At 42.7% G+C, this 72089-nt stretch overlaps 1 protein-coding gene across 13 annotated transcripts; it reads right to left on the bottom strand.

Moving 5' to 3' along the window:
- Positions 1 to 15205: 15205 nt before the first annotated feature.
- TLE1 (TLE family member 1, transcriptional corepressor) lies at positions 15206 to 71669 on the bottom strand. 13 transcript variants are annotated; one of them, XM_073546035.1, is made up of 21 exons: positions 71116 to 71669; positions 69884 to 69984; positions 66050 to 66113; positions 65918 to 65962; positions 53514 to 53576; positions 50932 to 51036; positions 43663 to 43713; positions 42295 to 42499; positions 41626 to 41642; positions 38868 to 38984; positions 34812 to 34865; positions 34545 to 34730; positions 29632 to 29776; positions 28731 to 28921; positions 28037 to 28113; positions 26136 to 26385; positions 25067 to 25314; positions 22593 to 22740; positions 18936 to 19086; positions 17971 to 18047; positions 15206 to 17582 (listed from the first exon to the last, which is right to left on the bottom strand). In XM_073546035.1, exons 1-21 carry the CDS (start codon positions 71137 to 71139, stop codon positions 17475 to 17477), a joined length of 2427 nt encoding a protein of 808 aa, XP_073402136.1. In that variant the 5' UTR covers positions 71140 to 71669; the 3' UTR covers positions 15206 to 17474. The 13 variants fall into 13 exon arrangements, with proteins under 13 accessions (XP_073402136.1, XP_073402138.1, XP_073402137.1 ...); XM_073546037.1 differs by having other exon boundaries at positions 34545 to 34697; positions 71116 to 71668; XM_073546036.1 differs by having other exon boundaries at positions 50962 to 51036; positions 71116 to 71668.
- Positions 71670 to 72089: the final 420 nt, after the last annotated feature.

Genomic DNA, 72089 nt, shown 5'->3' with positions numbered 1-72089 from the left:
TTGAAGGGTCCAAATCACCTTGTCCGACAACCCTTTAGCCTTTAGAATATTGGCTTCAATAACCAAGCTGCTAGACGCAGCCTGGTCGGGTTCGGGTGAAGCAAGGGACCCTGAAACAGGAGGTCAGTGTTTTGGGGTAGGAGAAAGGGACCCTCTTGGGCCATGTCCAGCAGAGCGCTGTACCAGCTTCGTCCTGGCCACATGGGAGCCACCAGGATCGTTGTGACTCCGTCTGCTCTGATCTTCTGTAATGTTCTTTCCAGCATCGGGATTGGGGGAAAGGCATAGGCCAGTCTGAAGATCCATGGATGGGCAAACGCATCTGTCCCCCGGGCTCCATACGTGGGACTGAGGGAAAAAAAGGTCGCCACCTTTGCATTCTGCGCATTCGCGAACAGGTCGACTTCTGGGTTTCCCCATCTTGAGACTAGGTTCTGGAAGACCTCTTGGTTCAGACACCATTCCCCTGGATGGACGTCTTTCCTGCTCAGGAAGTCTGCCTGGATGTTTTCCGACCCCTTCAGATGTACTGCGGAAACGGATAATAGGTTCTTCTCCGCCCAGAGGAAGATCCTTGCTGCTACATTCTTTAGACTGGCGTACCTTGTGCCCCCCTGGTGCCTGAGATACGCTACTGTGGTCACGTTGTCGGAGTATATCCGAACATGATGGTTTTTGACTAGGGCTGATGCGGCTTTCAGCGACTCTTCTACTGCTGTCAATTCTCTTAGGTTTGACGATCCAGATCTTATGTTCTGGGCCCATTGCCCCTGAAAGTATGAGTCTTCGATCACCGCCCCCCAGCCTCTCAGGCTGGCATCGGTACATAGTACCTTTAGAGGAAGCTGATCCCAACTTATTCCTCGCCTCAGGTTCCGGTAATTCAGCCACCACCAAAGGCTTGTTTTCACATGTCCTGGAAGCGGTATTCTTTTTGATAGGTTGTTTGAATACCTCTTTGCATTCATCAGGACATATGATTGGAGGACTCGCGTATGAGCTTGTGCCCAAGATACCGCCTGAATGCATGCCGTCAGAGGACCCAGGATGGACATGGCGTCCCTTAGTGTTGGCGCCTTCTGGTTTCTAAACCGGATTACTTTCTGCCGAAGGTCTCTTTGCCGATCTTCGGGGAGAAAGGAGGTTCTTTCTTCTAAATCCAAGAGGATTCCCAGGAATTTTCTCCTTGGAGAAGGATAGAGGGCCGACTTGTGGAGATTCAGTATCCACCCCAAGCCCTCGAGTATCTGTAGGGTCCTTGATACGTCTTGGTTCAGCCGGACTACCGATGGTGCGATGATCAGCAGATCATCTAGATATGGCACAATACATATTCCTTGCAGACGGATAGAGATGACTGCTTCCCTCATTATCTTCGTGAATACCCTTGGTGCTGGGGATACCCCAAACGGCAGGGCGTTGAACTGGAGGTGGCGGATTTCTTGGCCGTGGAAGATCGCGAACCTCAGGAACTTTCGGTGGTCTGGATGAATGGGGACGTGGTAATTCGCATCCCTCAGATCTATCGTGGCCATTTGCCAGTTTTGCCCAATCAGCGGAATCGCCGACTTCACTGATTCCATTTTGAACCTTCGGTACTTGATGAAGTGGTTCAGGGGCTTCAGATTTATTATGAGCCTGTGTTTTCCTGAAGGTTTTTTTTATCAGGAACAGGCGAGAATAATGCCCCCTGCCCTCCTCTTGTGGAGGCACATGAGACCACTTCTTCTCGTAGGAGTTCTTCTATCTGACGCCACAATATTCTCTGTAGACCTGGGGACTGTGTTGGAGTAATTCTTAGGGCATGTGGGGGAGGGTGCTTGAACTCCAGCTTCAGCCCAAATTGTAGTGTGCAGGACCCACTGGTTTGAAGTCGTGGCCTGCCATTGGGCGAGAAACTGTGTGAGTCGACCCCCGACCCGGTAGTCACTGTTTCTCCGGGGGCTGCTGCTGTTGGGGCACAAGGATGTTTCTCCCTTTCCCCCCTTTCGGGTAGCTCCATCGACCTGTCTTGCCCTTTCCTCTGAATGCTCTCTGGGAGGTCTGCTCTCTTGAGGGACGAAAAAACCGCCTTTTGGTGGATTTTTGTTCTGGCAGCGACTTATTCTTGTCTGAGGCCTTCTCCAGGATGTCCTCTAGGACCGGACCAAACACATGGTGTCCCTGGAAGGGGATAGCACACAGCTTTGTCTTGGAGGTGATATCACCCCTCCATGATTTTAGCCACAAGGCTCTCCTGGCCGAATTTGAAAGGACAAGGGACCTTGCTGCCACCCGTACCGTCTCTCCTGAGGCATCCGCTAAATATCCCGTTGCCTTCTGGAGAATTGATAGGGAGTCTAGGATTTCCTCTCTTGGACTACCCCCCGATAGGTGGTCTTCCAACGTGCGTAGCCAGAAAAACAAAGATCTGGCTACACAGGTGGATGCAATATTCGCCTTGAGCAGGTTCGTGGAGGCCTCCCAGGACTTTTTAAGATGGCTCTCTATTTTCCGATCCATCGGATCCTTTAATTGGGAAGCATCCTCAAAGGGTAAGGACGTTTTTTTAGTGACCTTAGACACCTGGACGTCTATTTTAGGGATCTCCCATATAGAACTATCACCCTTTAGGGGGAACCGATTTTTAAGCTCAGAGGGCACAGTGAGCGCCTTCTCGGGGGAGGACCACTCCTGAGCTATTATATCCTGTATGACCTCATGAACCGGGAACCCTTTCCTACCCTTGGGTTTCAACCCTCCAAACATCTCATCCTGGACTGAGAGTTTAACCTCTTCCTACCTAATCCCATGGTGTTTCTCACCATGGATACTAACTCCTCCATATCCTCTGAGGAGAAATAATATTTTTTCGCATCATGACTGGATGTGGACGTGGAGCCCTCATTTTCCCAGATATCCTCCGATCCGGAGGAACGGACCTCTCCTGAGTCCGAGTCAGCTTCCACAGGTGCTCTTTTCCTCTTTTTTGGGGCAGGGCCCTGGGCCGCGGGGGTCTGGGTGGCTATGGAGGTCTGCACCTCCTGTCTGATGAGAGTTTTTATGCTGTCAAACAGGGAGGGTTGCTCGGTACGCAGGATATTTTGCGTACAGGGTTGGCATAACTTCCTCCTGTAGTCAGAAGGAAACCTGGCACCACAAATACCACACTTGCGACGATTTTTGGGGACCAAGGCCTTGTCTTCCTGCAAGAAGAAGAGAGGCTTGCTCAGATCCGTGCCACCGTAGTTTGACAGAAAAAGGGGACCGGCCCTGCTACTCACTGTAGGAGGGGGAACGCTTGGCTCCGCAGATGCTGCAGTTGAGGGTTTGTCACCATCCATGCTGTATACACCACAGACACGCTGCGCTTACCTGGAGCTGCTGCACCCTTTTGAGGGTGTTGCTGGCATTCATTCTGTGGTGCTCCTCCCTCCTCCTTTGTCCCTGGGGAGGACCTGGTCGACCCCCGCCGCCATTGGAAGCATTTCCCGGGTCCCCCGGGTGCCGGCGCGCGTTTCCCCCTTGCAGGACGCCGGAGGCCGCAAACCAGAAGTGCGCATCACCGCAACTTCCGGTTTACTGCCCGCCCCCTCTGGCGCGCGCGCCGGCTTCCACCTGCAGCGCTGGAAGGAGGGAGGACGCCGGGGAGCTGTGCAGGACCCCGCAGGCACCATACCGCCCCGCTTTACCCCGGAGGGCGCGGGAGGGGCGGCAAAGTCCCGAGTCACACCGCAGTGGAGACGGGAGCAGCATGTGGAGGAGAGGCGAACCCCCCGACCTCGGCTGCCCAGCTTCGGTTAGTATCTAGGGCTCCACTCGCTGGCCACGGCAGCCCCTTGTGACTTCTTCATGCCCCGATAGGGGACAGGAAAAACACTGAGGTAGCAGGAAGGGGAGGGTTATTTAACCTCTTTGTGTTCCTGTCCCCCATTAGGGCGGGGAGACAACCTCCAAGGTGGCTGTCGTGGAAGGTGACTAGAGAAAGCTGTAATGACCTAACTTCTAGCCATTTCCTATCCACGCCATAGAGTTATAGGGCTATTTGTATATTTTTAATCCCCCTTCTAATGGTAAAATAGGAAAAATAATAAACCAATATTTGCTACTGTTTTCACAAAGGTGCCCTGTTCTCCAGCAATTACATCCTGATTTTTAGATTTTTAGAATTGCTTGCCGCTCTTCCTCAGTGGTTTCAGCCGCTGTTGGTGGTACATGCACGATAACTGGATTGAGGGAAGGCTTATTTAAGGGAGCTCCTGGCTAAAGTTACCTCTCCAATTCTCTATTCAGAAGAATGCTTTACGGCATGAGCAGCAACCCTGAACTAACTCTGTAGACCTGATAGTAGCATTTAGTAGCTGAGCCAGCACTGTCAAGTCAGTCAAATGAGGCTGCCCACCCGCTGACCAGGATATTGACAGCAGAGGTATCGAGAAACAGGGACTATCAGAAGTTGGGAATAACTTCTAAGTGTCTTGAATCACTTGGTAATTAAGTTTTCATAGAACTGTCTTATGGACATTGCTATCATGAGTGCATATATTTTCCATATAAGTAGACCACAAAACTTGTTTAAAAATGAAAATTGACAACATCACTGAAACTGATTTACAAACTAGACTGAACCATAGATTAACAGGACAGATGAAGTCTAAACGTTATTCTGGTTCTATTGTTCATAAGAACTGTAAGCGATGACAAAATAATTCACTCCTTTGATTCCAACCTTCTAAACTAAACAAACCACTAAAAATAGGTATAAGAGAAAAGCCGTGCCAAGAAAATAAATGCTCTATTCTGAAGAGGCAATAAAGAACATGCAAGTTTCTTGCCAAAGTATAATGAGAATTTTGGCATCGACTTGTGGATGTTATTGAGCACTAACAGCCTAGATCAGACCAATACAGCCTGTACAAATGGAGGCTACACGTCAACCAATACAATGTATGAATCACATAAATACATAAAGTCTTTTATCTCTTCTCCATACAAGGCTTGCTTTCCTAAATAGATGCTCCCCGCAGCATATGTTTGTCTTAAACCTCATTTGAAAGAATAATTACTAGTATTAAATATGAAGCTGCAGAGATGTTGGGAAGAAAAAACAAAACACCTTGGTACTTCTCCAAAAAAGCACAATGCAGTTAACCAGAAAATATGAGTTATTAGCTTATCATAATTACATCCAGTTTCTAAAGTAATGGAGCAGTCCACAGTGAATCTCTTCAGGGAAGTGTAACAAAGAGTGTGAAATGAACAGATGGATTTAATTTTTGATGAATTTCGACTGCTAAAATGATCTCTCTAGCTATCCTTGGTTTGGCATGTATCGTGTTAGTGGTTCAACTTCTTAACCCTTCTGATGACAAAACTATGCAGAGGAAATCCTTTTTTTTCCCACTATATCTTCACATATAAAGGGGTTTTGTAAAGTTTGTCACAAGTCTATAGTCAATTTAAAATGTTTAGCTATGCCTATCTTACCTCCATCTGTGATCTTTTTCAAGTGACAGCATTTCAAATGACCACAACCGATTCAATATCTTTTTAAGCTATCTTCAGGACATAGCAGCTGGTCAGCATTCAAAAAAGCAAAGTGGACAGTGATGGTGAGCAGCCTTTTTGATCTCATTGCCTCTGCTATCTTCAGGGAAGACAGCAGTGTGAACAGTCTCTTCTTGCCTCAGCACATCTGGTATTTCCAGTATTAGATCAGAAAGACATGGTGGACAGCAGTATGATCAGACTTCGGATATCGCCAGTATTAAAGTATAAAATTAGAAAGATATAGTGGACAGCAGTGTAAGCAGCACATTCTTTTCTCAGCACATCTGGTATTTCCAGTATCAGAGTGGCACTAGAGTTCTAGTCCTCTTCCTCTCTGAAGAGACAGTTTGCATATTTCCCAGAGGAGCATTGTAGCTTTAAGTTTCCTCATCTCGGCACGCTTAGCATGTCAATGTCCGCAAGAAGAAATGATACTTTTTGGATATCGGTCAGATGCCTCTCACACAGCCAAACCAGATCTCACACTTTGCACTGATGAGGGGCAATACCCCGAAACACATTTACTGCAAACTGAGATTCTGGTTTGGCTTTTATCCTAATTCATGTAACAAGGCTCGTTAAAGGGTCAAAATTGACTTTTAGGATTGCTACTTCCAATAGGTGGCACTAGAGTTTTAGTCCTCTTCTTCTCTGGAGACAATTTGCAGTATCAGATCAGAAACACATGGTGGACAGAAGTAAAAACGAAAGAAATAGACATACTATGCACCAGGGATCACCAATATGTACAAATTGTGTAATTCTTTATGTAGTTGATCACAGAAAATACATTCCACAAGTTAATAAAAACAATTAAAAACAAGGACACAAAGCCTCCATCTGATGTTACAATCCCCCTGAACACTGAACGGCTGGTAACACAAATGTACCTGATTATAATCCCATGTGAACTAATATGGTCAAATGGACCAAAAAAATTTATACAGAGATTGATAAGCAATTATATTTATGCAATGGTCACCATATTATGCTCATAAATCCCCCAAAGGCCTGAGGATAAGATATAATAACAATACATACACAGGGATATAAATACAACTGCTGCAGCAAGGCTCCAATTATAGTAGATAATTGTCTGATATGACTGGCCACTAGATGGCGTCTGTGGAACCAATATGAAGATAGGACTATGCTGACCTGCAGATAACTACCTGCAGCAATGAATTAAGCGATTCTATACACAGCAATAGAAATAGATCAGACCAATAGAATGCCAAGGCATCAGAAATAGATCAATGCAAATAGCTCAATAATAAAAAGAGCCAAGCAAGATAAATTCAGCATGACCAGGGTGTTTACCAAAGCGGAGGGTCAGGGGGCAGAAGCCCAACGCGTGTCACCACCTCTGTGGCTTCGTCAGGGGCAAAGGTCCCAATGATCAGACTTCTTACCACAGCACTCCGGATATCTCCAGTATTAAATCAGAAAGATACGGTGGGCAGCAGTGTAAGCAGCCTATTCTTACCTTAGCACATCTGGCATCTCCACAATTCGATCAACAAGACAGGGTGAAAAGTAGTGTGGGTGCTTTTTTCTTATCTTAGCACCCCTTGTGTCCTCAATAATAGATGAAAAAAGATAGGAGGGCAATAATGTGTCTTTTTTATCAAAGCACCACTGGAGTTCTACAGTATTAGATCAGAAAGACCGGATGATCAGTTTGAGCATATGCTTAGCACAGGACTCCTGAATTTCCATTTTTTTTTTTATTACATAGAAAGGAAAGACAGGAGTGTCTTATCTCAGCACTCCGGAGTCCTGATATAGCTGCATCAGATTAGAAAGACACAGTTAACAGCAGTGTGGGCAGCATATAGTAACATCAGCGCTTAATGTATCTCCAGCATAGGATCAGAAACACATGGAAGACTGTTCTTATTTCAGCACCCATGGTGTCTCCACTATTAGATACGAAAGACAGGGTGGACAGCAATGTCAGCAGCGTCTTCTTACCTCAACATCTCTGGTACCCATAGTATTAGATCAGAAAAATAGAGAGGACACAGCAGTGTGAGCAGCCTCTTCTTATCTAAGCACCCCTAGTATCTTCGATATTAGATCAGAAAGAGTAGGTAGACAGCAGCATGAGCAGCCTCTTCTTACCTCAAGACTAGAGATTAACTAATTTGTTCGGATTCTATTTCAAATACGATCGGTATCGAATATTGTGTTTGCAATATTTGTCGAACACTGACGAATGTCATTAGAGTCAATGGGCGTAGAAGTTACCGAATGTGGTCAGAACCCATCAGTAAACATACATTCGGCATGAATAGTGTTCGAATATGTCAAAATCAGATTTGGGCACAAAAAACAAACAAATTCGCTCATCTCTACTCAGGACCCATAGTGTCTGCAATATTAGAGTAGAAAGACATTGTGGACAGGAATATGAGCAGTCCTTTCTTACCACAGCACCCCTGGTATCTCCAGTATTAGATTAGAAATACAGTACAGGCTACAGTGTAAGCAGCCTCTTTCTACCTCAGCACCCATGGTGTCTCTAGCTTTCATAAGAAAGACAGTGTGGATAGCAGTGTGTGCAGCCTCTAACTCAGCACCCATGGTGTCATCTGTAGTAGAAACTGACATTGTAGACAGCAGTGTGAGCAGCTTCTTCTTACCTCAGCACTCCAGATATTACCAGTATTATATCAGAATATTCACATGGCATGTCTTCCTACACATGAAAGGGGGCTCAGCTTCCTATGGCACATGTACACAGGAATCTGACATATTACAGCTCTGCTAGGTGTCAGTAACAAGACAGCAGCCAGTTTGACGTACTGCAGTCAAAGGAAACGAATTTCATGATAATTTATTTATATGGAAATCTCTTATTTTTTTTTCCCTCTGGAGAATCCAATTATTTGACGCTGATCATTTGTTCAGGATATCTATTCCAATAGTAGGACAATACAACCACAAAGCAGGATTATATGCATAGACATTAGTGGTCTAATTTTAAGGCGCCCATACACTTTGAGGTGGATTGATATGGCCTTGTTTGACAGAAGAATATACTACATGGTGGTAGTACTTTGAGGATGGTTTTCTGGCTAGTAACATGTTAATACAGGGAGGGATTCACAGTTCCTTTTTGATAGGCCTCATTCAGACATCCACTTTTCATATATGTGTTTATTCATGGTATTCACAGATAGAACATGTATCCATTATAGTTTATGGGGCTGTTCACGTCTGCAAAAATATCATGAAGACAGATTAAAATTACCCATGCAAGTCTATGGGTCCATGAAATTCATGGACAGAACATAGATGGCATGAGTGTTGTGTTTACAATTACCATTGTAATGTATAGGAATAGCTCAATAGTTTATTTTTTTCATATGTGAAAATCACTGATGGTAAAAACTGACACTAACAAAACAGTGATGACTTTCATTTTTTTTTTTTTAACAAGCACAAGAAAATTACATTGTCTCAGTGAGGCTTTCAAGGGAGTCTATCAGTATAGAATAACTGAACAAACCACGTAAATGCACTCAGTGCACCTTGGCATGGCCAAACATTTACTTTCACCTTCCCACCTACTTATTTTCCATCCATCACCACCCTTTTTTGGCTCCATAAAGCCAGAACTGTCAATTGAAGAAGAGGTGGTGGAGATAGAGGGAGAACAAGTAAAGGGCCTGTCACACCAAGCGATATCGCTAGCAATATTGCTGTAACGTCACTGGTTTTTGTGACATTATAGCGATATCGCTATGTCTGATACTTGCCACCGACGGCTCCACCGCTGGTTATCTCGCTGATCGCGCGAGAACGGCCTGGACGGTTTCTCGTCGTCAGCTTCCTGCGGACACGAGCGACGCGTGGACGCGGGCGGGAGGACGCAGGATCGCCTCGTCTGACAGGTAAGTAGCGACCCCCGACCCCTGCTATGTCGCGACCACTTAGCGATGCACCAGCGATCCTGGCCGCGTCATATCGCTGGTCAGTATCGCTGGTGCATCGCTAAGTGTGACAGTACCTTAAGTGAGAAGGTGCACCTAAATGTTTAGCCACACCAAGGGTGACAGACTAATGTGATTTGCATTTTTGGCTGTATTTTCTAAATTACAACTTGCATGACTCAATGAAAAACTACATGACTTATGATAAAAATGCAACTAAAGAAAAAAAATTGCATGTACTAAAACCGTAAATGATTGTTCACCAGTCCTTAAAATTCTTCAACAATATCCAAGGCCTCAGACAAATGGCACCCCCACAGATCAGATGTTATCATAATAGAAGCTCAGCAGGAATTCTTCACCAAAGGCCACTACACAGTCAAATCCTATCCAAAGGATCATTAGACTGGACAACACTTAATTACAAAAGTGTATGTGAAAGTAGCAAAATGTCCAGTCATCAGACCACAGGGTGGTGCTGAACCATAATTCATTCAAAGGAATTTCCTTCCACGAGTTCCAGTTTTTAATTCAGGCAGGAAGGCACCAAACTACTGCTGTTTGAATAAGGCTCAATTTGCTTTCTAAGCAAAGATTCAATTGCAACAAATATTAGAAATTGTAAGGGTCCATGCCCATGAGCAGGAATTGCAGCATTTTAATCCCTTCATGCCGCAGCCCATTTTTATTTTTGCGTTTGTTTCTTGCTCCCATTCTTCCTAGAGGCATAACTTTTTTTTTTTCATCAATATGGCCATGTGAGGGCTTGCTTTTTGTGGGAGTTGTACTTTTGAACACCACCATTGATTTTACCATATAGTGTACTTGTAAACAGGGAAAAAAAAAAAAAAGTGCAGTGAAATTGCAAATAAAAAAGTCAATAGTGCAATTCCACTATTTTTTTTCCCATGTCCAACAAATGATAAATCTGACCTGCCATTATGATTCTCCAGGTCATTTCCATTTCATAGATACCAAACATGTATAGGTCTCTTTTTTTTAAGTGGTGAAAAAAAATTGTGTCATTTACCGAGACCTGTAGTCACCATTTTTTTGGCTTCTGGGGCTGGGTGAAGGCTTATTTTTTGCATGCCTGGCTGACATTTTTATTGATACCATTTTTGTGTATATATGATGTTTTGATAAAAATCACATATCAGCAGAGGCCCAGTAAACCTGCTGCCATGTAGTCCTCCAGATTTATGATCTCTGTATAACCCTGTCCAAAGCACCGATTTGAGGCTTCCTAGGGACAATGGACAGAGCTGCCAATCGTTAGTGTGGTTGTTGCTATATGGAGCCCAGTATTCAGAGAATTTGCTAGATTTCCAGATAAAACACTGATTTTATCAAAACTGCAGCAGCTCAGTGAGTGATATTGTTCTGTTGCTCTCAGATGGAATAGCACAAAATTAACAGATTGCCTTTAAAATACAAGACAATTTAATAAAAAAATCACTAGAAAAGGGGGCACAAGTTACTTGCATGCGCCATAATTTTGAAGTAGAACACGGTGAAAAGTAAGCAACCTATGCCTTTGGTGTATATTGCAGGCCTGTCAGTTTAATTACACTATTGCACCATTATGGTGCATTTTGCAGCATCAGCAGCCGGCTTGGCCTACTTCTAAGGTGTCCAAATGTAAAACAGCATCGAAAAGTCTAATCCAGGTTGTCACAGAAGACAAAACTGTTATAAAACGGCCTCAACCTGGTTTGTCAGGCAGAGCCAGCGCTACGCTCCTGCATCTGCATACTTCTCATGCCTCACCATTAAAATGAACCTGCTGAGTCATATGTACGAGCTTAAAAAAAAAAATAGATAGTTGAGCAAAACAAAGCGATATTGATTCACAGAAGCTATTTTCATGATTACCCCATGATAGAAAAGTAGCCATAAAGATTTTGCCATTCTTTGGATCAAACATCTAGATCTGTGGAAGGTTTAGGGTGTGTGCACACGTTGCGGATTCTGCTGCGGAATTTTCCGTGCGGATTTGTCTAAATCCGCAGGGCAAAAGACCTGCGGATTTTCTGCGGATTAGCCTGCGGTTTGACACCTGTCACGGAGCAGGTGTCAAACCGCTGCAGAATCCGCACAAAGGGGGGACATGTTGCGGATTTAAAACTGTGGAAGAATCCACACCGTGGGCACTGCGTTTTTCATTTTGCATTGCCTTTAATGGTACTGTACACCGCAGCAGAAACTACTGCGGACCCGCAAGGTCGAATCCGCAACGTGTGCACACACCCTTAGGATCATGAACACAAGCGTTCTACGTAAATAAAGCAAAATCTTATTATAGTGTGGACAGAGCAGAACTAAATAACAAAAGGCAGTGTTGTAGGCAAGTCATCTTGAAATGTCAATCCCTAGTATAAATTCACAAAGTGCTTGGTTGCCATAAAGAGGTCCATTACTGCTGTTGGGTGCTTGATGAACTGCAGTCTGAAACTTGAACACCAAAGAATTTAATTGCTAATCCTGGCCTAAACATGTATGTAATGTAGTATAAGTGCAGCAAAATACTTACAGATTGCCATCTTCCCCGGTTTCCAGCAGCGCTCTAGTCCTCTTCTCACTCATGAGACTGGAATTCAAGATTTGCTGAATCACACTGGGGATTGTGTGTTAACTGGAAGTCGCTTTTTACCTTGCAAGCCTATCCAAAATTAGGATTCATAGACTAGCATTATAAAAGCAACTTCTTGATTATATACAAACCCTGGCAAAAGTTATGGAATCACCGGCCTAGGAGCATGTTCATTCCGTTGTTTAGTTTTGTGCCATGTCTGTGATCTGCTTTTTTTCTAAAAAGTTACAGTCCATTCAAATGGCAACTTTCTGGCTTTATGAAACACTAAAAGAAAAGAACAAAAAAATGTGAGATAGTCAGTACTGGTTACTTTTTTAAACCAAGCATAGCGGAAAAATTATGGAGTCATTCAATTCTGAGGGAAAAAATTATGGAATCAGGAAAAACAGACTCCAACACATCACTAGTATTTTGTTGCACCACCTCTGGCTTTTATAACAGCTTGCAGTCTCTGAGGCATGGACTTAATGAGTGTCAAACAGTACTCTTCATCAATCCGGCTCCAACTTTCTCAGATTGCTGTTGCCAGATGAGCTTTGCAGGTTGGAGCCTTGTCATGGACCATTTTCTTCAACTTCCACCAAAGATTTTCAATTGGATTGAGATCTGGACTATTTGCAGTCCATGACATTGACCTTGTGTGTCTTTTTTCAAGGAATGTTTTCACAGTTTTTGCTCTATGGCAGGATGCATTATCATCTTGGAAAATGATTAAATCACCACCAAACATTCTTTCAATTGATGGGATAAGAAAAGTGTCCAAAACATCAACATAAATTTGTGTATTTATTGAAGATGTAATGACAGTCATCTTACCAGTGCCTTTACCTGATATGCAGCTCCATATCAATGACTCTGAAAATTTGCATTGCCTGAAGAGAACGTCATCTTTATAATTCTCATTGGAACGGCACCAAACTAGAGTTCCAGTATCATCACCTTGCCCAATGCAGATTCACGATTCATCACCGAGTATGACTTATCTAGTCATCCACAGTCCACGATTGCTTTTCCTTAGCCCATTGTAACCTTGTTTTTTTCCTGTTTAGGTGTTAATGATGGCTTTTATTTAGCTTTTCTGTATGTAAATCTCATTTTCTTTAGGCGGTTTCTTACAGTTCGGTCACAGGCATTGACTCCAGTTTCCACCCATTCGTTCATTTGCTTTGTTGTGCATTTCCTGTTTTGGAGACATATTGCTTTAAGTTTCTGGTCTTGACACTGATGTCTTCCTTGGTCTACCAGTATGTTTAACAACCTTCCCATGTTGTTTGTATTTGGTCCAGATTTTAGACACAGCTGACTGAACAACCAACATCTTTTGCAACATTGAGTGATTTACCCTCTAAGAGTTTGATAATCCTCTCCTTTGTTTAAATTGACATTTCTCGTGTTGGAGCCATGATTCAGGTCAGTCCACTTGGTGCAACAGCTCTCCAAAGTGTGATCACTCCTTTTCAGATGCAGACTAACGAGCAGATCTAATTTGATGCAGGTGTTAGTTTTGGGAACGAAAATTTACAAGGTGATTCCTTAATTTTTTCCCTCAGAAAGTGATTCCATAATTTTTCCCTTATGCTTGATTAAAAAAAGTAACCATTACTGACTACCACTTTTTTTGTTCTTGATATCTTTTAGTGTTTCTTAAAGCCAGAAAGTTGCCATTTGAAATTACTTTAGTTTAGTGCCCTGTCTGTGATCTGCTTTTTTTCTACAAAATTAAACAACTGAATGAACATCCTCCAAGGCCGGTGATTCCATATTTTTTGCCAGGGGTTGTATGAAGCCCAACAGAAAGGTTGCAATAGAAGTCACATGTGTGAGAAGAGGACCGGAGCCAGGCTGGAAATAGGGGAAGACTGCAATCGGTAACTATTTTATTGCACTTGCACTACATTACATCAATCAATCAAATTTATTATCGCCAAGTACATATTACATATATACAAGGAATTCTTTGTGGCAAAGAGGCAACATAATATATAACAGATACAACAAGTAACATCTAACAAGACAGATACAGTATATAGTCTACACATGACGATTTAATTGTTGAACAGAGAGTGGATAGAAGCTGTTCATATGGCGGTTGGTACTGCATTTGGGGACTCTGAAGCGACGTCCTGAAGGGAGTAGTTGGAATGAGGAGTGTCCCGGGTGAGAGGGATCGGATGAAATTTTCAATGCGTGGGATCGAATACTCTTATCATAAAGATCCTGGATTTTAGGCAGGGGGGAGCCTATAATTCTCTCTGCTGTTCTGAAAGTCCTTTGTAAGCGGAGTTTGTCATGCGCAGTGGCTCCCCCATACATACACAATTATATAGGTTTTAGACAAAAAATTTCTTAGGCGTGCTTCTTTAACAATAGGTCTATACAGGAATACCATTTAACACTCTATAGATCAGTTATAATTGCTATATATTTTCTTGTGATCCTGGTTTGGTTCAGGAGAACTGTGGGAAGTCTAGTTATTGTGGCTATAAAGCAGATGTAAAATATGGTCTTCTTACAACATCTGAAAACGGTTTTTGGCTGCAATGTACAATTTTTGTGTTTTACGCAACTTTTGTAAAGAACACTCAATTTGCTGGTGTTTTTACGGAAAATGCAGAAAAACCATAATAAATTATATTAAAGTTCAGAATACATATATTCTTAACTTTTCAATGTTCTACTCTTTCGCTTGGAAACTTCTGTCAAAATATTCTGGTGAAAGCTGAAAAGCAGAACATGAAATATCAATCTTAGCCTATTTTCACACTTGCGTTTTTTTGCGCTGCGCACCGTGCGCTGTGCAGACGCACATAAAAAACGCATCATGCGTTTGTGTGCGTTGTTTGCGCTGACGTGCGCTGTCAGCGCACCCATAGACTATAATGGGCGTTTGGGTGAAAAAAAAACCACATTGCGTGCGCATGCGTTTTTATGGGACAAGTCGGACGCACAAAAAAAAAAAAGCAACAGGATGCATTTTGTGCGCCCGAGCGCACACTACAAAAACCGCATGCGCGTACAAACGCATGTGTATGCGCACCCATGTAAAGTATAGGAAAAAAACGCATGCGTTTTTGCGCAAAAAAACGCAAGTGTGAAACCAGCCTTACTGATGTATACAAAAAAAAACAGAAAATAAAAAGTATACAGTGTATAAAAGTTTATTCGGACATAATAATGAAGTTTATACTTCATTAACATAAAAGTTAACCTTTAAAACCATTGAATGATTCATTCTAACTCAATGGAAGCAGAAAAGGTACCAGGCGTATTGACCACTAAATAGGGTGCTTTTCTTCAGCAAGAATACAACCAATGTTGTGCCAGCAACACAACCACTGTTTTCACATATCTCTAGCCTAGAGGCTACAATGTAGCAAAACTACATGCGAGAGTCTTAGATATTCTGGCATGTGTGGACGTAGCCTTAAAGTATATATTCCAAGATCTGCAGGTGGCAATCTATGAATGAAATATGGTATAGAACGGGTGTAGGTTCCGGTTCTGCGTTGTAGACTAGAGGAACAGAACACAATGTTCTGCATGACATCTCTATAAAAGCATGAACACTAGTTTATATCATACCATAGAGAAGGTCGAGAATGTACTTTAGGCTTAAACAGCCAGCTAAAACATCAAGCTAAATATGAACCAGAGCTTTGAGAGGTCACTAAATAAATGCACCCATCTAAGCAGTCAACATCAAGAATATAAAAAAGTGTACATTTCCAATCTTACAAATGTATTTGTGTATGTACACAAACGGACTCTTAGGCCGGGGTCACACTTGCGAGAAACTCGCACAAGTCTCGTGTCAATATCCGGCACTGCCGCCGGCACTAGGGACCGGAGTATGTATTTCTATGCAGCTGAGCGCTCCTGTCCAAGTGCCGGCGGCAGTGCTGGGTATTGAGACACGAGACTCGTGTGAGTTTCTCGCAAGTGTGACCCCGGCCTTAAGGCAGGGCTCAGACAGGTATATTTCATGGTCCACATATGGATGGGAATTGACTTGACCAGGTCTCCCCATCTGTACTTAATTAAAACATTAACTGTTTATTTCATAAAACCAAACAGTACACATGAAAAAAGTGAGGTTTCATAATATGTTATCAAAGAAATCTGCTACTTTCTACTCAAAGACTGACCATTTTCAAAACCACAGGTAAGATCTGTCTTCAGTGAATACGGATTACTACATTACCAAGAGAAAACCTCATCAACGGTCATTTCTTATGTAAATTAAAGGGGAGGAGAAGCTCTGCCTCTAGCTGCTATTCCTCCCCATTGTTTAAACGTGTGCAGCCGCACAGGAGCCCAAGAGACAGCGGGGCCCAGTTCCACCTCCAAAGCAGGTGGGATTTTGCAGTATGATGAGCTGTTCCACTGCAAAGGGCCCTTATATTATTCTTGCACAGGGGCCCTCCTCTGTTCGTGCCCACTCCATCTCATCCCCTTCTTATCTACATAGAATATGATCAGTATTAAACAGTGTACACCATTTCAATAATGTAAAAATTTGTCTGCACTGAACACAGATGCTACCCATAAATGAAGCATTTCGTTGTCACAAATGCTGTAGGTCTGCAGTTTGGCGATTTCTCTCTGTACATAGACCGTTGAATACACTGGTCCGTTCCCAGTCTAAGTTTCGGGTTCTCAGTTTTGTGCAAAAAATTGTGTTCTGAATGTCAGTTAACAGGAAGACCCCCATCATAGGTAAAGTTATGAAGTTACAAGCAGATCGAGATAGGAGAAAAACAAACAAATAAAAAAAGGATATGAGATATAAGCTATAGGTTATTAAACTAGCAGCCTAGTACCCAGATGACAAGTCATTGCAGCTGCGCTTTACAACATTTACAAGTTCACTATACCTACTACAGTGTACCAAAAGTAAGAGACCTTGCCAACCTGACCAAATAATTACAAATCCTATATACACCATGGGTATCAATTTACATATTTGACAATAAAAAATGCTGTTGGTACTAAAGCCTTTACTGTAGGAAAAACAAATATATTTACATTTTATACAAAAACCTTCAACAAAAAAATACAATAAAAAAGTAAAGAAATGGACAACAATATTTAGGAGCTTGTATTTCAAGAATCTGGTAAGTCAACTATCTTCAGGATCTCTGAGCCTCAGCACGAGTCACCAAAAAAAAAAAAAAAAAAAAATCAGCAGACACATTAAGACATTTGATGTCCATCTTCTCTTGAATTCAGTTTGTTCCAAGCTTACTGAACCCACAATATATATGGATATATGTCTGTTTGGATGCACAGGTAGAGTTTAAAATCCATGTTAAAATCCAATTCTTTTCAGTTAGAACAGTCTTCCTACTTCTACACAAACCAGCAGATTTTGGCCCGGATAGTCTTTCGAAAAATATGGCATCCGTTCACTTTCAGTAGATAACTTCATAGACTGTAGCTTTCTTGTCCCCTGATCCAGTGACAATGTATTTGTCATCCACAGAGATGTCACAGCTCAGCACAGAAGAGGATTCTTTGGACTGTGGGAAGATTATTAACTGATTAATTCACAATTCTAAAAACTTGTGGGTTTTTCCATAGAATTGTATTTTATGCAGAAATTCTGCAGGTAAAAAAAGTTTTTGTAGTTAAGTGTGTCCCAGTTTTGGAAATGCATTAAAAAATATTGTAATCCACATGACTATCAGTGTTGCCAAAGCCAAATGCCGGGAAGCATCAAAAATAAAAGTGGCTTTATAAAAAGCATAATGTACCAAAGTGACAAAAATTGTGACATAAATGCATGTAGAAATACACAAAACAACAAAAATCAAAACCTATAATTAACTTAATAAGTGCAGAAAATCTGTATATCAAAAACTCACCAAATAACCTTAGTGGGAACATAGCCTAAATGTAAATACTCACCTGGAATATACTGGCTCCATACGGAGTTCTCCAGGCATTAAGAAGGTTGTCTTTCCCTGTACTCACAAACCATTTACCTGTGCCAAAGTAACAATAAGTCACTACAAATAAGGAAAAATCACACATATTTATTGCAGAATTTCAAAGATAGAATTTAGATTTCTTTTTCTCAAAGCAGCACTTTAAGCACACTTCTGTTAATCTGAAAAACTATCAGGAAAAGCCAGGGATTTTCATTGTAGCTAGTCGCCCACCAATATTTAGCATTCAGCAACCTCTGCAAAAAAAAAAATTGCATTTTTGCAGACGGGCACACCTGTACCTGTGTGATGCCGGTCTGGAAGCTGACTACAATTTTCATACTTGAATGCCCATCAAGTCATACGGGAATGTTTACAACTTTCCTATACCAGCAGTCTATAAAGTAATGAAAATCTGGCAGTTTTCAAAGTCCGGCTGCGTGCGACAGCATAAATCTTGCCTAAAAATGTATTACACAGCATTGGTTAGCCACCCAACCTCACACTAAGGAAAAGAAAAGTGTTGGATGATCTCCAACACAAGCTTGGCACAGGATTGTCCAAGGCACTAATAAAATAACTTGCTAACATTAAACTTGGGGGTGTTTGCAGCTTTCAGCACACATTCACTGTGGTCTGACTTTTTATAGCATAGCTGCATTTTAGTCAGTCTAGCCTTGAGCTCCAGTTTAGAGAGACTAGCCAGAAGGGGACAATGTCACAGTGTTCCCCATCAGACCTTAAAGATGACCGCATTCCATCCGCTGATGGCTGGCGCTATTGCCAAGGCGATGCCCAAACTTAATCAGCTACTGAAACCAACCCCATCCCACCTGCCTTACAAAAGTTATTTTCACTGATCTGAAGGATTGAGCTAGTTTTTAATCTAGAATTTTGTCTCAAAAAGTGAAGTATTTTAAACACAATATGTCTTAATCTACTTACCACAATAGGCAAACTTTAAGGACAACACACAGCTCTCGTGAAGGTGTAGCTGATATTTGTCAGGCTTATTAACATGTAGAACCTCCACGTTACTACTCTCCATTCCTACTGCAAGCCATTCACCAGTTGGACAGTACCCAAGAGAGAAGATCTAGAAAGTATGCAAAAGCATCAAGACGGTTAAATCACCTCTTTAAGTCCCAAAGGACAAACTGTTACTGGATGTATCACAATAAGTGAGCAGCATGGTGGCTCAAAGGTTAGCATTGCTGCCTTGCAGCGCTGGGTTCAAATCTCAAGGACAACATCTCCAAAAGTATGTTCTCCCCTTGTTTGTGTGTTTCCGTCGAGTAATTTTGTTTCCTCCTACACAAAGACAAACTGATAGGGAATTTACATTGTGAGCCACAATGGGGAAAGTAATGATAATATCTGTTTAGTTAATGGTGCTATACACAAGTAAAGCACAAAAAAAATGAAATTCCTATAATACAGCCCACAGATGGTAATCAGATGAGGCCCTACTCTTTAGCAACCGCACTGTTTTGCCAACTCAGAATTCAGCAAATTTTAATGTTTAATTCATGCCCACTGCTCACCGGAGTATTACACACACACACATACATGAAAACAAAAACCCTTGAGTCATTATATGGCGTATGGAGGAAAGAAAAAACTATCCTCCAAGGCCAAAAAGATGCATAAACTCAAACAATGAAATAAATATAAGGAGAAAACACAGCAAGCAATATAAAAATTATATTCAATTTTATTCAAGTAAAGTACTACAAAAAACATATATGTATAATAATGTGCAATTATGGACAAAAACAGATAGTATCCACATATAGTACCCCAAACCTCCAAATAGATGGAAAAAATTCCCAGGCCATGTCCCAGGGAAGTGCAAAAAATTCCCACAGTAAGAGATTGTAACCCCCAAGCACAATGGCCTGAACTAGACATAAGTAAGGGGCATCGTTATAATGAAACAAACCGCAATAAAAAGCGGCGAAAAAAAAGGGGAAAGAACAGAACCCCAAGGGGCACTCACCAGGAATGGAGGAGAGGGGAGAGGCTGTACCACCCCCGACGCGCGTTTCGCGGCGTCTCAGGCAGCTTTCTCAAGAGGGATATGACACACATACATACATTTTTTTTTTATTTATTTATTTTATTTTATTTTTTTAAAACCTTTCACGACATTCCGGACTTGCCGCTAACAGGCGATTGTTACCTGATTAAATGCGGCTGTCAATATGACAGCGGCATTTAACTCGCACCCATGAGCGAGAGTCTCCTTATTTCCACCCATCGGAGCATCCGTGATGCCTGTGGCAGAACTTTAAAGGAGACTGTTTTCTACCATATGCAGCAAAGCTGAAGCATCACTGCATATAGCACAAGCAATCTTCAATAAACATTTGATGTCACCGCGTTCAGAAAAGTCTGACCTATTAAAATAGAACAATTAAGCCTATCGGTAAACACTGTACACTGAAATTTCAAAAACGCCAAAATGACTTTTGCAGCCACAGTTCCCCCCCAAAAAATGCTGTAAAATACAATTAAAAAGTCACATCTATCCAAAATTGGTACTTGACTACCAAAAAAAAAAAAAAAAAAAAAAAAAAAAAAAAAAAAATGTCTTGCCTTGCAAAAAACAAGCCACTATACAGGTCCATCGGACGAAAAATAATGTTCCGGCTCTTGAAAAATGGCAACTTTTTTTTTTTTTCATTTTGCAAGCTTCAGATTTTTTTTTTTAACGCTAAAATAAACAAAACATGCTTGTGGACATGTTTGCCATCGCCGTAGTCTTAGTGATGAGGAGAGTCATATTGCATGGTGATTTTTACCCCAAAAAATTTACACCGTAAAAACAACTCCCAAAAAAGGAAGTCAGAATTGTGGGTTTGTCTTTTTTTTTTTTTTCCAGAATTTCACTGCACTTGGAATGTGATAGGGGGAAGCCACGCATACCAGGACAGCGATGAGGGGGGGGGGGGGGGGGGGGGTTGGCACACATACCAGAACAGCAATTGGGGGGGAGCCACGCACACCAGGACAGCGATGAGGGGGGGGGGTTGGCACACATACCAGAACAGCAATTGGGGGGGAGCCACGCACACCAGGACAGTGATGGGGGGGGGGAGCCACGCACACCAGGACAGCGATGGGGGGGGGGGGGGGGGGCACGCATACCAGGACAGCGATGGGGGGGGGGAGCCACACATACCAGGACAGCGATGGGGGGGGGGGAGCCACGCATACCAGGACAGCGATGGGGGGGGGGGGGAGCCACGCATACCAGGACAGCGATGGGGGGGGGAGCCACGCATACCAGGACAGCGATGGGGGGGGGGGGGGGGAGCCACGCATACCAGGACAGCGATGGGGGGGGAGCCACGCATACCAGGACAGCGATTGGGGGGGAGCCACGCATACCAGGACAGCGATTGGGGGGGAGACACGCATACCAGGACAGCGATTGGGGGGGGAGCCACACATACCAGAACAGCGATGGGGGGGGTGAAGCCATGCATACCAGGACAGCAATTTGGGGGGGGGGGGGGGGGCACGCATACCAGGACAGCAATTTGGGGGGGGGGGCACGCATACCAGGACAGCAATTTGGGGGGGGGGGCACGCATACCAGGACAGCAATTTGAGGGGGGCACGCATACCAGGACAGGGATGAGGGGACAATGCATACCCGGCTTATACTCGAGTAAATGAGCTTACCCAGTTTTCCGTGGGAGAATTAAGTGCCTCGGCTTATACCCGAGTATACACGGTAAGGTGAGACGTAAAAAAAAATTTTAAACTATCGTTTACAGTACCCAACATTCTAGGTATTGTAATTTCAACGTTGAGGGCATTTCCCCAGCTCAGAATAAATTAAATGAATTGTAACCACAGCAACCTAACTAACGACACAAAAACATGGAATAGTTTTTTTTTCTGTTAGGCAATTCACGCAGCCCAAACCCACAGGCAGCATGAATTGCAGCCTGGCTGCATGATTACAGCCAGGTATATCATTGTATGAAACACTGTGGAAGTTTTGGCTGCCAAACTAGTTTGCAGGTAACCGACCGGTCTTCATCCAGAGCCAGATTAGGTAAGCATTTTCCTATAGTCTATGGCCAGATTATTCGTAAAGTAAGTTTTTTTCCCCCGAAATAAAAGAGCATTTCAGAGCATAATATACTTGGCTGCAATCATGTAACCAAGGGGAGATTCATGCTCCCTATGGCTTGGACAGCATGAATCACCTGCCTGACAGGTTTCATTTAAATCCCCAAGAGCTCCAGGTACTAGACCCGAGTTAAGAAGTCATACACTTGTGAAAATACGCTTTGCGATATACCGTTAACAGCTGTTAGTTGAAATTTTAACATTTTTTATGTAACTTTCCACAACAGAGTGGTAAGGTAAATTATAGTAAGCCAATGGCATGTCAAGTAACAGAACGTAAAACAAACAAGGCCTGCTCTGGTTGTAGAAACAGACTGGAGAGGTCAACATGAACGCAAGAAACTTGAGCAGGTGCCCAAAGCATTGTTTGTACGCCATGTAAAGCTAAAGCTTATGTGGCTAGAACAAACAAAAAGTAGGTGAAACAAAAGCTACCTCCAAGAATAAACAAGCTACCTGAGAAGTGAAGTCGTGTTGCTGGAGCTGTCGGCCTTCACGTAGATCCCAGGACCGCACAGTGTTGTCCAAACCTCCAGTCCAGAGCTTGGTACCATCATTAGAAATGTCAATACAGCTGGCTCCATCTGTGTGGCCCTGGAATTGCCTGATAAGACAAACAAGATTGAATAATGATTTCCTTGCCAGTAGTCAAGGTAAACATTGCTACATTGTTAGCTTTGGACTTTCCCTACATGTATCATCTCTTGTAAATCCAGTGAAATGGAACACTACCCCTCCCATGCGAACACATCTAAACTACAACCACAGGTTCAAGCTGCTAGCATTATTACAGCAAGTTCAAAAGGCTACTGCCTAAATATAATACTGCACAGAAAGGAACCAAACGATTTCCAAAATCAGGGCACAATTTCTGGTACAATCAAAGAACAAAGAACAATCTGAAATTCTTGGAACTTTGTAACTACCCCTTTGGAGGGCAAATGGCAGCTTATGTATAAGACTAGACAAATTGAATTGCTTTAACGCACAATAACAATACTAATTAAAGTACTCTGCACTTATCGTTCCTCTCCTATCTACAAACAAATGAAGAGTAGCACATGTGTAGCTACCTCCCCAGTGGGGTGCGTGATGGCTCACCTCCTGTAGAGGGACAATTCTATCATAGTTTATGCCATCTCCAGGGAACACCGAATCTGCTCAAGATGAACTTCCCCTTTAAACTTTATTAATGAACACCAATAGAGGTAAAGCACATTATCCAAGTTGTTTTTTTATAGCTCACACTTTTCTTCATGTAAGAGACATGTAGAAGTGGTTAACAGATCCATAGCATTTCAGAGGAGGGGCGGGTGGATAAGGGAAAGGACACTGGCTGGGCTTGCTTAAAATTACATCTGAAGGTTGAGAGGAGAATTATCAGAGTCCCAAATCTGTCATGTGCCTGCCAAACAGCCTGTAAAGCCTCATGGATTTATTCCAGACAGAATAGTTTGCTGGCCTCCTATACAAGCAGGTTTGCCAACCTAATAGGATTCAAAAAGATGTGAGCTACATACAACCTAGCTCTAAGAGCAATTAAATAAAAATCCCTGCTAAGCCTTGTTTAACCCTTTTGGCATCCGTTGCTGGTATTAAGATATTCCAACTGCCAGGGTCATGGAACATAAAATACAAAAGGTCAGTTCCCAAGAACGTTATGTCAGCATTTCTCCATAATAAAAATGACATTACCCTCCAGGAAAGCCATCAAAAGAGAGGTCATTATTTAAAGAGAATACTAAAAGGAGGTTTACTACTTTGGCTAAAATCTGACAACTACGGCAGATCCCTGTGTAGCAGCGCAATATTACGGTACATACAAGGTATTAACAAGGAAAGAAAGCCGAGAGAACAGATGAATTCTATAGACAGCATTTAATCACGGGTGAAAAAAAAAAAAATGAAAGCTTCTTTATTCTGCCATGTACTGCAACGTTTTGACCTATCATATTCCAGAGACCTATGGTAGGTCAAAATGCTGCAGTACATGGCAGAATAAAAAAAGCACTGAATTTTTTCACCCATGATTAGATGCTGTGTAAGGCTATTTTCTCACTAGCGTTTATGAGCACAGCAACGGCCTGCGCACGGCCGCCGCTAAGCCCCGCCCCGTGCCACGCCTCCGCCGGTAGCTCCGCCTACCGGCGCATGACTCTGCATGCGTCCCCCTATCTTTATCACTGGGGACGCAGGCCGTGCGCAATATGCGTTTGGCGGCGCATGCGTCCTTTTGACGGTGCGCCGACCTGCGCCAAACGCAACCTGCTGCATTTTGGTTGCGCTGGCGCACCGTCAAAAAGGCGCATGCGCCGCCAAACGCATATTGCGCACGGCCTGCGCCCCCAGTGATAAAGATAGGGGACGCAGGACGCATGCAGAGTCATGCGCCGGTAGGCGGAGCTACCAGCGGAGGCGAGGCAGGGGGCGGGGCTTAGCGGCGGCCGTGCGCAGGCCGTCGCTGCGCTCATAAACGCTAGTGTGAGACTAGCCTAAGTCATGCAATAAACATCTTCATGCACACATCTGAAAATAAACCACTTTTGTGACATTAACCATTAAAGAAAAAAACAAATCTATACACACAAAAATCTGATAGAATGCAACAACATGCATGCATATTCCTGTGTATATCATTTATCGTAGGTTTAAGTACAGTTGCCAGTTATAAATACAAGTGATCATGGAATTCACGGAGCACCAACAAAGCAGCTACAATTAACAGCTTGTTACAAAACTACATGTAAAAAGTGGAACCAAGTACTTATTGTGAACCCCAACGCTCGAATGTAGTCTTTAGAAACCGGTGCAAAGAAGTCTGCCATCCATGGTCCGGATGACAAACTGAAGGAACCAATATTAGAACTAGATTTTATCCCCAGTAAACCTAGAACTTACTTGCAATATTAATAGGAGATGGTAGGACTTACCTTACAAGGGTCTGGTTGTGCAAGTCCCACACGGCAATGTTGCCATCACTACAGCAGGAGAAGCAGACTTTGGAATCGGGGCTGATGGCCAGGGCATAGCAGGCGGGAGCAGATGATGTGAGCTCGGCTTTTATACGTGGGGTAGGAGCTGCCAGGTCCCATATGGATAACGTGCTGGCTTCCCCTCCGACAATCAGTGTGCATCCATCAGGAAGTAATTTACATGACCTGATATAGTTATCTCGATTCTATAGAAAAACAGGAAGAATCTAAAATGACGAGTTTTGCACTTTGCCTAGGTATTCTGCAAATGCTAACAGAGTGTTTATAAGAAGATCACATGTAAAACCACTGCTTCTGTAAACTTGTGGGAAAATAAGAGCACCCATGTGGGCCACTATTTCTGTGGTTAAACACTTTACTTACTATTCTAGTGTTATAAATAGTGCACCACTATTTGCACAGGTACATTCCATTAAACAAATGACAAAGGCAGCCTGTACGTGTACACTCAGAGCAACGCCAAGTCCTAAGATTGCTTTTCATAACCGTACTCTAACAATTTCCAACCATCTAGTTGGCAAACAAGCAAAGTAAACACACAGAGCGGAGATGACGGAGGCACGGCCCACACGGCATGGGAGTCCATTCTTTCAACTATCATACAATGAAGTAGTACCGAGGTGGAGCTGAACAAGAAACCAAGAGATCCTAAGCAACCCGGATCCTCACGCCAGCGTGTAGTGACAAACTGCTAAGCACACTACACTTTGCCACAGGAACAAATCTGGTCATTTTAAGAGGAAGTGTTGTCAAAAGCAATATTAACCAAGGGCACTTCTAAAATACACATCACAGGAGGAAAAGTTATAATAAAAAAAAAAAAAAAAAAAAAACACTTGGCCTCTGCCAAAATAACAGTACAAGAAAACCTCGAGAATTTGTTTGGCAGTATTTGAGGCTTTAAGACAACACAAGCGATAGACCAAAAAAAAAAAAAAAAAAACACATTTCCTTGTTCTGTCTCCAAGGAGACATTACCTAGAACACAAGTTCCTGCTCCACTTACCAAGCAGTCCAGCTGAGAGACAGGGCTTTTGTTGCCAGGTTGGCTAATGTCCCAGACCTTGACACATCCCTTTCCACCGGTGTACACGTGTCTGGTGGGGTTGCTGATGGTAACTGCACAAACCACTTCCCCGTGACTTAGTGTGTTGATCTGCCGCGCGTGCCGAGGGATTCCTGGGCCAATCAGAGCATCAGGAGGGAATGGGACCGGCTGCATCTGGCCGTCTGCAGTAACGTGAAATGAGTAAGCCCTAGGGGACAAAATTACATTAAACAATGATGCAAGGAACACCTCGGTTGCAGAACTACAATGTGATCTGTAATAACTGCATGTGGACAGACGTTATGCAGTAAGCAGGAAAACACTTAAAAATGATTAAATATAGTTTCCGATTTGGCCTGAAGCTTGGAAAACAATTAGAAGTTCAAATCTATAAGCATAGGACTATTGTCATTTGACATGCATCTTCTGTGACAAAATAAGTGCAACAACATCTGGGCTTCCACTTATTGTACTTGTAACCTGTGACACTACATAAGGGCATTCTTCTAGGATATCCAGCTTACCCACTCTACTGGGGTACACATGGCCTCTAGATTTCAATACACTAAAAGCAATAGGGCCCAACTTGTGGAAGAGGCAAATAGATGTATTTTAACCTTACATGACTTCATCTAAGGCACCATTCACACATCTGAAAAAATGATACTGATGTCATCAGTGTTGAGCATGAGTGTCATCCGTGTGTTTCACTGATGGATAAAGAAATTACAAAGCTTCTCCTATACTTTGCAATAGTAAGCACGGACAGGACATATACACAGATTATGTATGCTTTTCAGACACAGACTTGTATTGGCCCTCATCTGTATTGCCGAAAAAAAGCAAACATGTCCCCATTTGTTTTGCACAAACACGGTCTGTGAAAAACACGGACATGTGACTAGCACTACGGATTATAATGGGTACATGCGTATCTGTGAAAAACTATAAACACATACATGGAACAAGGACGGTTGAATGAGGCCTAAAAGTTGGTAAAACATGATAGCCTTACTGTTATAAACTGGAAACTATGTACCTACGTATGCAGAAATTCCTGACTAAAAACCGGACTCCTTCCCAGGAAAAACGCATTTTTTTTCGCACGTGTTTGCGTTTTTTCCGCAGCATCCACATTCTCCTAGATTATAGTTGGAAATGCGTTTTTTTCCGCAAAAATTAATGAACATGTCGAGTTTCATTCAGCGATGCGTTTTTTGTGGGAAAAAAAAACAGATCATGTGCACAAAAATTGCAGAATGCATTATAAGAATGGGATGCTTAATGTATGCTTTTGTTAAGCTTTTTTGCAGGGAAAAAAAAACGCTTAAACGCGAAAAAACGCTTACGTGGGCACACAGCCTTAGCGTTACTTTTGGAAAGAATAATCAAGTGAGCATGTGCCTAAATCCATGAAATACAAGGCAGAGCCTAGCCAAAAAAGAAAACCAATGCGGCAGGGTTAAGCAAGGTCACCAGAAGGCAACATCTGTACCCCCCCCTTTAAGACGTCATTCTCAATGCTGCCATTGGAATACACCGAGGGTTTTAGAGTTGGGATGGAAAATGTGCGCATACAGTCCACACAGTTTTGCAGGTAAACACTAGTATTCCCTGAAACATGCACAGACATTACTCCAAACTGATGGAGTTGTCAAAAAGATTTTAGCATGGCAGCTACACGTCTATTAGTGTGCAAGTAGAGATAGACAGTCGCTCATTAGGGCCACAGACAGGACTGAGGAGCGCTAAGACAAAAACTGCTGTCAAATGTTTTTGTTCCATTACTAGCTGACATCAATATACCGGGCTTTATTCAGCATGAATGAAAGGTCGCTAGGGTGAATAAACATACGTACGGCTTTCCTCCAGGGATTCCAGCTAGACTTGGGGGCATTCCTGGCACTCGCATGTGAGGAGGAGTGTCAAAGCCAACCTGTAGTAGAAAAGAGGAAATTGCAGTTAATACTTGGCTTTTGGGTGATGACTAGGGATGAGTGAAAAGCGTCAGATAACGCCTTATCCGAATAGCTATAGCGCTTACTGACTAGCTGCATCGGGAACCCAGAGATACCTGGAGCGCACCCCATGATCAGCTGTTCGGCGCCGCAGCTGCATCTGTGGCGGCTGTCTGACAGTCACAACACGTGCATGGAGAGCCCAACAAACAGGCTCTACATGCATGTGTTGTGACTGTCACACAGCCGAGACACCGAACAGCTGATCGGGAGCACTCCAGGTATCCGGGTTCCCGATGCAGCTAGTCGGATAAGCACTAAGCCGAATCCATTCGCTCATCTCTAGTGAAGGCCACTAAAGGCAGCCATTACAAAAGCCTAGCGATACAACAGATCCTTCATTATTAGGCTGAGTTCTTCTATATCTTTGTGTATTTACTGTGCTAAATACCTACCAAAAAGCATGTCAGGGCAATACAGTCAAAGACGCATCACAAAACCAATTTGCATGCAATGAGGTAAGGAAAAAAAAAAAAAAAAAAAAAAAAGATTGACATTGAGACTAGTTCATTTTAAAGTTAAATGTTGCCCTCACCATTGGTGACCTGCCATATGCCACTACGGCGGCGGCTGCAGCTGCTGCACTCATCTGTGGAGACATATTGTGTAAACTTGCATATGCGGCTCCTGGACTGGTAAGTTCACCATTCATTCCTGCATGAGGTACCATCCCAAATGGGGCAGCATAGGGACCTGGAACTGCTAATGGGGTCCTCAAACCAGCAGCTGAAATGAAAGAACCAAGTGCTTATTATAGGTCAATCCACAAGAAAACACAGCAGACATAGGGAAGGGTGCACGTACAATTGCAATATCACACGCTTTCTGGACCAAACGAATAAAACGTAGCAAAACTTTGCGGGTTTGTCGTCTCGGTTGCAGACTTGCGTTTTCCTGTAATGGAATTTCACCCCTCTTTTACATTGCCTGTTCTCTGTTTACAATATATTTGCCTGTGCCAAAACTGGAAGATAAAGGCTGAGAGATCTGGAATTAATCTTATTCTAGGCCAGACTCCTGAATTTTAATAGTCGCTTCACAAAAGGAAAATAGGTTTCTGCAAGGATTTACATGAAAGGGCTTGCCTGCGAAAGTCAACAATCGCTGCGTTCATTTGCTGTATGCATATAGCAAATATTAACCAACTGGAACTGGGAATTATGGGTTCGAGAACAGCATTACACTGAGAATACGGAGATGGATATCTCCCGCCTGCCTTTCTGAAAATTGGAGTATTCGGAATTAAAATAAAGCCAAGTGTAAACAGTCTGACGGAAAGTGGTGCAGCTGCTGAAAATGGAGTGCAAACATCTGCTATTCATCAGCCCGCTTTGATGGGAGGAAAGGGGAGAAAAACAGATTTAAGATTCATAGGGTATTATGTACGTAAAATATGCTATGTAAACAGCAGAGGAGAAAAAAAAGGGACTTCTCACCAGCTTGGTTAACCAGAGGGTCCATGGAGGGAGGCTTGCCAAGTCCCGGACGAAGACCTGATGTAGCACTTGTGCCGGGAGTCGGTACATCGCTACGAGGAGTTGGCGTGCTTGATTTCAGGACAGGCGTGCTGGCTTTTTCATGCTAGTATCATTAAACAAATTAAATGAGTATTATTTTTAAGCCAAGCCATATTACACAATTTATCACAACAGCAGCTGGGATACTGGGCATCTAATACCCACACCTTCAGCCAATTTTCATAAATCCACACAATGTTGACAGCATTAACTTGTGAGAAAGAAATGTTGACCTTTCATTCTACTGCCAAGACGAAAACTCAGATCTGTAGAAAGTGTTACACATTTCTTTTTTATTTTCTAGCTACAGCCACATAGAGGAGATTGTTTAAAACTCATTTCTAAGCCTGCATATAATTTCCTTAATGTGGTCTTTTCACAGAGCTTGACAAATTAAGGACTATCTGGCACGAAGAGCCCTCTGCATCCAATACGCTTACAATTGGCCTACTAAGCTCGTGAAAAACACGGGCCTCATGAATTTGCCATCACTTAACGCAGAAACAGTCGCCAAACGCCATGTTCTGTGGGGTGTATGTTTCCACTGCTTTGCATTTTACTTACAAGCAAAGTTCACACATTTATAAAATAAAAAGTTTAAAGAGGATTTGACAACTAACATTACCCAGCCAAAACAATGAAGGAACTTTACAACCTCCCAAATACCTTGACTCCACAAAATCAAAAAGTGGAATTAAAGCTTTGAGAAGTTGCAAAACGTTGGCATGGTTTCTCAGGTCCACCTAAAAGGGTGACTAGCTGTAGCGTTCTGCACTCCAGAAATCTCACTAGAACGATTTCCGGAGTAGCACACTGAGCCACAGTCCATTCGTCAGATGCTCCAGATTCATGAAGACATGAGCACCTCTTCATGAATCTGGAGCTTCTGACCACCAGAGAAGAAAAAAAAAAAAAAAAAAAAAAAAAAAAAAAAAATCACCAGTCTTGATGAATCGGGGCTAAGACTGTATTCATAAGCTGTGATTGCACTTCTGCCCTGCATCACTGATGTAGTTTTACAAAAACTCATTTTTTCAGGGAAAATGGCATATTCCAAAAAAAAAAAAAAAAAAAAAAAAAAAGGGGGCAGCTTACACCTTTCTGGCAGAGGCCCATTTTTTCAAGTCTGTCACTCTAATAACTTTGGGATGATTTTTCCCCGTGACACTTTGTACTTCACGATTGTGGAAGATGTCCGCTTATAAAAAGATCCGAAATTTGTAGAAAATGTTGAAACCTTCCCAATTTTAAAACTGAATTCTCATGACACAGATGAAATATTTTCTACATGTCTACTTTATAGCGACCTGATTTTTTTCAAACACCTTCACTTTCTTAATAGCGTAATAAAATATATAATTTCAAGAAAATTATTATTATAAAAAGGGTTAAAAGCTTTCCATTTATTTTTTTTTAACACAAGCCAGACGTACGGGGTATTCAGACATGGGTATTTCAATGGTGATAGAATTTAAAAAATTACACCCCCTGAAGTTTTGAAAACCACATCCAGGGAGCTTGTTATCTATTCAGGTATGTTACGGCAAACTAATGAAGAAATACATTCAACAACCACAATGTTACTTTAGCCTTACAAATTTTTCATTTTCAACAGTTGTATTGTGAGAAAAAGCACCGAAAAATGCCTTACACAATTTCTAGTGAACACTGGCACATGCGGACAAAGTCTACTGTTTAGGCAAGTTGCATGGCATAAAAGGCAAAGAGAGTCACTTGACTTTATGAGCTCAGATTCCACCTAGATAGTGGGCGCCCGTCATGTCGCATTTGCAGAGCTGAACCCCCCACAAATGATGCAGTTTCGGAAACGACACGTGGCAAGGAATATATCTAGCAATGATGTGACCCACTTCACAAGAGTTTATAATATAGGGAAGTGAAAATTAGATTTAAATTGCTTTTCACTAAAATGTTGCATTTTCAGAAGCCGCAATAGGAGAAAATACATTCCACAATCTGTAAAGCAATTTTATCCGGAACGCAGCAACACAGTGGTCACAAACTAGGGCTCCTATGGGAAGAAACACCATTTTGTTTCCAGAGCATTAAGTCTATCGGAGATGGTTTGCACTTCACTTGTGGAGTCAAGGGGCAAGAACAGTAAAGAAACACCCCCCCCCCCCCCCCCCCCCCCCCCCCCCAAGTGGCCCAGTTTCAAACAGTACATACCCACAATCAATTAATTTAGGTTTGGTGCATATTTTTAACCCACAGGTGCTTCTAAGTTTTAGAGTCCTGGGTCGTCGAAATTAAACTAAAAATGTTTGCCAACACTAAAATGTTGTTTTAGCCTCCAATTTTTCACAAAAGAAATTAGGAGAAAATTTACCACCAAAGTAAATTCTCCTGAACGGGGCAGTATCCTCTACATGGACAACACAGCAGATGGGGTGGTGTTCCATCCGTACGTCAGTTAATTACGGTCACTAATGGAGCTATTTCCTGACCAATGAGTGAGACAGGAGTTAGACCCCCACCAGTTTCATACTGGTAACCAATTGGACGTTATTATCGACGTTAACTGTGGTTTGGGCACGCTGCTGCTGTGCTTAGAAGGCACCATTTGACTTTGGGAGCATGGATTTTACTGGATTCGTTTTTGGGGGCAATGTCGCTATTCCAGCTCCTTTGAGCCAACAGTGACATGGAAAACGTATTTTCTATTGACAGGTAGATATTAGGGGCTTGTTTTTTTGCAGGAGGTGAACTTTTTATCATCACTCTTTAGTCTAATATTTGGCAACCAGGATGAACAAATCAAGAGAAATTCAGGAATTATCTAGGACTATTACGCACTTTTACCTTATCCAATGTGCGGGTCAGTACGATTACAGCTATATCAGGGCTATGCAAGATTTTTTTGTGTGGACACTTTTCTTTAACTTTCGACCAATAGAGTTGTGTAGTGGCTTTTGTGGGATGAGTTGGAAGTTTTTATTGGTACCATTTTGAACTGCTTAATAGTCTCTAGATTTTTGAGTGTCATAAGGAACGAAAAAAATCATGAATTTATAGATTTTTTGTATGCCTTTTGTTTAATCACTTTTTTAAAGGTCACTTTTTGATCTCGTTATGCTAATTTGTTTCCATATGATTAAAAAGGTATTTTTGGCTTTCTTTTACATGCTTTTTTTTTTTTTTTCTAACCACACACACTGCACTGTGCAGTACTTGATCTCTCCCTAGTCTAATCACTGGTCTAATACCCTGCAATACTTATGCTTAACACTGACCGGGGGTCCGTTAAAGCCTGCTTATGCTAGCACCAATCGCAGCAGGGTGTCAGCCATAATAACATAGCCGACTCCCGCTGCTAATGAATCCGGCTTCATCATCATGCCCTAATCTTACAGTGGCAACACACTGCCCAGACATGAAAGGCGGATGTCAGGAGAGCGAGTTAAAAGACCAGAGTGGCTCAAGGCTGCAGTGCAGTAAAGCTGCTGCAACTGAACATAGCCTTTACAGTTTTTTAATGGGATGTATGTGACTTCTCTCAGCACTTGCAAAAGCCTTACGGTCTGTTCTCTTGCTGAGGAATTTTCGCAACTAATGTTGCAGCAAATGCGCAACTGTGCACGGCTCTGACGCAATGCCATTCAGATGAATGGTACAGATTTTCAGGTGATGAAATTTCAACAAAATATGAAGTGTGGGAATTCACCCTTAAGCCGGGATCACACATGCGAGAAACTCGGACGAGTCTCGAATGTTAATACCCAGCACTGCCGCCGGCACTCAGGAGTGAAGAGTGAGGCCACACACTCCGATCCGAGTGCCAGTGGCAGTGCCGGGTATTAATATGCGAGACTCGTCCGAGTTTCTCGCATGTGTGATCCCGGCCTTAAAGGAAATCTGTCACCATGGTCTATTAAACTGACGACAGCATGAGGTAGGAGTTAAAACACTGAATTTGACAGTGTCACATGGCCAGCTGTGTCCCGTTTACTTATACTGAAGGTTTTATCACCTGGTGATTATCGTCTGTATTACATCAGCTACAGCAGTGCCTGCTAGTCCGACTCCACCCCCCCTCCTGTGATAAGCAGCCCATTGCCTATAGATTTTAAACAGAGCCGGTGTGGGCAGGGGCAGCTTTCTCAGCTCTGCGGCATTGCTAAATCTAATATCTGACAGTTTACTGGGTGAAGTCGTTCTAAGTGATACATTGTTAGATTCAGGGTTTGTCTACATCATGATGTTCTCAGTTGAGGTAACGAAAACCTGCTGACAGATTCCCTTTAAAAGGGATGTCTGCATTAGATATTTCCACTTTATACTTTCTGCAGTAGAAAACAGAAAAAAAAAAAATGATACAGCTTTTTATGGAAAATTAAATCTTACATTTGATCCTTTCCAACGTAAAACGAGTTCTACAGTATTTAATTGGCAAGCTCAAATACTTAATGTCTGTTAATTCACTCTATAGTTTTTCTCCACAGTATGTGATTGATATTTAACGACAACGCGTTCACAACACCGCTACAGTATTTTGCAGCAGATTTTATGCACGCAGCTCTGCTTTGGAAAGTCAGCTGTGTATTTACCCTATGGTAACATACCTTTAAGGTTTTTATTTCCCAGACCGAAGGACTCATTACGATTTATGTATGGATATATCTGGCAACGGTGTTTGGATGAACTTTGAAAAAGTGATACTGAAACAGTGCATGACCATCTTGGACCTTCTATGATTTATGAAGTCCAGCAGGTCATCTTCTATATTACAAAAGTGTTTCACCACCCAAGCTCTTCTGTGATAGGTGAAGATGAACACAGTGGGTGCCAGAATCCGTTTAGCATTTACCTACCATGCTCATTTCTTTAGATTTTAATGACGTGGAGCTCCCTGATGATGCAGTAGATGCCGGACTGCTCGATGCATCTTTTTTCAATAATCTGCTTTTATCAATTCCATTTTCTCGAGGTGAATGAGCTGGGCTTGCTCTTGGGGAAGAAGGGTCCTTCAGATGTGCAAACAGACACAGTTTTACACGCTGTGGTACAATATGCATCATGTCAAGCATGTCTTACAAATCAAGCCAAAGAAACGCTTTTAGTCTAAATCAAGGACTCACCTCATTGGAGACATCAACTACCAAATTGTCATCACTTTTGTCCCCATCACTATCCTGTATATATAAAAAAGAAAAAAGGGCATTATTTTTGGGTAGATTTTTTTTTTTTGCTAAAGGATTGAATTGCAGATACTTTCTATAATCTTTACAACATGGCTGAAACGTTTTACTGCAGCTTTGTTCCTAAGACATTTAGCAAAATGACCAAAACCACATTGAGATATCAAAGTAGATTCTAAAAATCACATTTTATACTTAATTCAGATTTAGGACTATGCAGAAAACAATAGAGAGAATTTCTAAGGTTTCAAAAGGTTCCAGAAATGTGAAACCCCACTGTTCCTGCATGTTTTGTCATCTGTGCGAGACTCTGTGAAACTACTGGAAATGCTTGACTTTCAAACCGGAAAACCGAGACTGTTCACTGTGTCTGGCTTTTTGAAAGACAAACAGGAAATAACTTTGCTTTGTGAGACAGGGTTATCAGAGGGCTAGAGCACATCTCCTAAGTGTGCTGCCAAGTATTTCGATTTCCTTTAGCAGCTTTGGCCTGTATTGCTCATCGTCAAACCACTGAAGTGAGGAGCAACCACTGGCTTCCCAACGCTTCGCAGGCAGAAATTCTGACTTGGCAATGATTAGAATACGAAAAGCTTCACTACAACGGGAAATCAAGCAAGTTATAACGTTAGCTGTCAGGTTCAGATTTACTTGGGATTGAGAAAAGTATATTCTATTAATTTGGCTACATCAAGCATGACATGTATTAAAGTGGCCATAAGATTGCAGTCGTTTATTAAATATAAATTTTGGTTTTAACCCCTTCATGAACCAGCCTATTTTGACCTTAATGACCTGGCCATTTTTTGCATTTCTGACCAGTGTCCCTTTATGAGGTAATAACTCTGGAACGCTTCAACGCATCCTAGCAATTCTGAGATTGTTTTTTCGTGACATATTGGGCTTCATGATAGTGGTAAATTTAGGTCAATAATTTTTGTTTATTTGTGAAAAAAACGGAAATTTGGCGAAAATTTAGCAATTTTCAAATTTTGAATTTTTATTCTGTTAAACCAGAGAGTTAGATGACAAAATAGTTACTAAACATTTCCCACATGTCTACTTTACATCAGCACAATTTTGGAAACAAATTTTTTTTTGTTAGGACGTTATAAGGGTTAAAAGTTGACCAGTGATTTCTCATTTTTACAACAAAATTTACAAAACCATTTTTTTTTTCTCACATTTGAAGTAACTTTGAGGGGTCTATATGGCAGAAAATACCCAAAAGTGACACCATTCTAAAAACTGCACCCCTCAAGCTACTCAAAACTACATTCAAGAAGATTAACCCTTCAGGTGCTTCACAGGGACTAAAGCAACATGGAAGGAAAAAATGAACATTTTAATTTTTCCAACAAAAATTTTCTTTTAGCATCAATTTTTTTCATTTTCACACAGGCAACAGGATAATATGGATCCTAAAATTTGTTGGGCAATTTCTCCTGAGTACACCGATACCTCATATATGTGGTCATAAACCACTGTTTGGGCGCACAGCAGGGCTCAGAATGGAAGGAGCGCCATTTGACTTTTTGAATGGAAAATATGCTGGAATATTTAGCAGTTGCCATGTCATGTTTGGAGAGTCCCTGTGTGCCTAAACATTGGAACTCCTCCAGAAGGAACCCCATTTTGGAAACTAGACCCCCGAAGGAACTTATCTAGATGTGTTGTGAGCACGTTGAACCCCCAAGTGCTTCACAGAAGATTATAACACAAAGCAGAGAAAATAAAAAATCATTTTTTTTCCTCAAAAATTATATTTTAGCAAGCTTTTTATTTTCCCAAGGGAAACAGGATAAATTGGACCACAAAAGTTGTTGTCCAGTTTGTCCGGAGTACACTGGTACCCCATTTGTGGGGGGTGAACCACTGTTTGGGTGCATAGCATGGCTCAGAAGGGAAGGAGCGCCATTTGACTTTTTGAATGGAAAATTAGCTCCAATCGTTAGCGGACACCATGTCATGTTTGGAGAGCCCCTGTGTGCCTAAGCTTTGGAGCTCCCCCACAGATGACCCCATTTTGGAAACTAGACCCCCTAAAGAACTTACCTAGATGGATAGTGAGCAATTTGAACCTCCAGGTGCTTCACAGAAGTTTACAACGCAGAGTTGGGAAAATAAAAAAAAATTTTTCCCCTCAAAAAATGATTTTTTAGCCAACTAATTTTTATTTTCACAATGGTAACAGGAAAAATTGGACCCCAAAAGTAGTTGTCCAGTTTGTCCTGAGTACGCTGGTACCCCATATGTGGGGGGGAACCACTGTTTGGGCACACGTCAGGGCTTGGAAGGGAAGTAGTGACGTTTTGAAATGCTGACTTGATGGAATGGTCTGCGGGCGTCATGTTACGTTTGCAGAGCCCCTGATGCGCCTAAACAGTGGAAACCCCCCACAAGTAACCCCATTTTGGAAACTAGACCGCCCAAGGAACTTATCTAGATGTGTGGTGAGCACTTTGAACCCCCAAGTGCTTCACAGAATTTTATAACGCCCAGGCGAGAATATAAAAAAATAATTTTTTCCACAAAAATAAAATTTTTTAGCCCCCTATTTATTTTCCCAAGGGTAACAGGAGAAATTAGACCCCCAAAGTTGTTGTGCAATTTTTCCTGAGTACGCTGATACCCCATATGTGGCGGTAAAACACTGGGCACACGTCGGGGCTCGGAATGGAGGGAGTACGGTTTGACTTTTTGAACGCAAAATTGGCTGGAATTAATAATGGCGCCATGTCGCGTTTGGAGACCCCCTGATGTGCCTAAACAGTGGAAACCCCTCAATTCTAGCTCCAATCCTAACCCCCAAAACACACCCCCCACACACACACCCCCACCCCCAAACACACCCCCCACCCCAAAAATATTTTCTTTATTTTATTACATGTGCCCGCCTATGGGGGTGATAAGGGGGGCAGTGATCAAAATAAAAAAAATCTGCAGCCGGGAAATGCCGGCAGGCGCCCGCCATTTTCCAAGATGGCGGCGCCCATGCAGGAGGGACGGCAGGACACCGGGAGGCAGAGTGGGACATAGAAGGTACCGGGGAGGGTGAGGGGGGACAGAAGGGAAGGGGAGGGGGAGTAGATCGTGACGGCAGCGGCCCATCGCTGCTGTCAGTCCGTGGCGGGGGGCCGATCGCCCCCGCCAGCTGTGTGTGTGTGTGTGTGTGTGTGTGTGTGTGTGTGTGTGTGTGTGTGTGTGTGGTCATGTTAGTGTCTCCAGCCATGTCCGATGCTAGTGTGGCAATAGCCATGGCTGGATTGTAATATTTCATCAATTTTCATTGATGAAATATTACTATCGCTCTGATTGGATGTTAAAAGTGAAACAGCCAATCAGAGCGATCCTAACCACGTGGGTGCAAAGCCACCCCCCCTGGGCTTAACTGCATGTTGTCCTGTATCTGTGGGTCAGGTGACATTTCAGTGACCCCGGTTACCCGTCCCACAGGAACGCTATTTATAGCATGACGCCTAAGGGGGAGTCATGGGTCGTTTGGGCATGACTTTTCATGATGCCTACGTAGGCGTCATGGGTTGTGAAGGGGGTTTAAAAAAAGTTGAAACAAGTAGTGTCATGGTATGACTCCACTTTTCCTGCTCTTCTGCAATCACAGTGCATCTCCAGCTTAAAAATCTAACAACCTGCCTAAGCAATCAGTCTCTCTTGGGCTTGAGGTTACCAGACAGCACATCCATAGCAATCATACCATTTTTGTATCTTAATTTCAGAGGCACGAGTATTGAAATCAGAATTTGCATGGATGTATGGGACCATTCACAGCCTTTTGCAAAATTAACTATAGGTGGTAAGACACCTTTGTGGTCAATGTCATGTTAAACATTAATAATTTCAAATACAATTTGTTCATTGTTACAATTCATCAAAAGAATAAGTCATCGAGCTGTAGAACAACAAAATAAAATGAGGGAAATAATTCCAAAAAACAATCTGCGACAGTCTGAGATTGCAACTGTGCCATTCACTTACATAGTGGCTTGAATCCTTATCATCTACTTTCCTCTTTTTGAGATCATGAGAATAATCTGGTCCATTTCTCCTTTTATCTGATGCTCGAAGGCTGTCAGAAACTAGCAAAGAATTACTCTGAAAAAGAAAAAAAAATTATGAGTAAAAAAAAAAAAAAAAAAAAAAAAAAAAAAAAAAAAATCAATAAATGTCACAAGCCACAAGTCTACAAAAGACACATTTCCATACATTTATAGTCAGGGTTTCAAGGAAAAAAAATCAGCTTGTGAAGTGTGAAAATCAAGATAGCTCTGCTTTTTACAGAGGATTGCTGCATTTTTCTATAGGGGTCCATATTATTGTACAATCTGAGCTCACTACGGAACTACTAAGGCGGCATTTTAAGCATCTTCCTACACACAAAGCCAGCAATAATCAGTTCAAAGGGGAAAGTGATATCCCAAGATGGTTACCAATGGTCATGAATGGAAGACCAAATATGTTAAATTCAATGGATTAGAGCAATTTAAGAGGAATTCCCATCTCAGCCAATTTATGGCTTAGCAACCATTTTCTGCACCCCCATTGATATGATTTGGAAAAGCAAAAGAGCAGCCACCGCTACAGTGACCACTTCTAGGCGACGAGACACTCACATTCTGGGGAAAGCAGTGGGTCCAAACTCTGAAACCTGAACCTACCAGAATAATGCCATATTCTGTGGATGTAGACAAAATGGAAATATCAGCTACAGCTGGTTTAGGGTGTGACAAAAAAGCTTTTATTGGTTTAATAATTCAGTCACGAGACACCATCTTGCTTTTAGGAAAAAGCCCTAATCTATAAGGATAGTTCTCAAGTTTCTGAATAGCTATTAAATGAAGAAACCATTTAAAAAAAAAAAAAAAAAAATGCTTATTAGGGCACTAATTTAATAGGGGATTAGAAAACTCATAAAAGTCATTAATACAAAGGTAAAATTTCAAAAACGACGACCGTTAACAAGGTTGTAACTCAAGGTTTTGGTTTTTTCTGCTTTTTTTAAAGAATAATAAAAACAGCCTGAAAGTGTACACAGAAACTATCAGCCAAACATCAACTCTCCTAACCCTCATGTGCATACATACTTGGCATGCATTCTGAAAGGTGAGTAAAGGGTCCCACCAATTATATCACCCTCTCTCCAGTCACAATTGGTCGGCTGAGAAATCCTGTTTTTGATGAGAGCCACTTGCAAGACAAGTTTGTGCCAGACAAAAGGATCAGCAGTTTAGATTTCAAAGGCCAGTTCCACCTCAATCATCTTTTAGGGAAGATTATGGAGGCCTTTATCCTTCTCTATTGTGTAGGGGGCATTAACACAACACATGAAGGGGGACAAGTGCCTTGGGCAGGAGAATACACTACTCTAAAACAACCTACTGTTTCTCTGATGGTACAATACAGAGATCCATCCATCAGACATCACTACATAGAGACCTCAATAGAAAGTTGTACACTCATTTGATCTTTGAGGCCTTGACTACGTTCCATGCTCACACCATATGGACTGAAGTAAACCATCTCCTTCAGATGCATCAGTAACTTCACAGGGCCTATATGATTAATTGGTATTGAGAAGATTCTTCCATAGCTTCACAGAGAATAAAAATATCCAAGGGAGATGGGGGGGGGGGGGGGACGACAACCTGATAAAAGTTTACAACCCTTTTACGCTTGACGGCAACCATCATAAACCAGGTATATGAGCACAGCTCACTAGTTTTCAGGCAAGAGAAGACTGAAATACGGTGGATAACAAAGGGTTTTCCAGCTCAAAGGGATACCAACTCCTAACAGAGATGTGGAAGGCCTATAAAAGTGTCAGCTTCTAAAAGGACAGCTTGCAAAATCTAATAAATTAAATGTGCATTTCTTTAACCGATTGTTCCGGCTTTCTCAACCAAACTCCAAGGTTTTCCATTAATTCTTTAAAAAGGGAACAGTTTTAACCTTTGGGATTTTTAGGTGTCACATGTACTCCATTCAATAGCATAACCTATTTCCAGAATGGTGTTATGAAACCCCCGAAAAAAATATGTATACAGCAAAATTAAAGCCATGGCATTAGTGTGAAAAGGGAAGTGGCCTGTACGCCAATAGACGTCTTCAAAGCAGGTTTGGTGAAATTTGAGCAAGTGGCGGTTTCTACAGTTGATAAAAAGTGGTCAATGGTAGCAAAGTACAGCTTTTTTGCTATAAAGCAGCCTAAAGTCATTCTGCACAGTGACATCTATATACGTGAACTAATAGAACAGAAGGGAGCAATAGACTTTTCCATGTTCACAATTAATATCCATTCTAGAAAAGGTGCGAGGAGAAAAAAAAAAAAAAAAAAAAAAAAAAAAAAAAAAGGAATATTGAAATACACCTTTGAAGTCAAACCTGTTCCGGTCCAATCTAAAATAGGTGCTTTTCGGCAGCCATCTTGCATACTGCACCAGCAGTTCTACTGAACTGGACAACGCTCAGAACGCTATGGTAGTTTGGACTTAGAAGCACCCATGAGAAGTCAGGGTTTGAAGGTGGATATATTGACATTGAAAAGTGGCACCCATCATGCCCGTGTGAACATTGTCTCAACATGTTCTGAAACCTCATTCTCTAGCCATCAGTCTGTAATAAAATGTTTATTTCTGCACAGAAAACTATTTTGATGTCGATACCCATTTGAAATGGCCACCCCTGGACATGAAGACACTTGACGACTGAGCATGTAAGCATGAAGTGCATTACTTACTGTTCCTGGCTCTCTCTCTGCTCATGAAGAAACCCAAAAATGTAGACATGTCCATTGTTGTAAAGAAGCATAACGCAAACAAAAAAAACAAAAAAAAAAAAGAAAATAAAGATGACAAATTAGAAGTCAGAAGTTTTTAAAGGGCGTTTTATTATCCATTAATAAATCACATTTACATTTTACATAGACAACCAAACAAGAATTAAAAGTGCAATTGTGCCTGTTCCACTGCAGACAACATGGTGTAGCTTTTGCCGCAGTTCAGTTTGAAAAAATCTATGTGACAAAAAAAAAATAAAATAAATTGAATAAAATTGATTTTTGATACAATGCAAATACATTTGCAGATTTTACAATTTCTATTAGATCGATTATACAAACTGTATAAAATTTAAAAATCGGGATTGCTACATCCCGTACAAACAACTTGCAGTCCAAGTTCTCTACAGTATTTCATTCTCAAAGAAGAGCTACATCCCTCATTACTTTTAAGTGCTATGAAATATGCGACTAGGGTGGTATAGTCAGTTATGGCATAGCATAGTTACACAGGGCATTGTGTAATTTTCGTTTTGGAGGATTAACTAGCAAAAAAGGGTGAAAAATGCAAATGGTAATAAAGAATCTTTGAAGAAAAAAAATCCTACAACTGCTTGCCATGCCTCTCACCTCTATGGTGGTCTGAGTCATGATGCTTCTTGTCATCCTTTAGGGCAAGGTGAGATTGCCCTCCAAGTGCATTAGAAAGGGCAAGAAGGCTGGCGCTGCTTCCTAGAGGTGGGATCCCAGGGGGCTGGAGTCCTGATGGATGTGGCGTTAGAGGCACTGGTGGTCCATGACTATGCGACAAATGTTGAGCTTGTAACTGCTGCTGCTGTTGTAGAGATTTATAGCACACAGGTTTCCCAAGGAGAAATGGGGAGAAAAAAAAAAAAAAAAAAAGCACAAGAGTTAGACGGAAAGGACAAAATGCATTGTGGAGAACACAAACTGGATTAACAAACAAGTTAAGTACTTATCAGATATATTCCATTTACACCCAAGGTTGCGTTCATATGTTCCAGCCACACATTCGTGACTCAGTCAATGGTTCTGTTCGAACCTCTGAAACAACTGGATTTGGATAGGCCCAACAGACTTAAAATATCCAATGGAGTCCAAAACATGCAACTCTGGAAACCATAGTTCAGTTAGGAGTGGTTCACATTGCGTTAGGGGCCATGCGTTGAGCACATCCGTTACATAGCGGCACTAGCGCTATGTAACGGATACATTAACGCACCCACTGGCCGCAATAATATTAACGCACATAATGTTAGCGCTAGGGCACAAAAACGAAATCAGCGTTAGTGCATCCGATGCCACTAACGTAATGTGAACTAAGCTTTACAGTTCCCCCCACCCCCCACAAAAAACCCGCATATAAACTACATCTCAAGTTACATGTTTTTGACTGATATTTGAGGTCTATAGCTCCATCGCAGACACATCCGAACACTTTTCAGGGTTCAGATGACAGCCCCAAAGGAGTTGTGAACAAGTGGTCCAAATGTGATGAGAACCCAACATTGAGGCTATGTTAATGAGTTTTTTATGCTGAATATTTTTGAAAAAAATTCAAGCAACCATTTTACCTAATGGGTGTGGAAAATCTGCAACATTAAAAATTCACCAAAAGCTCCTCGTGGGAACATAAAGGTCAATTCGTTCATACTAAAACGAGATTAGAAGAAATATGGCTGCTTTCTTTCAGAAACCACACTTGTCTATGAGATGCATCCAGTAGTGCAGCCAAAACCTATTCAAGCGAATTGGGCAAAGTTTTAATACCAATTTCCACATATGGCCAAGATAGCCACCATTTCAGGAAGAACACAACCAAGTTCTCTGCTCTCAGGCAACCACTCAGATTACAAAAAAAAAACAAAAAAAAACAAACTAAAAAACAATAATTGTATATGCATTGGCGTACCATACATTATATCAGAAGATGAATGCAAACAGATGGCACACAAAATATATTAAAAAACTACCAACTTGGCTGAGCCGGCTGAGATGTTGAGCAGACAAAACTGGTACATTTGCCACCTAAGTGTACATAAAGAAACCTTTAAGCCAATCATTTACTGAGCAATTGTGAAGCAACACTTTTGGTATAAAAATGTATAAACAGGTTAGTTAATTGTCACAAATACAACAAGGCAAAAATAAGTAATGGACTATTGTGGTAGACCAAAAATGCCACAATAGTCTAACCATATGAACGACCTCCCCACCCACGACCAGCAAGGAGAAAACTCATCCAGAGATCACTAGTTAAAAAGTGGCGATCTCAACCAAAATCAATAGTTTCTATACAGCCAAATCTATTAACAGCAAGCACATTAGAAAAATACTATGCAAATTCAAGGCCCTACAAGTGATCACAATTACATGTACATTATGCAGTAGTCGCAGGGAACAGATTATCGAGCTTAATTTAACACATGTAATACTACACCCAATATTGAGACGGCACTCTGGAACCAGTCTGCAGTGGATAGCTGATACTAAATCTAGGGATTGGAAACTAAAGCCAACAGATTACAAACTGGAGAAAAGATAAAAGCAGACCAGGATTAAATTTAGCAGATGATAAAGGCATTTTCGAACCTTCGATATTAATAAATGAGGCCTTCAACACTACGGTCCAAAAAAAAAAAAAAGTCAATTCAAAAACTTAGGGGGAGCGTTACTACACCTGCCATATATTATTCCATTCCTCATGCGAGACAATATATGCAACCTAGTTATTTATAGGCTTTCCAAGGATTAACTAGATACTCACAAATAAGCCCTCAAGAGGTTAACCTCATCCTCTTAAGCTTCACACACTACAATCCTAGATATAGCCAGCAACCACAGCCAAGGAGCGACATAAACCAGCATCTTGCTAATCCTTTAGCCAATCACCTCATGCAAAGCGAGCCTGTTAGGCTACAGACAACTCAATCCTCCGATGCTGGCTCAGCGAGGCAAACAGACTTCTGACAGAATGCTCAATCATAATACATTATGTAAGAAATGATCACAGCTTGCGGAAGGTGCGGCGCCAGCAAACCTATCTGACCCATATGCTGTTTAGATTGCCAGCTAGAAGGCCGGCCATGATGGCACTTTTTCTGCAAAGAGCAATATTTAACAAAAAAAAATAAAATATTGAGTATATGAAAGCCCTAGCGTATATCAATATTTCTCTATACCCTGTCATGAATATTTGGGCAAGAGTAAAAAAATAAGGTTGCTTGAAAGAGTGCCTTGAAGAAATAGTCCATCACAAATTGTCTGCTGCTGGGTAGTGGAGCCTAACGTGATCAGAGAATTATGTCTGACTTATTTGCATGAGAAAACACATGATCTTTCACGCTCCTAATAGGTGTCTAAACCGTTAAATTACTATTTCTTTTTTTCTGGTGTGAAAGATGCCGCTCCTCCTGCGCATACCTCCCCCCTCTATTGTTCTGCCAGCTAAGTCGGTCTGCTCAACAATACTGACAGCTGCTATCAGACCGGCCAGTGCATACTTCCAATGCAGCTGCTGCTTCTAGCAACAGACAGAGGCTCCTCACATTCCCTCCCCTCCAGGGATACAGGTTGACACACTGCATTTTCAATGAAGGGGAGCAAAGGTCCCGCGAATTGTCAACCCAATTTTATGCTCCTGTGACTCTGCAGGAAGCACAAAAGACTCTTAAGCAAGGAAAGCATATGCCGGAAAATGAGACTTCTAGCGTGGCGCCATATAGTTATTGATCACTTAACATATGCAAATTGACAAATCAGATTTAAATAGGCCAAAGATTAAACTGTGCCAGTATTAATAGCAGATGAGCAGCGCAGCGATACTAGTGTTCATGCAGAATAAATGAAGTGGATCTTCCTGCACACAGATTGGATTACGTATATTGATTTAAATTTGTTCCTCGGCGCTTCAGATGTAAAATAAGCTCGCCATTTGGGGAGTGGGCGATGTAAATGAAGAGCCGCATTTGGGGGGGGGGGGGGGGGGAGGAGGGTGTCAGCGTGAAGGAGGTTAGGGGAGGGAATGTTTATGCAAGGCTAAGCTGTCAAGTGTAATAAAGCGGCTTGAATAAAACGTAAGCTGAAAATCCACTGAAGCTCCCCATTTCAGGGAGGAAAAAGCTATTAAAAGGAAATGAAGGTCACCCTCCCAGTTTATTTCACCTAATTGACTGCCAATGGCTTACCACAGGCGAACCAACTGCAGATCTGCAATTGAGAAACTGATGAAAGGAGAGTTTTCAAGCTGAGACTCATTCTTTTACCAGCACTAATCCTCCCACGGTTTTTTTTATGTTTTTTTTTTTCCTTCAGTCTCCAGTTGGGATGTAATTTTAAGCACAGATGGATTAACTGGTCCCATTGTCTGCAGACGTCACCGGACTATGGCCCGGTTAATCAATACAGCAGCATGTCTAATTATCATTACAAAGTGTCTGAGGGAACCATAAAGACCAGCAGGGCATCTTCTCACAAGCAATTAACATAAATTGATAAATGAGTAATCTGAATCAGCTCAAGCCGCTCACATGAATAAAATCAGAAAGGACAGCTCCTTGATGCGGCTACTCCTTTCTGCCAGCGTTGGGAGGCCAGAAAGCCGGCAGAAATACTCTAGACTATGTGGCGGGAATAATTGAATTCACACACAGGGAGGAATGCACGGTTCAGTGAATTCATTAACGCCGTAACAAATAACTTGTGATTGACAGTCTCACGGAGGCGGAATTAAGCAATAAACAGATTAAAAAGCAAAGACTGGGGGGGGGGAGCACCCAATAAAACCTGCAAAACACCATCATGTCAAGCAATTAAATATATAAGCACAGACAAGCTGCTCAGTCCAGCTCTAGATTTCAGAAATGGACATTGATAAAATAGCCTCTTGGGGTTTCACCAACAATTTCAATCAACTGAGGGGGAACAATTTGCACTATGCCATTGAAAGGGGAGTTTTAACACCCTGTACTGCGTCACCTATTCATAATGGGGTCCTCAAATGAGATGACACATTAATTATGTTCATTGGATAGCTCACTCAAACAGTTAATTCCTGGGTTGTGCCCATTACACAGTTCCCACTAAGTGGAGGTCTATACTCAAGCCAGCAATGGTCAGGTTTTTAATTGTCTTGTCAAATAAAAGTAACAACTATTTTGCATATATACCGAGCTGAAAATCTTAGGCTGTGAATAGAGCTTGGCGCCTTTCTAAGAGTTTGGATTAGCCCCCACCACCCCAAAGAAGAAAAAAAAAAAAAGGTATTCCTCATCCAATGGATAGAGAACAACTTGCTGATTTTTGGGGTCCAGAAATCCTGAGATCAGGGCCCTGTAATTCTATCCCAACTGCCCATTGGCAAACGTTTTGACTAAAAGGACATCTACGTTGCGCTGGAAAGGTTTACCATAAGGTGCGAATCTCCTGGCAATGCAAGAAATCTTTTTTGGGTCTTACTAGTAACAGAAAAATCAGCAACATGCTACAGTAAGGCAAGTTCCCAGAAGGATTTACTTGCCAACTATAAGTCCTTTCAGATATACATAGAGTAATTTCTGAAAGAGAAAATTTATGAAATTTGCTGCTTGAGTGGAACCAGCAGCTCAGCGAAGGGGTTGAGTGGTAGCTATAGAGAAGTGGATAGGCACATTCCGTCCCGTGCAAAATAATCCTTTATTGTAGCATCATGTTACCAACAGCAGGCAGATAAAACCATGGAGCAAGTACAGATGACGATCGTCTCGCGCTTACATTGCGCTTCAACAGGTCACTACAATCGGCATCTATGGTGAGAAGCGCAGTCAAGAATAACAGATTTAATGTACTACATAAATCAAGAATACACGCAATACGAAACTTTGTCATCTTATCAGAAAATTTGCTTCTCTCTGGCACAACTGATCATTTTCAAAATTCTCAATTCACGGGGGGGGGGGATGAGAAGAGGGGCACTAGAGGCTGAGTTCTTCCCTCCTCAAGAGATTCTCATCAGTAGCAATTGCCTTCTCTCAGTAGAAGTAAAACCCATCTTCAGTGAACACAGATTTTAAGTGAAAATTCAGAGAATGAATGATCAGTCCTGGCAGAGAATGAAACCGATTTCTCTGATAAAGATATCTTACAAATTTGATTATTTTCATGTATTTAATTGATTAGATAAGTTAAAAATCACTTTCATTTATGGATTTCTTGAAATTGCCGTCCATTACTTGGACATGTTTTGAATGGGTTGAAGAAATCTAAAAAATGCATTCACTGCCCATTGATGCTTCAGTAACTTCTAAATTTTCCCAGGCCAATCTTGTCAACTCCACTGCATTTAAAGGGAGTCTGGATCCCTGGATGCAGCGCCCACAGAAGGGAGGAAAGGGGACGTATTGTGGAGGAATTGCAGGGCATAGGATTCCAGGGCAACAACCGAGGCTGATGGGAGGAGGGTAGTATTACAATGAAGAGAGGAAGCAGGGATTTCTTCCAGGTAACCGGACGCCCCAGAGCCTCGAAGACATCATTAGAATAAGGAAAGACTAACATTTCTCAGCAACAAGACCGTTAATGAGGCAGACAGGTAGGACTAGTGTAACATTTCTATTACCTGTATGCCCATATTAATGTGTTATATACGTTCAGGGGGTGTGTGTGTGTGTGTGTGTGTGTGTGTGTGTGTGTGACAGATTTCCTTTAAAGTACTGCTTACATTGAAAGAAAACGAAAACAACCACCACAACAACCAACCATTGCTAACCGTAACAGTGACCACCATATGCAGGGCAAAATATTTATAACACGATTGTGCCAAATTAGGTCACAGCCTTCACAAAAAACTGCAGTTTTAAAGGCCTGTATCAAGACAGTACAATCATTGTACCATTTGTAAGGGTCACATTTTGCAAGATGCCTCCAATTAGCAACAAATTGAAATGTCCATAACAGCCTTAAACCCTTCAGTGCACTCATTCACCTTTTGCATAAAAAAAAAAAAAAAAAAAAACAACCACATTTAGAAATTTATCAGTGTTCAAGACAAAAACGGCAGCCAAGATAAGAACGCATGATAGCATTCTGATTTTAGACTCTTTTTGGCATATCCACAGGCCCAAACTCATCACATGAATGAGGCTTCTCCAACCCCATCCCCCCCAGTGAGAAGGGCAGCTGTGTGACAAATTGCTGAGCAAAGTTAGTCACTTAAAGGGGTTACTGGGTATTCTGCTAAGAGTCTGCAGTTAATCTATGTGACTGTATAATAAAGTAACTTGGCACTCAACTGAATTATCCTTTTATGAATGAGGTTTTTATTTATGCCCAGTCTTAGAAAAACGTTTCGGCCCACAACAGGCCTTCGTCAGTCCGACTGCTGTCATGGTGTACTGAATAAAGTTTTTTGTATATAAATTCCTGCTATAGGGAATAATACAGGTGTATGCTGTGCACTCCGTTAATGCTGAAATGTGCTGTGCTGGTAAATCAACCGGGAATAAGGCAGGTAGCGTTCAATAAAGAATATATCCCTTTAGGTCAAAAATCGATTCCTTGAATTGAGGTACTTGGCCTGCTGACCTTGTCCGTATACGGCTCTTTATTACAAGGCCCACACGGGGCGTATATAAGCAGGTATCAGGTATGCAGGGCTAAATGCTCTTTAGTCAAAGGCCCATATGGGGCATGTAGAAGTAGGCGTCAGGTTTGAGGGGCTAAACGCGGTATCCACTGCTAGTATGACAGCCTTTGACTAAAGAGCATTTAGCCCTGCATACCCGATACCTGCCTGTATGGGTCTTGAAATAAAGAGCCGTATACGGACAAGGTCAGCAGGCCAAGTACCTCAATAATTCAAGGAATCGATTTTTGACCTAAAGGGATAGATTCTTTATTGAACGCTACCTGCATTACTCCCGGTTGATTTACCAGCAGAGCACATTTCAGCATTAACGGAGTGCACAGCATACACCTGCATTATTCCCTATAGCAGGAATTTATATACAAAAAAAACTCTAGTGGATTCACATTTATTCACTACACCGCGACAGCAGAGTGGACTGACGAAGGCCTGTTGTGGGCCGAAACGTTTTTCTAAGACTGCGCATAAATAAAAACCTCATTCATAAAAGGATCACTCAGTTGAGTGCCAAGTTACATTATTAGTTTGGGTTAACCTACTTGTGCTCCCTTTTGGTAGTGCCACGCTATACTTGTCACAACCTATGTGCCTGTAGACTTCTGACTGCTTACAGTGCGCACACACCACATGCAGTCAGGATACTCTGGTGATGCCAGCAAGAGTGAAGGTTATGTGACTGCAGGTGTGCCTTTTGAATAATTCAATGTGCTTAGCCTCTCTCAACATAAGTGAATTATAAAGAGTATGCTCATGTCCAGTCAGAAAGTGTATGGAAGCATGCAAATTGCTCTTGGCAGCAATTCTGGCGAATACTGACAGTTTGCTGTGTACACTTTGTAAGGATTCCAAAGTGTGCACAGTCAGGGACTGGAGACTTGTTAGAAGACCAGACAACCCCTTTAACACCTACATAAATAGAAAGTCACCACTTCTCCATTCATTCTCTGCTTAAGCGTCAAGACAATTCGCTGTCTCACCAGCAGTAGAGAGAGGGGTTAAGACTAGAGTTGAGCGACTTTGGTCGGATCGGGTTTCGTGAAAACCGAATGAAACAAAATAAGTTTCAGATGAAACTCGTCCGACTAGAGCAAAAAAAGTCGGAGTTTCGTCCGACTTTTATTTCCCATTCACTTGCATTGGGGTCGGGTTTCGGACGAAACTCCGACTTTGTTTTGCTCTAGTCGGACGAGTTTCATCTGAAACTTATTTTGTTTCATTCGGGTTTCACGAAACCCGATCCGACCAAAGTCGCTCAACTCTAGTTAAGACCCCTGTTCTACCCTGTTCTAGATATAGCCTCAAAAGCCTGGTTCTAGAGATAATGGAGGGGGGGTGAGGGGGCCATGTTCCACAAAAGAATTATAAACATCAGAATAGCCCTTTAACAATTAAGTGACCCCCCCCTCTAACTGCAAAATGACACTTTTGGGCACGTACTGAAGTCTATGGAAATAAACCGGAACAGACTGGTAGTAATTATAGCATAAGTTACACTGAATAGTTTAATTACAGTACCGGACTGTATGGGGAGTTCACTTATTCTTAAATCAAAAAAGGTTAGGAGTCCCCAAGTAATCAGAACATTATAACACACTAAACAAGTAAAGAAAGCTGGTTATACACACTGTAGGAGGTAGACCTGGAAGGCCACGTACCCCGATGATGGCATTCAGCTCTGCCATGGTCACTTGTTTGGCACGCTCTACAGCTTGAGCCACCTGTTGTTGGTGCTGCAGGGGGAAGCAAAATAATATTTAACTATAAGAATGTAAAAAAAAAAAAAATATCAAGAGGAAATTTCACATGCTTTAGTTCAAAGAATTTTAACCTTTATAAGGGTGTTTACATAGTGACCATATTACAGATTTTGCCATGATTTAGAGACACAGTAAAAGTGTGTAGTATGTCTGGAATGAGTGGAGAAACCCAATAAGCTTGTCTAATAGCATGGTCATCAGTTCCTTAAAGGGGTTGTCTGGTCTAGGATGACAAGTCTGCAGTCACTCAGTGTGCGCAGAGAGGATTCGCCAGTGTCTGCACCGGGAACGGCAGTCAAGTATGCAATATGCATTCAACCGAGCAAAAACTGTCTAGTGGGTGCAGCCTCGCTCAAAACACTTATTGAACATGGCTGCGCCCAATAGTCGGTTTCTGATCGGTAGTGTGTATATATCACATACCTGACCGCCGTTCCCAAGGCAGACACCGGTGAATCCTCGCAGCGCACAGTGCATCATACACAGGGGGATTCACAAGTCTGCAGTCATACAAAGTGATTGCAGACTTTCATTCTAAACCGGTCAACGCCTTTAAAATGACTTCAGAAATATTGCACGTGTATTGCGTGGCATATTCATGAGAACTGCTTGTTAGAAAGAGAGGCACAATTAACACTTTATAAGACTAAACATGTTCTAAAAGCATTTCTGTAACGTAAAATAAAGCCAGATTGTACACCAACACACTCTGCATGCCCAGTGATTTGGCTACAGAATTGATGTCTCAACGAAAGCATACATCACCGATGCAGCTAATCCCCAAGCTCAATGTCTGTCGACGTAGACTGCACAAATCCCTGAGCTCAGCAATTAGCTGCAATGGTGAGGAGCTGTCCAAGTGCCATCACTGCAGCACGCAAGACACAGAAATCTGTGCAGCAGTGAGGAGCCAGCACTGGGGCAGAGATCCTTAATTTACATTGCAGGAATCTGTTGGGGCCCACTGTTCTAAGAGAGGAAAAAAACAGTTTCATATGGCCATAATAGGGTCAAAGCTGCAGGGTGGACCATTTATAAAGTTGTATCCAAAATGGCCGACTTCAAGATGGCCGCCATGGTCACCACCCAACTTGAAAAGTTTTCCCCCTCCCATATACTAATGTGACAAACAGGAAATTGATACCACCAACCATTCCCATTTTATTTAAGTGTAGCCATATACATGGCCCACCCAGGTGTATCCATATACATGGCGGCCCACCCTGTACATCTCATGTTCTACTGAACCCAATAAACTATAGAAACAAATAAGGCAACCTTCGTTATGTTGGAACATGAACCATCTATAGCATCTGGCTGCAACAGTCAATGTGGGGACACAGATGCAAATGTTTTTCTTTGAAGTCACTTTTTTGACATGTGGTTTTCAGTGGCTTTTTTGCAACAAATGCATCAAATTGGCGCACAGAATTCATTTTTGCGCAAAGCATGGAAATTTTTTTTTTGTTTTTACCACCATTTTTAGCAAAGTCGCATATTTTGCAAAACTGTGTAAAAAATGTGTCCCAAAACGGTGTATGTAAAGCTCACTTCAGATTGAAATGGGAGAAAAGTTGCACACAATGTCACATTTCATGAATCAGTCTAACATCTGAAAAGGCCACATTGATGTAAAAAATAAGAAAAAAAGTTGCAAGTTGTTCGATGAATTTGTTGCAAATCAAAGTCACTAACAGTTGTTCACTCCAATAAATTGGCAGCAACACAATGTCAGGTTCCATTACATTAGAATCTCTAAGAGCCAATCCCAATATGTAGTAGGTATAATCAAAATATATCTTTCCTCATGTGCAGGCATTGTAGGACCTTAGGTATCCATGGTTATGTTCACTAGCAACTAGTGAACTCACTATATTAGTGGCTGTAACCATGGATACCCTAAGGTCCTGCAATGCCTGCACATGAAGAAAGACACAGCAAATCAGAAGGACTATGCTAAATTTCTAACTGGAGGTATTTGCCAATATTACTACGCCTACTATATATTGGGATATTATGTTGGAGATGGAATATCCCTTTAAGGAAATGATTGGATTCCTATTCAGTTTAGATATTTAAAAAGATAAAATCAATGAGTTGGCAGCCATACGAGCTACACTATTTCGGTTCACACAGCTTAAATAATCATTGAAGTTTTGCATTAGCCTTATATTCCGTACAAGCACGTCTCATTCCTCAAGTTTGTCCCACTTGCTTTTGTGCAGCAATTAGAATAGTGCACTAGATAATATATGAAGCGCCTGTATTCTCATTCCCATCGCCTGCCCTGCAATCTGTTATGGAAAGAAGCAGGGAGCTCCACACACCATAACTAGAACAGATGTTCTTCACACTTATGCAATGCAATAAAACTAACATTGTAAAGCTGACTAATTTGCAAACAGAGAAGTAGCATATAATTGCACTTTAGCAGCCAGCATTTTACTTACTTCCTGAGAAAGAAATGGGATGACTTGTGCACAAATCGTGTTCAGTCTCTTGGCAATTTCGGTCTGTGGTGAAGAAAGAGGAAAAATGCAAAATTAACAAAAGAATGAAAAAAAAAAACAAAACAATGTATTGAAGTAATGGATATTGTACTGAAGAGTGGCGACGTCACTCAGAAGAGGTGCAGAATGGGCCCTGGATATTGGAGAAGACTGTGGGGAATAACCTCCCTCTCCAGCATCACTGAAGGAGAGCTTACTCATCTCCTTTCCAAATCACACCTCACCACCTGTGCACTTGACCCCATCCCTTCCCACCTGCTCCCCAACCTCACTAACTTGATCATTCCAGCCCTAACCCATCTCTTCAACCTATCCCTATCTTCTGGTACCTTCCCCTCTGCCTTCAAACATGCCACCATAACACCCATCCTCAAAAAAAATCAAACCTTGACCCAACTGCTATGCCCAGCTATCGCCCCATATCACTGCTCCCGTTTGCTTTCAAACGCCTTGAACAGCATGTCCACTCTCAACTTTCCTCCCACCTCTCATCTAATGTCCTCCTTGACATCCTCCAATCTGGCTTCCGCCCCCACCATTCCACTGAAACTGCCCTGACCAAAATTATTAATGACTTACTCACAGCCAAAGCTAACAAACAGTTCTCCATCCTCCTCCTTCTCAACCTGTCCTCTGCCTTCACAGTTGACCACTGCCTACTGCTACAAATTCTTTCTTCCCTTGGCATCAAAGACCTTGCCCTGTTCTGGATTGCCTCATACCTTTCTGACCGCACATTCAGCGTTTCCCCAATCCCACACTACCTCCTCATCCCGTCCTCTATCTGTTGGAGTCCCCCAAGGCTCTGTCCTGGGGCCCCTACTTTTTTCCATCTATACTCTTGGCCTAGGACAACTCAAAGTCCCATGGCTTCCAGTACCACCTGTATGCAGACGACACTCAGATCTACCTCTCTGGCCCAGATGTCACCTCTCTGCTGTCCAGAATCCTGGAGTGTCTATGAGCCATATCCTCCTTTTTCACTTCTCGCTTCCTAAAACTCAATGTAGACAAAATTGAATGCATCATCTTTCCTCCTTCTCACGTATCTTCCCTACCCGATCTATTATGGTAAACAGCATCACGCTCTCTCCCGCACCTGAAATCCGCTGTCTCGGAGTAACTCTTGACTCTACCCTGTCCTTCAAACCACGTGTCCAAACTCTTGCCACCTCCTGTCGCCTCCAACCCAAAAATATTTCCAGAATCCATCCCTTCCTCAGCCCTCAATCTACTAAAACTCTTGTACATGCCCTCATTATCTCCCACCTTGACTACTGCAACTCTCCTCTGTGGCCTCCATGCTAACCCTCTTGCACCACTCCAGTCTGTCCTCAACTCTGCCTGACTAATCCACCCCTCTCCTTGCTACTCCCCTGTCTTTATGCAAATCCCTCCACTGGCTCCCAATTCACCAACGCATCCAGTTCAAACTACTAACACTGACCTACAAAGCCATCCACAACCTATCCCCTCCCTATATCTCTGAACTAATCTCCCAATATCTTCCTTCACGTAATCTTCGATCCTCCCAAGACCTCCTACTCTCCTCCACACTTATTCGTTCCTCACACAACCGCCTCCAAGATTTCTCCCGAATATCCCCTATCCTCGAATTCCACGCCTCAACACGTCCGATTATCCACCACCCTCGGATCCTTCAAACGGAACCTGAAAACCCATCTTTTCAGGCAAGCTTACAGCCTGCAATAACCATTCTGCCACCTCACCACCGCCCGAGCCGCCACCTCAAAACCACCAGAGCTGTTGCACCCCTGACCTTCTGTCTCTTCCCCACTATCCCATAAAATGTAAGTCTGCAAGGACAGGGTCCACTCCCCTCTGTACCAGTCATTATAAATTTGTTTACTTTTAACGATCTATAACTTTGTATGTAACCCCCTCCCCCCCCCCCCCTTTCTCATGTACAGCACCATGGAAAAAATAACTATTTTAACACACTGCATATACATTCACTTCTTTAAAAAGGACATGTCAACCAAGGCCAGTTTGTTTTTATTTTATTATTTTTAAATTCATCATAAGGTTGCAGATTTTTTTTTATTTCGTGCTAATTTTTATATTTTTTACCAAGGGGTTGTGGCTCACAGGAATCTTTGGGACATGTCTTCAGGCTACTCTACAACACTAACATGGTAAGGACTATAACAACTACCACAAAGTGTGTGTGCACGTTCACACGCGTGTGCGTATGTGCATGCATACGTGCGCATACAGAGTAAATAGAGTAAAAGCAAAACCAGCACATGACCTAGCCCTACTAACGGGTCCTGTTTAAGCTACCCCAATAGTAAAAGCATGTAGACGGGATACAGAACAAACCACCATATACATAGAAGACAAAAGAATCTGCAAAAAGAAGTGCAACGCGTCACGGATATCAGCAATTACGGTATGTATCTGCTGCATTTTGAGTAGTTTTACATCCAGAGTACAACAATGTAACGTGTATATTGAACTCGGCACTGCAAATCAAGATAAGCAGGAATAAACCAAATCCTTCATGCTTGAAGCAGCTCTGGCAGACAGAACAGTAATAATTGTCCAAGTTCTTTGGCACCATAAACCACAGCCTACAATGTCAGGAAAAAGGCTCTTGTATCTGTATGGCAGCTCTCAGAACAACTCAAGAGCCCTTAATTGTTTATGTTCTTAATGCCGACTCGCTCTCGAGTGTGTTCATTTTTAATAGCTGGCTCAAGTGTACAGCCTATGAAAGGACAGCAACACAACCTCACTCATTGGTTCACACTATCTGAATGATGACCACGGTTTATTTGCAAATGACAAGCTGGGTAGCAGTGCCCTCTGTTCAAGGGCGGTCCTCCTATGCTAAGCATCATTGAGATTAGCAAGAAGAAATCATGGTGCCCTGCAAAGGGAAACTTGGTGCCTACTATTGGCAAACATTACATTACAACTCTGACCTGTCACTGACTGGAAGGGGTTTTAATTTGACTATTAAAAAGTATATTGTATGTGTCAAAGCACTGCAATGGTCAACACTGGAAAAGAGAACAGATGCATCACTCAATGCAATTTTTGCAAAGTGCCCCTCCCCCCGATCTATGGCCTAATGGACACATTACAGTACAATGCCAACTCTGGTACAGAATTAGGACACCCACTGAAGTCCATACAGCCATTTTGAACCTACCAAAATTGGGGGGGGATGACACAAAGTTGTTTTTTTCCTTGTTAGATTCTCTATGAACTAAAACTGCTAGCATGTGCATTTATGCATGTAAAAATACAATTATTTGCTATGGGTTAACTCTGTTGTATTCACACTTTTATACCGCTGACCATCAGAGTGATACACAGTTGTTGCATAATGCTGATCACAGCCACCCACAAGCATTTACTATGCTGCCAACCCAGATGTTCCCAAACATGCACAAGTTACGCAGGACCTGTTCTGGAAGAGATACGCACACAGCTGTCAGTAGCATAATGCATGTTTTACAGTGCCACCAAAAGGATACAATGTCCTACAGTCTCCACTCAGCAGGCAGACACTTAAGGGACGGACTTCTCTTATTCATGTCCTATCCTTAGAAAAGGCCTTCAATGTTTTGTCGGTGGAGGGCGACAACTGGCGCTGGCTTGAAGTTCTCAGATGCTACCAGAACACAAAGCATCTACTGCCAGACACTACAGAGCCAACTGCGGCCACTATAGAAACGATAGAGCTGCGATTTTCAGGCAGCATCGAAGAACTTCCATCCAGCTCCAGTAACAGGTGATGGTCCATCTTTAAATTAGGCCATAAAAAAAAGAAAAAAGGAGTGACCAACCTTTCAATGTCTTGAACAATAATAAAAATACACCACCACCACAAAGAAAGATGGTTACCAAAAACCCAAGTGACAAGAAAACACCCAGGCTTGATGAGGAAAAGAAGGAAAAAAAAAAAAAAAAAAAAAGCTCTACCTACATGGAGTACCGGCACAACAGGCCTTCGGCAACTGACATGGGGTTAAAAAGGCCTGGCTCAAGAGCTCAAAAGTCTTACTAGACATGAAAATGGACTTCCTGCCATTTATACTATGCAACATTGTAAACCACAAAGGAATAAAGGTCAATGTTGCACTTTTTGTCATTACTGAATCATTTGAGATAATCTGTGTGGCGGATGAGAGAAAAATTGAAGGCAGCGAGAACGCTGCAAATGGCTTATTGACCTCAGAGCAATTTTCATCTCCATCTGTCTAACAGCAGACATATGGGAAAGGGGGGGGGGGGGGGGGGAATGCTCTGCGCTGAGCGTTCTTCCTTTTTAAATCCACGCCACTCTTCTTAAATGCTTGGCACTCATTATGTAAACCAGGAATCCGTTAATTGATTGGTTAAGAAGAAACCACACAAAACACAGCAGCGTCACCCCCTCCTCCCCCAACCAGTTTTTAAAAGGTAGGCCATGAATATTTAACGCATAGCCAAATGACACTTTCACAATTTTTTTTTTTTTTTTTTTTTTTTTTAACAAACTTCCTTTTCCATTAGAAAACAAACTTTCTGCAAAGGTGAATGACAGGTGCGTTTGTGAAGTAGTAAGAAAGTGATCCATTTAAAAGCAAAAGCCTATGGATCTGGAAGCCGCAGTCCCTATAGTATATCAATGTCAAGCAGCATGTCAAGCTGAGAATCAATTCAGGTATATGCCACTGCCAAATTTCTCCGATCCCAAATGAGCTTTAAAATTATTTTATTGCTCAAAATTTAATTTGTTCCAACTCACGTCTCCATGACAACGCTGGCTAACCCTGCAAATCATTTGGGTAATTGGATATCTTATCTCTCTATTGCTCTCAAATCGAATGATTCTGCTGGAATTGGAGCAGCCAATCAAATTTACAGGTCTCCTGAGTAAAAGGCTTAGGAAAGTAGCCACATTCATCTCCTCTTTACTGCCATATTAACTGGGATATGACAAACTGCAGAGGCCGCCTCTCAGCGAGCATGTGGGATTAGCAGCAGTTATCTTTGCTTGCCCTTCCGACATACTTTTGTTTCATCCATTCATGTACCAGTATAGCGCACCCATAATGCCCAGAAAGTCATTTTAGCTTCTCCATCACAATACACACACTTCTGCAGCAGTCATATACAACCAAACACACTCTGCCTGTGTGGCAGCTCACTAGCGACCACTTAGCGATGTACCAGCGATCCTGACCGCGTCATATCGCTGGTCGTGATCCCTGGTGCATCGCTAGGTGTAACGGTACTCTTAGACGGGTTGCCCCAGGAATAAAGTACATTCTAATCAATAGATCTTGTAAGAAGTTCCACAACTGGATGTATAAAAAAAAGTTATGCATTGAGAATCTTATAAATGTGCCACTACTTTATCTGACCAACACAGGAACATGGTCTGCATATACCACAATACCTGGCCTTGATTATACAGATGAAATAGTAGTAGTGTGCGGCTTTATGTCAGGTAGCATTTACCTGCCTGTTTTATCACAGGAGTGAATATTTCTGCTGTCTCAAACATCATAAATTAAGTGGAGCATGCATTCCAGCATCCTCTGAGCTTATATGTTACTGACTTGATTTAGGAGGAGCTCAGAGGGCTGGAGATGTGGCAGAAACACTCATGTGATAAAGCAGGCAGGTAAAAGGTTCTACCTCACAGTATCAGCTGTCTGTACTCATTTGCTTCCTCCCCTGCCAAGGAGCTGTGGTATGTGCAGACCATGTCCCTTGCATTGTCAGATGTAGTCATTACACAGTGCACAGCAGGGGCACATTAGTAGTCCCCATATACAATATATCAGCACATGAACATTTGTTGTTGCTTTTTTAAACACATCAATCGTGGAACTAATTATTTCAAGAACTATTGATTAAAACGTATTTTGCTCTTGGGACAACTCTTAAGAGCTCTGGACAACTAATACCAGACATTAACAGTTTATATCCCTCTGGGGATGTTGACAAGTCTCAAGACTCTCGAAAGACAAAAGTAAAAATGTACAAAATAAAAATATACCGAAATATATAATATCTACAATTTTTTTTCTTGCACCCCTCGACCATAGACTATTTAAAACAGCAGCTCATGCAAGTGTTAAACCTTTTAACCATTTTGTGAGCGATGCTGATTGTAGGCCAAGTTTGACAGTAAAAAATATTGTACAAAAATAGGTTTTTGCTAAATATTCTCTTAAAATTGCACAGAGCAACACTATCAAGTGAGCGTTTTTCAGCCTCCAAGTCCTAAATGTGGTCTCCAGCACTAGAGAGCATGATGTCCAGCTCACTAGCAGCTGTAACTGCTGCTGACATGAAGCCAATTGGCAGCAGGAGACCCTTGTCAGGCCCTCCAGTTCTGCTCTTGTACATCTTTAGCATGTCAGAACTTTTAACCATAGTTTGAAACATGATAACCCTTGAGTGCCTGACACGTCTGCGAGACATCACACTGTTTTCACAATATAGAGCTCAAACTTTGTGAGGGTCAGGGGAGAGGGAAAAAAAGCCAATTTGGCATTACTCAAAATACTTTCACTAACTGAGCACATGAAAGTGTCAGCAATCAAGCAGGTGTCATGCTGTCACAAAGTGAACCTTTGGCTCATAGACATCAGTCATGGCATAAAAATACTACAGGCTACAATTAGCAACAGATGACAGCATGACTACTTAAGTGAGAAGCACATACCAGAATCCTACCATTAATAAGTGGCTGGCAATCACCCCAAGTGGTAGAGACCAAACAATCCACACAAACCAATACAGATAATCAGCGCTTAACTGCTCCCGTAGACAGCTGAACTTACAAATAACAGCATCATTCCCCAACACGTTATTCCGAGAACTAGGCGCCAAAGGGTGACAATACAAATTTATCATAAAGAGACAGGAAGACACTTAGCGCCAAATTCACTTTTTACATAAGTAGTCCCCATATACAGTGAAAAACCATTTCTTTCATTGAAGTGGGGACAAGTGTAAACTGAAAAATACTATGATGTCTGCCACATGGCATGTCCACCGAATTCCCAGAGTCAGAAAAATGGCTGCCAATATTGTTGAAACAGTGGATTGAGACCACACATTGAGCCACGAAGGGTGAAAGTCGCACTGAAAGTTCTGAGTTTGTCAATAATTTTTTCTTTATATTCTTTTCAGCCGGTTTATGAGTTTACATGAGATACCGGTACTTTTTACATCTTGATATGACTTTAATGATGCATTATAGATTTTTAAAGGTAACCGGTCACCTGCAGAGCGAACAGTCAGTGTGCAGGAGAGTGATTATAATGTGCTCACTGTATAGTGTTTAGTGACATTTTTCACTGCACTGCCCCGAGGACTGGAAGCGAACAGCAGCAGGTAGAATGAAACATTTTTTCTCCCTATAGCCGCTTCTCCAGTAAGCTAATAGAAACAATTTATACGAACGCCATAGGCCAGATTCATCAAGACCAGTACTGTTCATGCTGATCCTGATGAAGGGTCCTGCTAGAGTCAGACGCTTTCGATTCACAAACCACTCCACACCTCTTCATGAATCTGGAGCATCTGATGAGTGATGTGCGCCTCCCCAAAAATCCTAATCCAGTCAGGTACTGGAGTAAGATTTTTGGTATAGCAAACGCTTGTCATGAAATACACGAGAAGTGGCATCCCTTTACCTGCCTCAGTGCTGCAAACAAAAAAAAAAAAAAAAAAAACCACAACAAACACTTGTTTTCTCCTGCATTAATTTAATCTTCATTTTCATATAGAAGAAAAGCAAACATTAAAGATATGGCATGCCACCCAAATAGCACTGCATGGACAGGACTGGTATGGATTTTTCCAAACTGTTAAACAAGTGGTTTTAGCAGCCTGCCTGTGTGCTTCAATGTATTGGCCGGAAATCCCAATGGCTTCCAAAGCTCGTGCATTTCCTTACATTCACCAATATATTGACAGCTCACCTTTCTGACGTCTTGTAATAGACGGAATAAAGGACAAGCACCGTAACACTTCTAACAACGGTGGTCACGGACAACCATTTCTTATGATGGCAGAATAAATAAGCCAGAGTTATAAACTTTTCCGCTACTAGGACAACCCCTTCTTGATCAAAATGTTTGGCCCCCATAAAATAAAGCCTACGAAGAGGAAGTCTGATCAGCTGATCCTGGACATCCTCTTCATGTTCGATTTGTCCAAAGGCGGAGACAGTGACACCAGCGCTGATTAGGTGCCAGTGTCATGACACCGTACCAAAGCTCTAGGAGACACAGTGACGGACACAAAGGGAACGGCACAAGAGATAAGTATAAGCTTTATTATTTTATTGGGGCCAAGCCTAGGGTATGACAAGAAGGTGTCCAAATAGTGAAAAACTTCTTTAAAGGTCCTTATGGTTTACCGGTGAACGAGTCTTTCCCCTAAGGTTTAAAAACTGCACGGATAAGCACCAAAATTGTATTCTGAAAAAATGTTGACCATAACTTAGATGCTAAGCAGCTCAAACTCAAAATGCTAGAATTTCTACGTGTGTAAAAGTGATAAACTGCAATTTCCCCATACAAAATGGTCAGTCGTGTTCTATAAAAGGGGGAGCGGACTGTGAAAAAGTAAAATTACCCCTACAACATTCAAGGGGCCTAAGCCGCAATACGAGATAGTCCGTGGACAGCTCTCCATGGTACTGTTTCTGGGGGTTGGCACTGTCTTATTTTAGGTAACAGACTTACATTGCCTGTAGTAAGCAAAATGTAAAAATAAAAAAAAGAATTCTGCAGTGGCTTGTTCATGCCAGAAAACAGTGGTTAAAAAAAAGCAGGTGGTTAGAGGGTCAAAATTACAGGGACATGTAAAATGTTTATTACAGGGCAGGTCTTAAACATCATGCCTATTCAGATAGAGAAACAAAGCCCTGATCTATCACTTCAGCTAGAGAGAATACTGTTTCCAAGGACAATTTTACGGTTCCTCAATAGGCTCTGTGATCAATCTCCTTGGGGTCACTTGACCATGCGGGGGGGGGGGGGGGGGGGGGGGGGGACGACTCATCTTACACTAAAGCCTCTTTCAGGATGTGGCATTACACAGGCACTATATAATACCGCAGACAAATGCTAGCCGCAACATGCACTGCCATCGTAAAGCACATTCAAAGAAACCAGCTGGTGAAGGATATAGATAGAAAATATATATATACTGTACATACTATGTCTCTGCACATATTTACCAAGTACATATTCCATTCACGCATCACAGTGCTAAGATATGACAGTAGTCAGGCGGCTTTCACAAAATGTACGCGAAGCATCGACACAGCATTCAGGGCGTAAGAATGTTAACGCTGTCTCTACGGATTTCATCTGCCCCTCTTCCCATCTCCCAGTAACAAAGATGTTGTCAGAAATGACATTTTTTGCGTCCCCAGATGATTCCTTGCTACCATTTGGTTATAAGCCATAAAGCAGGAATAATTTCAGCCTGTCAGGAGTCTAGCTAATGCCCAGTTTTCCCCTAGAGAGAATTCCTGTCAAACGTAACGAGTGCTCCAAAGGCCCTCTCTACAACATAATGAGCACTTAGGCCATGCTGGTGATCAGTCAGCAAAAAGCATCAATTTGAGCCTGCCTGCACCCCGGGGTCTACACGTCACCAGTTTTAATAAGAATTGTGATTACTAGCTACCAAATGCCTCCTTACAATTATTAATGGCTACAACCGAAGAAAAAAAAAAAAAAGCCATCTCAAGCGCTAGTTTTTGAAGGATAAAGAGGTAAAAGCTGACACTATTGATGAGCACCAGTCAAATGCCTGCTCTAAGAATTCAATGTGCAGAACATGCAGCAAGGTATAAATGACCACTAAAGAGCTACATAGTCCCACCATACACAAGTCAGGAGAGAGCACCTTGGGAATATTAGTTATTACACCAGGCACTAAAAATAGCAGACCTTGTGACCCAATTAAGACATAAGCACTGCATCATGCTGACTTATGCCATGAGAAATACCAATATAAAGCCAATCGCCAGTCACAATAGATTTTATATCTCTCCCTATAAAGATGCACACGTGTTACACTGGAGGAAACACAATCCTTGCCACAAGAACCCATGTGATCTTCGGCAATGAACAAAGCAGCTTTCTTGGAACCATTTACAGGAGACATGTGAATGCTAATGTCTACCCTACAGCCACATATAGACTAAGAAACCCCCCACAGTAACTCAGCTCCTTACAATTGCCTGCTAAAGGTCTTTGAATATACTCAAGACCCAAAGCCTGAACTAATCAATTTCTCTACTGTGCCCTGGTCGGTCAGCCATGCTCTTTAATTTAATGAAACAAGAGTTTTAGACGGAGTAGCACATATACATCAAGCACGAAGTGTATTGTTGCACTTTGAAATGTGTCCAACTGTGCAACTTCATCTAATGATAATCTTTTTTAAGAGGCAATCGATTTCTTAAAGACTTATTGTACCATCATCTTGATGAAAAAGTGAGCGTCAGCATATCTGCTGAATACTTACACCCTGCCATTAATGCTTTCTTTGGCAGACAATACGAGCTCAATTGAGGGTCCTCTGGGTTGAGCAATCATTTAGCCGCTCTTCTCTTAGGAGGCCCTTAGTGCCTTGTTCCAGTTCAATACTCTCTTTATTCACCATTATCGTGGTCATAAGTGAGAATTTTATGGGAACACGCAAACCATAAGCTCATACCTCAAGTTTCCAATTCCAACGACCTAATTGTACATCTTCAAAGCCGAGATTTTGTAAGTTAGTTGATGCTTCTTTGTATCAAGTTCAGCATGTTAAGTAGTCATCAGGTAAGAGCAGACATGAATACACGTTTGCTACCTTAAAAAGGGTTGTCCACTACTCATACAAACCCATCTCAATCAGCATGTTTCACCCACCTCCAGTGCAGATGCGGTTCGGTCTCCCAGGGCTCTCACCACATTGGATGCAGGGCTGGCATGACAATCACCGCTGGATTCTCTAACCCCCCCTGGATTCTCTAACCCCCCCTTCGGACACATCAGACATCAAGAGGAAGTGAGCGGCCTTTGATGTCAGATTTGACCAAAGGTGGAGATGAGAAGCCAGCACTGATTGGACGCAGGGATCACGTGCCCTTGAAACGGCACTGCATTGTATTTTTGACTGAGGACAAAACATGCTCATTGAGACAGGTTGTCAGAGTAGAGGACAACCCCCCTCCCCCCATCAAGTGTCCCACATGTGCCATCCATTCTTTAAGTCAAGATTCAAAGAAGCTTTATTGGCAGGACTAAATACACATTAGTCTTGCCAAAGCAAGAGTACAAAAGGGAATAGGGAGAGGGACTGTAGGGATGTTGGGAAGGGGCTGTAAGAAAGGTGGGTGGGGGCAGATCTGGGATGGGGGCTATAGAAGTCCATGGCATAGGGAAAGTGGATAGGGGCCGATCCAGGATGGGGGCTATAGAAGTCCATGGCATAGGGAAGGTGGATGGGGGGGATGGGGCATATCCAGGGTGGGGGCCATAGAGGTCCATGGCATATCATAGTTCTCTTTCTTGCAGTCTATGACATTCGCTCACATACCGCGCCACTATCTCCACTGCTCTCTCTTCTTCCCCCAGTCACTAAAGCTTGATACATATCACACAAACTTACTTAATTCCTACAGGAATACATGCAGATAAAATTCTCTGTACATATCTGTCTTTTCAATTTCTTATTTCCACCAATAAAAGCTATTCTAGAAATTATTTTCAAGAACCATTCCACAGTTATTACTCCTAAAAATTTATGAATACATTGTCAATTCTGAGCACAATTTTTGTCAAACATGTGTGTCCTTAAATAGTCTGCTATAGCAACATGTTGGACAACATCATACATCGCCCCCAAACTGGAAATACCTAGTTGTCAATTTATAGAAAATTTATCAAAGGAATAAACGAGGAGTGACAATGCAGAGATTTAAAGACCGGTAATACATTACTAAAGCATGTCAAGAGAGCCGATAGGTCCTCTTAAGACTGGATTCACACATCCGTGTCACAATCAGTGTGGAACCGGTCGAGGGTCTCATGACTCGAACTCGACAATCTTATGTGTGCCCAAGAAGCTGTTGAGTTTGGATTAGAGACCTGTGCTTCACAGACCGACACATGGATGTGTGAATGTGGCCAACGAGCAAGAGAACGCTATGAAAAGTTAAAAAAAAAAAAAAAATATGTAGATAAAAGCCTAACAAGTTCTTACATAAATGATCTCAAACAATTTCCCTTTCAGCAGTATATAACTGATAAAATTACTGCACGAACAGTAGACAATGGCACGCCAACTCCATAACCTACCTGTTTATGCATTTCAATGTTCAGTCCATAGGACATCTCATAATACTGTTGGGGGGGGAAAAAAACAAAGAAAAATGAATGCTACTACAACAACTAAGAAGCAACATGAAAAGAGCCACTAATGGAACCTACCATCACATAATGCCTCTGCATCTCCGTCTTTTCACTTGCCAGTTTTTCACATTCCATCTTAAGGCTGTAGAAGATAAAAATACTGAGGAATAAAGCACATTTTCAAGAAGTAAATGTTTATAAGTACATGAATCTAGATGAATAACCATGTTTTTGAAGCCCCATCTGAAAACTGCATAAATTAGGAGCAAAGCCAACAACTTCAGTGCGGTGTCAAACTTATGAGGTCTGGCGAACCCTGCCCTTTACCCCCATCCACAAAGTAATTGTCAGTTCCCTGCCTAATACAAAAAAGATGAAGACAGCACTCCTTAGAAAAAGAAAAATAGTGGTTCATCAGCACATATGGGTTCCTGCAACGTGTTGGCTCAAGGTGCGAGCCTTTCTCGAGCCTCTCTTCCCTGCCTATGCAGTGTAGGCAGAGCGGTCAATGATAAAGGGCGAGTCAGGACTCAGCATTAAGATAAAAAACGTCTGCAGCATGGTTGGGATTTTTGAAAGTCAGGATAAAATAAAAGGGGGTCACAGAAACATTTGCAAAGGTAGATTAAGTTACCACAATGAGTTTGAGGAGGCATATTTTTCTGTGTAAAAAAAAAAAAAAAAAAAAACCCCACACAATTTGTTACTTTTTTTCAGATTCATAAGAATGGGTAAAAACGCTGCAAAAGTGTTGAAAAATTGACAATGCAAATTAGAAACAGTTTCAAATCTGCAAGAAAAAGATGTATGTGCAAAAGACTCCATACACTTCAATGGTGCAGTAAAACGGGGTGCTTTCTTCAGGGGGAAAAAAAAAAAAAAAAAAACGCAGCAAAACATGTGAACAAGCCATTATGGTTCCTGCAAAGTGGGTGATGTTCAGTGAAATCTCCTGCCCACTGCGCTTTATGTAGCCTAAACTCGGGTATGAAATCTGCAATAGGTCAATGTTTCTTTCGGATACGTCAAGTTTTATGTGAGGATTCTTCCAACAGAAATGTATAAGATGCAAAAAACAACAGATTTAAAACTGTTTTATTAGTGCCCTTCCACTGCGGAAACAGTACAAACGCACGTAATCTGCACGGTACTTAGTTGTCAAAAAGCAAATACAGTACCAAGAGTGCCAAAAACAAAGCAGCCTTATTAAAACCTGATATAATAATGAATAAAGAGACAAACGCAATAATGCATGTAAAAACATGCACCGAAGAAAAAAAAAAAAAAGAGAAAAAAAAAAACGTAACCTATGTTAGCTGGTGCCGAAAAGCTACATCACTAGAGACTCCACTCCTCGTGGTGGGAGGACACAGGGACAGCGAGCCTTGGGACTGTTCTTGGAGACCACGCTGCCATTTCTCCCACTTATGCAGCAGTTCTCTACACAGTAACTCATTTACTATTTAAACAGCCTGATTACTGCTCCGCAGCTCCTGGAGGTAAACAGCTCAGGCTCATCTGCTGTTTTCCAGGCAAGATTTTGTTACAAAATGAAGAGCAAATATTGACAATTCTCAGGCAGGTAGAAAACACACAGCAGGGGAGGAGAGCGAGACAACTTTATTTGTACAGGACAAACCAGGCTGAAAACAATGGTACCTCTGATGAGCATCACCACCTACTGGGGACACAGAGAACTGCAGCATTCAGTTACACATGTCATCAATGAAGCAAGAGGGAAAACTATAAGCAGCTTGAAGTCTGTTGCTTATATGGTCATTTTTGCTTTAATATTGGTGCTTTATTTTACTAAATTGGGAAAATATAGGAATGCTTCCCTAACACTCGCTATACACTTTATATGGCCAGGGTCACACTTACGAGTGCAATGCAAGAAACCCGCCTCAATACCCAGCACTTCCACCGGCACTCAAGACCGGAGCTGCGGCTCTATGTCTTTACATGCAGCTGAACGCTCCGGTCCGAACCGCCAGCGCCGGGTATTGAGGCGCGAGTTTCTCGCACTGCACTCGTAAGTGTGACCCCGGCTGATGGCAGTAATCTTTCACCCAAATGTGCACACTCGGTGCGAATCAAATAACGCCACGCCGGCTAATCAAAGCAAGAGCTGTGGATGCTGTCAGGTAAGAGAAGGTTCTCTGGGTTCCAGGCCAGCGACCACAGAATGCCAACTTGGGCGATGGATCCTGCAAATAGATTCAACCCAGCTATAGATCAGAATGCAGAGAGCAGCAGACAGCCACTGAACCGGTGTCAGCAACTTCTCTTCCCTTAGAATCAAATTATTGGGTGCGTTAACCCAACCTTCTTCCCTGAGCCACTGAACACGACCTGGCACTAGAGGGCAGAAAACTTCCTATAAACAGCAGATGGCTGGCCAGTATCGTCCAAATTAGTAGGCTTGAAAGACAGTCACGTAATGTGCAAGACCATATTAAAGCCCCACTCCAGTGGGTTTTTTGTAATTGCAGCCCTGCAGTGGGGATTCTAATGTAAGGCCCCTGACCCCAATATCATACCTGCCAGCCGCCATTTTTAACTCTTCTCGGAGCCACACTGGTCCCACTCTGCCATCTTGTGACCGCAACTTCTGACTGACCGGAAGTCTGAGGTAACAGTTTCAAGCTCTCAGTGTAAGGGTCCCGTTTCTCTTAGTGACGCACCAGCGATCCCAACGATACGACCTGGTAGGGATCACTGGTGCGTAGTAATGATCGCTAGTAAGCTGCCAAACAGGCAGATCTCTTCAGCGACGCAGCAACGATCTAGCGATCAAACACAGCGATGCGTGCTGGCCAGTAGGACTCCGATGACGAAAAAATGGCCCAGGACATTCCTGCACGATCAGCGATATCCAGCAGGGGGGCCGGTCGCTGCTGCATGTCACATGTAGCGAGAACGCTGTTGTGTCACAAAGTCGGTGACGCATTAGCGATCTCGCTATGTGAGACGGGGCCTTAAGGCTAGGAGAGCATCGCTTCTGGCTCTCAGGCTTACATAGAGTTGTGACTGTTGAATCAGCCGGCAAACACCGGAACGATATGCAGGTCACAAGAGCGGCGCCAATAAATAAAGACGGCTACTGGTATGTTTAAGACTAGGGACAGGAAACTTAGATTAGCATCACCAATCCAGCGCTGCAATTAAAATAGATTTTTATATATTTTTTTCCAATTGCAGCAGCTACTAAGACATATATGTTATATTATATATGTTTAGGCCAAGCCCTAGAGCAACATCTCTACCAGAACCACAAACTTGTGCTCCCAATGACTCATTATGCAGGAGGGAAGGGAGGTGCAGATCTGTATGACAAGCTTGCCTTCTAGCAATTCCAGTACTTTATGGCTGACACCTTCGGGCCACCTCTCCAGCCCAATACCCAGGGAGTGAATAACCTCTGCAACGTCCATACATATACCGTCGTAGCTCCATGATCTATAACGGACAGCCTTAGCTATACTTCTGATAAGGAGGCTCTATCCTTCCAGAAGATTTTCTTGTATTTGGATATTTATTTATTTTTTTTAAACAATATAAAGAATGTGAAAAAAAGTCAAAATACTTCCACATTGTTCAAATTCTTTCTGTGCCCTGCTGCCAAAACCACACTATCCAGATTCCATGGAAGCAACGTCCACCATATGACCAGAGTAATAACGCTAGATGACGTCTCACCTGGACTGACATGGCACCTACACGTTTGTGGGACCTCACTGTGAGGTGGGATCCCCATGCATACAGAATAAAATAAAGACTTTGCACTAAATATGGCATTTGCTTCAGATATTTAAGACGTTTGCCAACATTGAGCCGTCACGTTAAGCCTTTGTATGGTAGATCACATACACACCAAGGTAAAGACCCTTCCGCCTCCCTTTAGATACTCACCTGTGATACTGCGCTTGGAGAAACTGAAATTCCTCCTTAATCCGGTCCAAAGACTCTGGGATGGTGAATTTAAAAGGCTGGCCTGCGGCCTGGTGCGGCGTCTAAGGAACCAAAAGACAGGAATTAAATTAAATATTAAAACAAAAACTTCAATCCAGCTTCCACTTGGATGATACTGGAGGCAATGCAGACATAATACCCTGCAGTCTTATTCCCACAACGGCCTCATAGAAGCCACCAAGAAATGTTTCCATATGACTTGCCAAGCAAAGCAGGAATGCTGATTAACTCATCCAACACCAGGAGAAACATATCACCAGCAAACATAGCCAATATTGTTCTGCGGAAGGAGGAGGTGCGACAACGTGCCCACCCCCCAGCCAGGACCTCACCTGCAGCCCCCACCCTGCCAGGTCTCAGGAAGTCACAGCCATGCGATGGGCCATGGAATGCCCGGGACCACTGCACAGTTACATCCATGGCATTTATCCTTGGGCTTCATGTATGAAGGAGAAAGCATGACACAGTAGATGAGCAACGGCTGCTCTCTCCCGAATGCTCCACCAGAGACGCTGCCAGACTCATCTGGCAGGGGCTCATGTCAGAGAAACAAAGGGACATCCTGGAACCTTATCTCCCCGACATGTGCTGGAGGAGTCAGGAGGCCCACCATACACAATAGCCTGATGCCTGCAAGTTCAGCTGCCACTGGTCTCCATGCCTATGGGGGTCTTTAATGAGCGCAGATCCTGCCAAGAGGCCTCATCTACAAGGGAAGTAACATGGAAGTCATCCCCATCCTAAATTTTAACACCCCATACCGTGCGCATAGAAGAGCGACCACTGCCATTCCCCCTCACAGCTACTGCGGGGGGCCCAAAGGCATTGCTAGGCCTCACATCCCACCAGGGACCACACAGCATCAGGATCCCTGGCAGGTGGGCTGCACCTTCCCATCACAGGACATAAATCCACACCAGAAGCACAAGATGATCCACACACGCCAGGTGCAGTCTATTGTTCTCTGGAGGCAGCCACCAGGCCCCAGGAGATGCCCAATACTGAGAGCTGGCAGCCATGCACACCACAACCAGCACCAGGGGGCAGCAGAGAGGCAGGGGGCCGAGCCCTCCCCACGTGGGGACAGCCTGAGGGAGACCCTGGCACCAACCAGGAAGTGCCCACTAATGGTGGGTGGGCTGCCCCTCACAGCAGCAGATGGCAGCACTCACCGGGTGTCTGCTCTGGGGAAACATGGCTCTCCCAGCCGCCGCTTTACCCCTCGGCAGCTCAATTCTCGGCTCCAGTGGCGGCAGGAAGCGTGCTGGGGCCAGTAGTGCGCGGGCAGAGAGCTACAGGCGCCGAGCCCAGCCCGCCAGCATCCTAGCGCCGCGTCCTTTGTCTGGGGCAGCGCCCGGGGCCAAACTTTCCGGGGCCAAGTTTCCAACGATGTCCGGGGCAATGCTCAGCGGATAGATCCACAAGGCGGCGGGCAGCGAGCGGGGGTCCCCAACTACCGGGGGTCAGTGCACACGGCGGGGGGCGCAATCCGGAAACATCCAGACGGACGAAGACTCCGGCCACGGAAACCGCACAAGTCCTCTCAACACATGAAACCCGGGCGGGCGTGGTGCAGACGAGATGCCTCACACGGGATCCAGGCCTCGGCGGAGACGGGACACAAACGACTCGGGCCGCCCTCTCCTCTCCACAACTGGTTACATTAACACGCGGTTTCACACTCCTCCAGCTAACCAGCACCCAGCCCCGCCCAGACCATGCTAGGCTCGGCGAGTCTCGGCCAATCGCATCACTGCTGACCCAACGTGGGGTCATGACGTAAACTAACCGCCACAACCAATCAGCGCTCTCCCCTTGTCATTCCTGGGGAAGCCTTCCACCCGGACAGCAGGGCGCAGCAAACAGCCAATAGCGTGAGGGCCGGGGAGGAGCTTAGTGGCAAGCAGCTAGGGAAGGGCGGTGAGATGGAGAAGTAGCTGCCTGACTGTCAATCAAAGTAACGTGGGGCCGTGAGCGTAAAGCGGCGTGTGTGTGTTTATAACGCTGAGCTATGTGCTGGAGCCTCTCTGGGCGGTGTATGGGGGCAACGAGCTTCTACCGTGCGGGGATGGCCCCTCCAGCTTCCACCTTACCGGCTGTCAGTAGTTACAGCTAGCGCCAACATATGCCCCAGAGCTGTACAGAA

Source organism: Dendrobates tinctorius, unplaced genomic scaffold (genome assembly GCF_039654945.1).
Source record: "Dendrobates tinctorius isolate UK_male_01 unplaced genomic scaffold, ASM3965494v1 ptg000144l, whole genome shotgun sequence".
NCBI lineage: Eukaryota > Metazoa > Chordata > Amphibia > Anura > Dendrobatidae > Dendrobates > Dendrobates tinctorius.
Note: the sequence above shows the minus strand (reverse complement) of the source record. Positions and strands in the feature narration are given on the sequence as shown.

What these genes read in the sequence shown, in the direction of transcription:
- TLE1 (XM_073546035.1), bottom strand. Translation starts at nt 71,139, where the DNA reads ATGTTTCCCCAGAGCAGACACCCG. An exon ending in TTCCCCAGAGCAGACACCCG is followed by an intron (nt 69,985 to 71,115) that starts GTGAGTGCTGCC and finishes TTGGTTCCTTAG; the next exon opens with ACGCCGCACCAGGCCGCAGG. An exon ending in AACACGACTTCACTTCTCAG is followed by an intron (nt 19,087 to 22,592) that starts GTAGCTTGTTTA and finishes CATACTTTCTAG; the next exon opens with ATCTTCTCTCTTGGGTACTG.